We start from the raw sequence: 72,089 nt of genomic DNA on the forward strand, positions 1-72,089 counted from the left end.
TGCAAGCTCTGCCATACATCGCCTCAAATGGTGCCATTCTGATACTTTGCTGGTAGCTATTATTATAGGCAAACTCAACCAAATGCAACTGTTCCTCCCAACTACCTTTAAAATCCAATACGCATGCTCGCAGCATGTCTTCCAAAGTTTGAATCGTCCTTTCAGACTGGCCATCCATTTCGGAATGATAGGTCGTGCTAAACTGTAACTTCGTTCCTAATGCCGTATGAAGACTTTTCCAAAGAGCGACAGTAAATTTAGGATCACAGTCTGAAGTGATCGTTACTGGCACTCCGTGCAGACGGACTATTTGCCGCATGTAAATCTCGGCAAATCTCTCTAAGGCGAAGTCCTTTCGCACTGGCAGAAAATGTGTTGACTTTATTAATCGGTCGACTACCACCCAAATCGAATCATGACCCCTCTGACTCCTTGGTAATCTCATTACAAAGTCCATCGTGATGTGTTCCCACTTCCACTCGGGGATTTCCAATGGCTGCAACATTCCACCCGGCTTGCAATGTTGTGCCTTCACTTGCTGACATGTTAAACACTTGGCCACATGCTTGGCTACATCCACTTTCATGCCGTTCCACCAATAATGTTGTCGCAAGTTCTGATACATCTTCGTACTACTCGAGTGAATACTGTAGTTGCTTCGGTGAGCTTCTGACAAAATCTCCTCCTTAAGTTCTGCATCACAGGATACACACAATCGTCCACGGAACTTCAGAATCCCATCTTTGGATACCTGAAAATCCGATTTCCTTTTTGTGACATCCATACCCAAAATCTTCTGAATCTCCGGGTCCATCGATTGCAAAGCCTTAATCTTAGTCTGGATTTCCGGTTCAATCCTCAATGCTGCAAGCAGACTCGAGACATGACTCACTTCAAACTTAAATTCCGAATCCCGAACTCCATCCAACAGAGTCCATTCCTTGACCATCATATACGTGATGATCGATTTCTGGCTCAGTGCATCCGCTACTTTATTAGCTTTCCCGGGATGATACATAATCTCGCAGTCATAGTCCTTAAGGAGTTCCATCTAACGACACTGTCTCATGTTCAATTCCTTTTGGGATAACAAGTACCTTAGACTTTGATGGTCCGTATAAATATGAAATTTCTCCCCACACAGGTAGTGTCTCCAAATCTTAAGAGCGAAGATAATCGCGGCCAATTCCAAGTCGTGTGTCGGATAATTCAGCTCGTGCGGTCTCAATTGTCGTGATGCGTATGCCACTACTCTTCCATGTTGCATTAGCACGCATCCTAATCCTCTTAGCGACGCATCACTATAAATCTCATATCCTCCCGGACCTGACAGGACTGTCAATACTGGCGCGGTCGTCAACCTCTGTTTTAATTCTTGGAAGCTCCTTTCGCACTTATCCGTCCATTCAAACCTCGTTTGTTTCTTTAGTAATCGTGTCAACGGCGTCGCTAATGCCGAAAATCTCTCTACGAAGCGTCTGTAATAACCCGCTAGACCCAAAAACTTCGAACCTCGGTTACTGTTATCGGTCTCGGCCAATTTGTGACGGCTTCAATTTTTGTCGGGGCCACTGCAATTCCTTCTCTGGATATCACATGTCCTAAGAACGCCACTCGATGAAACCAGAATTCGCACTTACTGAACTTAGCGTAGAGCGCTTGTTCCCTCAAGGTCCGTAGAACCTTTTCCAAATGTAACTCGTGTTCGGTAGGACTCTTCGAATATACCAGGATATCGTCTATGAACACGATCACAAACTGATCCAGAAATTCCTTGAATACCCGATTCATTAAATCCATAAAGGCTGCAGAGGCATTAGTCAGTCCAAACGGCATCACCGTAAACTCGTAGTGCCCATACCTCGTCCTAAATGCCGACTTCGGCACATCCTCCTTCTTGATCCTCAATTGGTGATAGCCAGTCCTCAAATCGATCTTAGAAAACACTGACGCCCCTTGTAACTGATCAAACAGGTCATCAATCCTTGGCAACGGGTACTTATTCTTAATGGTCACCTGGTTTAGTTGTCTGTAGTCAATGCATAATCTCAAAGATCCATCCTTTTTCCTCACGAACAACACTGGCGCTCCCCATGGAGACGCACTCGGGCGAATGAAGCCTTTATTCAATAACTCTTGCATTTGGACCTTCAATTCCTTCAATTTCGACAGTGACATCCTATAAGGTGCTTTCGAGATCGGTTCCGTCCGTGGGGCTAACTCAATCACGAACTCCACTTCTTTATTAGGTGGCAGTCCCGGCAATTCCTGGGGAAAGACATCGGGAGAATTGCGCACCACGGCTATGTCTTCTAGCCTTGGCTCTCCAGCCGTCGAATCAACTACATTTGCTAGAAATCCTTGGCACCCTTTATCTAATAGCTTCGTCACCTCGAGCAACGAAATCCAAGGGATTGAGGTCCCTCCTCGGCTTCCCACAAACTCGAATCTAGGATGTCCAACAGGATTAAATTGGATCACCCTGCTACTACAGTCCATAACAGCCCTCTGTTTGACTAGCCAGTCCATCCTAACAATCACGTCAAAGTCATGTATAGTTAAAACCGCCAAATCTATCCTTCCTTCCCTATCGCCAATTACTATCTTACAATTAGGACATCCAAACGCAATCGACACTTTATCATTCAGCGAGATAGTCACACACAGCATAACGTCAAGCAGTTTTGGCTCAATCCCAGATAATTCAAAGAATTGCTCAGATATAAATGAATGCGACGCTCCCGGATCAAACAAAGCATATGCAGTATGATCACAGAGAGAGACCGTACCTGTGACCACGCCTGGCGCGTCCTCAGTCTCCCTTCTTGCCATTACATACACTCGTCCTTGGCCCAACGGCCGACTCTGATTGGCCGGCTGAATGGCTCCAAATTGATTTCCATTCCGGGGCGGCGGTGGCAGTAGTGCAGGTGACCTAGCCTGCCTATTGTTGGGGCAGTCCTTCATCTGATGGCCCCTTCCGCCACATCTGAAACACGATCCACCCCTGTTTGGGCAAGGTCCATTCCTGTGTCTTCCTCTACTCCTCTACATAGCCTACACAGAGCGTTCTGGTAACGGTTTGGCTTCCCGATATTCCTCCGAACGGGAGACAAAACGACTACTTCCTACCTTGGGTCTTTTCCCAAATTGACGGTCGTCCCTAGTCGGGGCATATCGCGATCCAGAAGCGGTAGCCCGATCCGTTTGATCTCGCTTAATTGCCTGAGCCCTTTCATAAATCTCATTATAGTCCCTCAAGTTCAATGAGATCATCTGACTGCGAAGGTCCGGCTTCAGCCCATCCCGGAACCTCCTAGCTTTGTCCATTGGGTCCTCCACAATTCTGGGAGCAAATTTGGACAGCCTCGCAAACTCGGCTTCATACTGATCTACTGACCTCTGACCCGGCGAAGTTTCATGAATTCAGCCAATTTCTGTTCTCGGGCACTTTCCGAGAAATACTTGCCATTGAAGGTCTCGGTAAAAATAGTCCAATTCGGGGTAGTACCAGCGGGGAACACTTGGCTTCTGGTGGCTCTCTACCAATCGCTTACATTTTCCTGAAGCTGGTAGACTGCTAGGGTTACTTTCTCCTCTTCAGTGCATCCCAGCACCTCAAAAGCTTTCTCTAGCTCTTCTACCCATATTGGTGCAGCCTTGGAATCGCCTCTCCCATCAAACTTCAGAAACTGTTCGACCTCAGAAACTATTCGACCAGTTTGGACATTGGCCTGATCGCATTTACTCGCACTGGGCCCAGGATTTCCACTAATCACATTATTCCCCTGACCTCCATTATTCTCAATAATCTCGCTGGCAGCTATAGTGACGACAATAGCACTTCTTTCCCCCGTCTGTCTACTCGATAGTATTCCCGCTTCCTCGAGCGCCCTCTAGATTTCATCCACCCTAGGATCCTCCATAACTCCAGCTAACGGGGCTACGCGACCTAGACCTCGACCTCTACCTCGACCTTGACTGCTCATCTTACGATTCTCACAAATGCTCACCTGCTAAATTTCATGCAGGAATTAGAAACCTAGGCCAACTATACCAGTCTACGCCCTAGGCAATGAATCACAACAACAATTCACTAAACAGGCAGCCAATCACAAACAACAGTCAATCCCAACCAATAAAGTTCGTGCACTTACCTCAGGTCCTGACGCACCTGCACTCCACACATTATTGCATAAGTTCACTCAACAATCACAATCACGCATCTGGAGTACGCATGGCACACAAGTCTCCCTAACTGGCTATCTCAAAGTCATTGCTCCTTATCACTCCAGGTTTCGACCAACTTGGATCGAGCTAACCTTGCTCTGATACCAAATCAACTGGGGTGTTACGCCCCGAACCCTAACGGGCTTATAACACCCCTTCGATGGCCGTAATGCTCGTGACGTCCCAGGACGCGTCGCCGACCCAAACGAAACACCCAAAGTCGTATGCAAGCGGAAGCGAAATTTAAATAACCCAGACAATAATTAATGACAAAGGGTAGTACTTGAAGAAAATCAATAAACGCATTTCATATACTTGGCACAGGCTTACAACCTTCATTTACACCACATCCATCCAGGCCACTAACTTCAAACCACGTTCATCAAAAGGGGCGGTGGTTGTCAAACTTATCTCCTCTACAAAACGGGATGCTCAAAAGACAGGGTAACTTGACCCATCCTCGATCCCCGAGGTACTCTGGCGGCATCTCCAAATCAATCACGCATGTGGATCTGAAATTGTTTGCACTACAGCAATGAGAATAAATCTTAATAAGCAGACAACCTATACCCCACCTAGGCCAATGCGTACCTAGATGAGTCTAACATGCAATCCACAAGCCAACACAATCAATTTCCGCACAAGATACTTACCTCGTCTCGAACTACGTGCCAACTCTGCATATTAGTCAATTCACCATAAAGCAATAATAATTCAAGAACATAACATCGCCACTCAAACGCCATAACCACATATATTCAATCAATTCAATCACACTCAATTTGCATTCATGGCCGAGCAACTTTCCATGACCCGAGTCAACACCCCACAAGTCAGCCCTCCGATCAAGCTGGGCTCCGTCCCTCACTGGACCTTTCACACTTTCACACGACCCGCATCAATACGCCTCAGGTCAGCCCTCCAATCAATCTAGGCTCCGTCCCTCACTGGACCTTTCACACTTTCACACGACCCGCGTCAACACGCCTCAGGTCAGCCCTCCGATCAATCCGGGCTCCGTCCCTCACTGGACATTTCACACTTTCACACGACCCGCGTCAACACGCCTCAGGTCAACCCTTCGATCAATCCGGGCTCCGTCCCTCATTGGACATTTCACACTTTCACACGACCCGCGTCAACAAGCCTCAGGTCAGCCTTCCGATCAATCTGTGCTTCGTCCCTCACTGGACATTTTGCATGCACATACACCACATCACAATTCGCCATTCTCACACGTCGTACAAATCTAATTCCAATCACAAACTCATCACACTAACCCACCAATTCAACACTCAATCGGCCCAATCAAACGTCAATTTCACCCATACCAGCCACGACAATTCGATCATCGCACCCACATAAATTAGCCACTAAACATGCCACACAATCACCATAATTTAATCTATCAATTAACCACATTCATAAATCGGTCCTAACCCAAGTTCAACCACTAAACCAGTACTAATCACACCCTAAACAAGTCTAAAAATACCCATTATACTAAGTAGGGTTTAGGAAGTCACTTATTTAATTTTGGCCCGGGAAAAATCCACACGGGCTCAAAATGGCCCTGATGAACAGTAACGGGTTCGGCACGGGCAAGGGCGCGACGGGCACGGGGCTCGGCCACGGGCAGGGGCACTGATCGCGGCGCTCGACCACGACTGGGCACACAGCCCGGCACTTGGCCATGGGCAGGGCATGCTGGGGCACAGCCTGGGCAACTGGCCTGGCTGTCCGGCTACGGTTGGGCGGTGGCCTAGGCTGGCCGGCGAGCTGACTGATCGGCTAGTTGGCTGGGACGGGCAAGCAGCGGCGGCGATGGCGATAGCAACGATGATGGCGGCGAGCAGGTGCAACGGCAGCGGCGACGAGCAGCTGCGATGGAGACGGCGGCGGCGGCGAGCAGCTGCAACGGTGACGCGGCGGTAAGCTCGGCGACTATCTCGGCCAGAGTAGGGGGAAGGCAGTTGCGTCGTCGTCGGGCAGCAGGGACGATGGCGGCGCTGCAGCGAGCTGGTCCCGATGAGCTGGCACGGTGACGCGGCGGCGACATTGCGGAAGGGGGAGGCGGAGGTCAGCCGGGGTGGTTGTGGCGAGAGAGGGAGAGCTGGGGCTGAGGGGGCGAGCCGGCGGCGGTTGGGGCGGCACGGCGCGGCGGCTGGCGGGGCGACGGCATCAGGTGAGCGGTTGGACGAGCTGGTCGGTAGCTCGGCGGAGCCTGACCGCAGTGAGCTGCAGCTCGTGTGCAGCGTGGGCAGGCCGGCAACAGGCGGTCGTGGGGCGACGGCGGCGGTATGGCTCGGTCGGGGCGACGGCAGCGCGAGGCGGACGGCGAGGGGCGATCGGTGGCGACTGGTCGGGCGAGCAGAAGCAGAAGCAGGAGCAGTCGGCCGGAGGAGAAAACTAGAGAAGAAGAAGAAGAGAGGAAGAAGAAGACGAAAAGGGGAAGAAGAAAAAGGAAGAGAGAGAAGGAGAGAGATGGGTCTGTCAGGGGGGAGGGGACGTTTGCATGGGGGGACGTGCGCGACAGGTGGGGAGAGAGAGAGAGACACACACACACACACAAACAAAAAGTCAAACACTCAAGTGCTAATCTAACGGCCCACGTTCAAACCCAAAATCGATCTAGCGGTCCACGAAAATCCTAATTATACATTAGGAAAAAGGGCCTAAGGTAATCAAATAAAACACACTACGAGGGAGGTCTACTAGTCCAAATCCGCACCCGGTCAAAATTTCACTTTTCACATATCCCAAGCAATATCGAGGCTGGCCACAATAATATCAAGACTGTCCAATTAAATTCGTCACGAAACTCCCAGAAATTCGACAACAAAGTTCGGGCTCTAAATAACGGTCAAATTCGATCGAGTGCGATTCTAGTGAAATCTCTAATTTTAAAAAATACAATCCAAGAGTGATCAGTTCCGGGCGAGATTTTATTAAATGCGCACCGATGAAATACACGTTTTATAAATCCCAAAAATGGGCTGAAATTTGAAATGTCATAACCGGTAGGCATGCATAGCTTCTACCACCACTAGCTGCCCTGCCGGCTTGGCCCCAACTCAGCAATTTGCCGCGACCCTTCTGTCTCTACCGCTCTACTCATCCTTCTTGCTCCATGGTCGTAAGGGACAAAAAGAAGAGGGAAAGGGGAAAAGGAGCGGGCCGAGCTGGGGAAAAAGAAGAGGAGTGGGCCGGCCCATGTAGTGTAAACGAGGAGGAAAAAGAAAAATGCTGGGTAACCCGGCCCGATCTCGCTTTTTTTCCTTTTTTTTCCTTTTCTTTGTTAATAAGTTTTATTACTATTAATGCAAATGCTCCTAATAGGTATATGTTGACACCTATATTTTTGCCCAATTAAAAGTTATTGCATAAAAATTAGGAGTTAGTTTTTAACCCCTAAACAAAAATATTTTTTATTTATTTAATTGCATGGCATATAGACGTTAGGTGCATTTGTATTAATAGGGTGTAGTAGAGCATATTTTCTTTAAAAAAATTTAAAATTATTATTAATTTTAGAAAAAAATAATTAAAAAGAATGGGGAGCCTAGCCGAGAAAGACCCAACCCGGCCTCCCTTTCTTTCCCCTCTCTTCCCCACACTAGACTCAGGCCCAACCTCTCTTTCTTTCCTTCTCCCTTCCTCTCTCCGTCGTGGATGATGCACAACCAAGTAGAGGCTAGCCACACCTCAGCTAAGCAAAAATGAGCGAAGCAAAGTAGACGGTGAAGCAGAGCAAGCACAGAGCAGAGCAGGCACAAAGCAAGAGGTAAGGTGACCAGCTAGCTTAAGAAGGAAGGAAAGAGAACTATACAAGGGGGGTTGATTTTCGGGAAAGAAAAAAGAAAGAAGAAAGAATTGAGAACAAAGAGCAAGGTTTGAGGGTTTGCAAGTAGAAAAAGGAAGCCAGCTAGCCAGCCTCGCTGTTGCCAGCAAGCCGGCCTGTGACCTCCTAGGTGCACCTCGACTGGTAAGTCTTCACAGCCCTTTTGTTTTGCTCTATTTTCGCTTGAAGGTTGGCCAGGACTCGCATCGACCATTTTGTGTGAATCTCGGCCCATACTGACCCTATTCCCGGTCTAGTCGTTGCTTTCGTAGGTGAGTCGTGCCCGCCGAAGCAAACCTGATCCCCAAGGAGGGTCGGGGATCCCTGGTTTCTGTCGTGCACATCAATTGCTTGATGAAACGCCTAAGTGAGATCTATTTTTTCGGTCCTCAGTCAGCTGTGTAGGGGTCGGCCAGGGAGCCGTAGACTTGGTAGTGGTCGTATGGTGACTAGTCGAGGCAAAATGGAGGTTAAAGGTGGCCAGATGTGGCTGGCCAAGCCTTGGCCAAAGCTTGGGCACAAGAGGCCCAGGCTGAGGCTCGGCCAGCTATCTCTTTGGCTAGCTAAGTAGTGGCCGGCCATGAAGACAACTCCTCGACCTAAAGTATTTAAGCAGCCACTGGCCAATGGCCGAGTGAGTAGCCAGTAGGCTGATTGTCGACTCTCGGCCCAGCTGAGTATACATGCCTAGGCATAAGAGCTGGGTCGGTCGGGGCCTGTGGACCTGGGTCATTCCCAGTCCGTGGGTCCCGGCCAACCCGGGCTCACCCTTGTTGTGGTTGAGCCCTTCCTTTTTTATTTTTTTATATAATTTGGCCGGACTGGGCCTAGTCCCGTAATGAACCCAGGTTGGTGAACCCAAGTTAGATGTGGAGATCCGACTCCGGTCCGTTTATATTATTATATTTTTATTTTAATATTTTAATATAAAATATTATTTTCTTAATTAAAATTTTTTAAAAATTTCGAAAAATCAAAAAATGAAATTTGGGCTATGGAATTGCCTTTTCTTGCTTTCTTGTATAATGAATGCCGTGCTTGATTGCATATTGGTTGATTCACATGTTTGAATTGCATGTTTAATTCAACCTTGCATGTGTCCGATTAGAAGCATGTTATGCCTTTGTTTGCGTACTTCCGATGCATTGATTGTCATTTTCTTAGCTTGATTAGAACTAGAACTCTAGGATTCACAATCAATAGGAAGACCGTACGAACACCTTTAAGTGATGTTTGAACAAGATTAGGTACCGAAAAGGCACTGATTGTGTAACTAGTGTAATCAAGTCGCCGAACTTATTTGAATCTCTAGTTCATAGGAGTAAGGCGATTCTCCCGTTGCCTTAGTTGGGTTTCTAATCGACCCACCTTAAATCGATTAGTGGCGACTCCTAGATAAAACTCAATTTGCATGTTAATAACTTGAACCTTAAGTCGCGAGTTGGTATGGGCCCGGGAGAGCCTGAGTTAAGTCCTAGATTTAGACTTAGCAATCCATTAGCCTCTTACCCATCCTTTCGGCCCATCAAGGGCCGACTCGTAGGGAGGTCGCGATACTATATGCTATACAATTTAATAAAAATTAATTTTGTTCAGGGGTCAAAGTTTAACCTATAATTTTCTATGCAAATGATGATTAGATGAGCATGCACTTCTTTAAAAGGAATTAATTAGCACTTTTTGATAAAGGCATGGTACCTAATTTAACTATTAAAAAAGTTTAGGATTTGATTGCATTCTGTACACAAGTTTTAGGTTTTCTCGTGTACTTTTTCCTTTAGTTGTCTCTCTTTGCCATACATAACATAGATTACACTAATTAACAGTTTTGTTGCTGACCTGAAACCATGACATTTAAAGAAGTGCACACTCTTGAAAGCAAGAGGCTGAAGTAGTGATAGGGACTTCGGTTGAAGGATATAAAGGTGAAGAATCAGGACCATGCGTTTTTTATCAGAAGGAAGAACCCTAGGCAAGAATTGTGCTCTGGCATATACCATCTCATCCTCTGGCATATACCCGGCATTGTGCTGAATTTGGTGAAATAAATACGAGCTGATCATCAATGTGATGGCTCGGGCACGGCCACACGAAGGAGAGCGGTGTGGAATGTGATGGTGAATAACAGCGTAATTCTTCCTTGGTAGGAGAGAACTGCATTTGCATGCATGCAAATATTGATGCTGGTCTCGCTCCTGCCAAGGGAGAATTGCCCTGCCATTCACTTGCACGGAAGATATACACTTACTCAGAGCTCAACAGCATTGACAAACCATTCATCTTTTCCATAGGGCAACTTTAAAACGTAGATGTTGCACCAGGTACATAGGGTGACTATCTTATGTTACATGCCTCGTCACTTCATTCTATGTTTATGTGATAGATATAGATTTCACCTATTCATTTGCGTTGGAAGTAGTTCATCAGACTTTCATTTAGGTTACACTATACTTAAATTTCATTTTGAGCAGTGAAATTTGTAGAAGTATCAAGAAAGAATAGAGTAATCATAGCATACCTGTCAATATGAAAATATTTCCACAAGCAGTCTTATCTACCCTTAATTCGATATTTAGTTAGAGAGTGAGAAGTTTAAACTCTCAACTCAATGGTGAATAATGTGTAAAGTCTTATTCACATTAACGCCATATGCTCTAATTTTCCAAAAAGTATATATGTCTAGAACTTATATTTCTTTTCTTTTTTCTAATGCGGGTTATATAAACCTTTTGACTTCGCTAATCCGTACAAACACACGTAAAATCACCTCTTCCTCTTGCGTCGATAAGACTTCATCTACCAAGTGGCGAGCATGACCCTCAAAGTTACCTTAAATGACAAATGATGGGATTTGCTAAAACTATAATGAGGATATTTTACTATTAGTTCATCTTTTCCACGAAAAAAAGAAAATAAGAAAAAAAAATCAGATTCCTTTTTTTGTGAATGCAATACAACATTAAAAAATAGAAGCTTTAAATAAACGTGGCTTTTTCATATCCATATGTCATCATCCAATTGTATCTTTATCGAAATATTTCAATCTTTTACTTGGCTTTAGTGCAGCTTTCGGAAAAAGATTTCACAGAAGGCCACTGATAGTAGATGAAGTAACAGGATTGGAAGTGAAAGCAAAATTACTTCTGATAGCAAATTAATAAAAATAAAAATAAAAATATGTGATTTTGTACCATATAAATATCTAAATTTATTTACCTTCAATATAATTTACTTGTAATTACTTCCTATAGGTAAACGCTCGATGAGAGAGAACTCATTCTATTTGAAGGGGTAAAGACATAGTAGGACTAGATCCTGTTTTCGAAGAATTTTGCTTCTTGTACTTGTCAAATTTTGTTAGCAATAGGGTTGGAGTATCTTGACAATATGTGATGAAGAAACGACTTGACTGCACAAAGAGAACTAATTGACCTTTGACCTATTGCTTGGTCATAATTTCTGTTAGGATGCACGTATGAGTTGTATTAGAGAAATTCCATATCGAATAATTGGTGTGATGTAGAGCAGTTAATATATTTTAGTTGGCTCATAACTCATTGGCTTAAGCTTTTGAGCGAATGTAGGTCTAAATAAATATATTAAGAGTCTCGGACTTAAGCTCCTTCTTGGTGATCTCCCCGGGCGAAAGGTATCGGGCTTCCATTGCACATTCGCTAACAAATTGGTATCAGAGCCGTGTTTGGTGAATTTAAGCATAATTTCTGGGCAGTAGGCAGAGTTGGATGATGATATCCTCGAGGGAATTTTCTAGGGAAGTCCTGTGCTAGAGTGCTTTGAGCTGCGCCAGTGCTGGTGCATAAAGAACATTATAATAGATTCAACAAGTGTGAAAGAGTTGGTACTTGTTGGCGTCGGTTTCTCTAACATTGGTACCATCATGCCGTGTTCAGACTGGACGATATATCTTCTTTGGTGGACGAGTTAGATTTTGTCAATCTAACTTGTGTGTCTGGTGACAAGAGGATGTGCTGCGACTTGTTGAAGGAACATTTTGAGAAGCTGCTCAGAGTTCCTACAATCACTATTGGCGGTGATATAGGTTCGAGTTTCCTTATAAGCAAGTTGCTTCCTTTCTAGTGGTTGTTAAGGATGAGAGGGATATCAATTTGGACATCAGAACATGCTCCTGATCTTCCATTTCATGGCATCTGCCAAAACTTGTGTTGTCCTTTGATTCCTTTCTGTACTCCCATCCCATCCATTAATACATTCAATTATTTTGCAAATTTCCCTGTCTTTTTTTTTTAAATTCCTTTCATAACTATATTGTCTTTATATCTTACTAAATAATATGGCGAGTAGTTAGTAAAAAAAGGGGCCAAAGGAAATGGAAAAATAAAGTTTCAATTTGGCCAAAACGAAGTATATATATAAAGTCATGCAACAAATTATAAACGTGAATCCCGTACAAGATCATATTCATTCGTTCACTAACTCTCTGCTTGTCGCGACCGACCTCCTGCTTTTTATCGAACATGTGCAAAAAGAAGGGTTTCGCCTGGTACGTGCTAAGTCTAGATTCGGGACTTAACTCAGGCTCTCCCAAACCCATACCATATTGCGACTTAGGGTTTAATTATTTAACATGCAAGTGGTTTATACCAAGGAGTCGTCACTAATCGATTTGGGGTGGGTCGATTAGAAACCCAAATAAGGTGATGGGAGAATCACCCTATTCCTACGAACCAGAGATTAATTGAGTTCGGGGACTTGGTTACACTAGTTGGATAACTAATGCCCTTTCGGTACCTTTTTATCCTGTTCATTTCTGAAAATATTTGTCAGGCAATCTGGATTGATTTTAGGACCTTTCTCCTAATATGTGAGGTGATCAAGCGAGTGCATAATCATAAACGATCAGCAGTCAAGATAAATATGCAGCCTTAGGTTCTAATCCTAACTAAGTCAGATGACATTCAAAACACAACAGTTCATGGAATTGTATTAAAAACATGCATAATAATAACACAACGGTAATAAAAATAACATGCAAAATACTACCGCGCAACCTCATAGGCTTGTCTAAATTAAACATAGCAATTTATGAAATTATAACAACATGCATAATAATACAATAAATTAAAACATTCAGATATACTACATAATTTAAAAAGAAAAATATTTTATTTATTATTTTTTAAATTTTTTTAAAAAAAAAGTAAATACGGAAGAAAAAGAAACAGAAAAAAAATTGATTTTTGATTTTTTTATAAATTTTTTTATTTTTATTTTTTTTAAAAAAATAAAAATAAAATAATAATATAATATTATATTAAAACCGGGTCGGGTCGGCGGATCTGGGTCGGGTCGGAACCGACCCGGGTCAACAGATCTGACCCAAGGCGTTGACCCGGGTCGGGTCAGTTGATCCAGGTCGGAACCGACCCGGGTCAACAGATCCGACCTAGGGCGTTGACCCGGGTCGGGTCATCCCCGCGTGCATAAACACGCGGAGACGCCGGCGGAGCCAAAATTGGCCTTCCGCCAGCCGACCCAGACCGGCGCCGGCCCCAAATCCGGCCTCTGGGACCGTCCTCGAGCTTCCTCCGCTATCCACTTACCGTCCGTCGCCCCACTCGCCGGCCGGCGGCCAAAAAACAAACTAGGCTCCTTGAGACATTTCATCGAGCAGGTGGGGGGCACAACCAAAATCGAGGAATCTCGACCTCCTCCGACGGCTCGGTCGACTCCAGCGGCTACAGTTCGCCTTTGACGGCGAGTGGGGACCGGGACCTACGGCGCCATGGGTCGGGATTCGCGCGAAACGACCGGCGCGAGTCCTGGCCATACCGGACACCAAAACAGGGGCGAACAGAGGAGTTTCTCGGCCGGGGGGAGCTCACCAGTCGACGGCGCATCTGGGTGGCTTTGCGGCTGCTCCGTGGACGACGGCGACGCTGTTGGTTTTCCTTTTTGCTCCGGCGAACTCTCGGCTTGCTCTCTCTCTCTCTCTATTCTCTCTCTTTGTCTCTCTCTGCTCTGTTTTTCTCTCTAATGGCCGACCCCTTCTCTCTCTTCCTCTCTGGTTTTTATAGTGGCCAAGAGCCACTGCTTCTGCTCCCCCACGTCGTCTGACGACGGCCTGCACCAGCCTATTCTGTCCCGCGACTTTTGCGACCATTTAGGCCGGTACAGAAAGGGGGGCCAGTTCAGTGTGCAAAGGAAAAAGGGAGAGGGAGAGTCCGGGAAAACGGGGAGAGATGGCCGGGTTTCCGGGGAGGACAGGACTAGCAATTAATGCCAGTCCCGTTGGCATGCTCCCCTGGCCCTGCTATGGCCGGATAGGGACGGCGCAGAGCTGTGCCGCCGTTCGTCACCCTGCGGCCAGAACAGTGGCGAACAGGTGAAGGGAAAACGACGGTCGGCGGGGGAGAAGGAAGGAGGAGAAGGGAGCTGGGCCGGGTCGGGCCCAGCTCACGAGGGGAAAAGAACAAAGAAAGAAAAAAAAAAGGCAGGCCGGGCTCGCGTAAGGGAAACGAAAAGGAAAGAAATGCGGGCTGGGCCCGCGCGAGGAGGGGGGAAAAAAGAGAAAAAAAGAAAAGGGCCGGGTCGGCCCAGCCCCGACCCGGCCCAACTCGGATTATTATTATTTTTTTAAAAATTTTAAATTTTTTTTAAAAAAAGAGTTCTAAATATCCTATTAATGCAAATGTGCCTAATTTTTATATGCAATATATTTAAATAGAAATATTTTTTTGTTTTAGGAATTAAAGAAAATTAACTCCTAAATTTTGTGCAATTAATTTTGGGCAAATTAAAATAGGTGTCAACAGTTGCCCCTCTTTGAAGGTGAGCTCGCAGAGGTTGAGCTCGTAGAGGGTACGTTCAAAGACAAAATGACACCTAAATTTGGCTCATGCATGCTCAAATGAATGCTATTTTTGGCGAGACCGTGAGTCCCATTTTTATTATGCGATAAGATGATGCGTACTAAAGCAAATAAAAACATACCTTGGGCTACTTACCTTGCTGAAGGGTAGAGTAATTCAAGATAGTTGATATTGTGTGTCGAGGACCCAAACCTGTCTTCGGTCGCCTTGACGGGGGAAATGGTTTGTCTAGGATCCGAACCTATCTTCGGTCGCCTTGACGGGGATTACTTTTGTCTAGGACCCGAACCTTTCTTCGGTCGCCTTGACTGGAAAAATCGCTTGCCTAGGACCTGAACCTATCTTCGGTCGCCTTGACTGGATTTCGTTTGTCTAGGACCCGAACCTTTCTGCGGTCGCCTTGACTGGGAAAATCGTTTGCTTAGGACCCGAACCTATCTTCGATCGCCTTGACTGGATTTCGTTTGTCTAGGACCCGAACCTATTTTCGGTCGCCTCGACTGGGAAAATCGCTTGTACAAGACCCGAACTTATCTTCGATCGCCTTGACTGGATTTCATTTGTCTCGGACCCGAACCTACCTTCGGTTACCGTGATTGGGGAAATCGTTTGCCTAGGACCCAAACCTATCTTCGGTCGCCTTGACTGGATTTCGTTTGTCTCGGACCCGAACCTACCTTCGGTTGCCGTGACTGGGGAAATCGTTTGCCTAGGACCCGAACCTATCTTCGGTCGCCTTGACTGGATTTCGTTTGTCTCGGACCCGAACCTACCTTCGGTTGCCGTGACTGGGGAAATCGTTTGCCTAGGACCCGAACCTATCTTCGGTCGCCTTGACTGGATTTCGTTTGTCTCGGACCCGAACCTACGTTCGGTTGCCGTGACTGGAGAAATCGTTTGCCTAGGACCCGAACCTATCTTCGGTCGCCTTGACTGGATTTCGTTTGTCTCGGACCCGAACCTACCTTCGGTTGCCGTGACTGGGGAAATCGTTTGCCTAGGACCCGAACCTATCTTCGGTCGCCTTGACTGGATTTCATTTGTCTAGGACCCGAACCTTTCTTCGGTCGCCTTGACTGGATTTTGCTTTGCCAAAGTACCTGCATCTCATAAGGGGTACCTGAAAAGACTTGATGTAAACAGAGGGGGTTGATCCCATGCTCAGGAGGGGTACCATAACAATCGTAGGTACCTAGATTTTTGGAATCGGGCATGGATAAAATGTACTTACCTGGGCACGCTCCTGCCTCTTAAGAGCATGTCTCCTGTCAGACAAGTTTTTTTTATGCAAACACATACGTATTCATTGGAGAAATAGACAACTGAGGCTATTCTAGAATATCGTATGAAATATCTTGACCAGCTAGTCAAGATACTTTTCTTTTTCAAAGGAACACCTGGTTTACCTTCTAGGTAGTTTGAAAAGAATTCTAATGAAATACCCAGGGTTTCTTACCCGGAGGTTTGATGCATCATCTGCTGAATACTCGACCTTTTTCGGGATATCTCTTCTTGGGATGATAATGAGGGCTTCTCTAGTGCTCGGATTTTCGTGTCCTATCACTGGGGATCAAAACTCTGAGCTGTCAAAGACGATTAGCACAAACATGCATGCATTCATCAATGATAGACAAGCTAGGCTATTCCAGAATGTGTATTTGAAAGTTCATGCATGATGATTTTGCCATGTTTGCATCACCAAACATCCACCGAGGGTAATTATCAATCAAGACAATTTTCGCTCGCAAAGGTGGATTTCTCGAGATGTTGAACGAGGGACCTTCAGTTAGAAAGGACTTTCCACTCACTCTCATTGAAAAGGGCTGTTTATCTCGTCCATTAAGGCGGGAACATTGAAAACACTCAATCTGACCATTATCATATCAACAAGGGTCTGAGTTTTCTCGCAAGCGGTACGACGCTGCCAATCTAAGAGGTCTTCTTCAGGGTTGTAATGCTGGCTTGGTCAATGGCTTAACAAAGGTGACTGTCTAAGTCAAGGCCATGAAAGAAAATATTTTGCAATTATCTTCAGGTTTACAAGTCAAGAACCCTGCAAAACGAGATAGAAGTAGTCTTGCTCGCACTTCCTCGAGCATTGTTTATAAACATTTGAAATTCCACGTTAAATCAAGTGCCCTAGTCAGAAGAGACTTCATGAGGGATGTAACGTGGGCTTGGTTTACAAGTTGAGGAACGAAATAATCGTTGGGCTAAAAAATGTGTGTGAGGGTGAGAATTGGTGATCATCTTGGCATTGTCACCATTCTTCTTCTCCACCGTCAGAATCTTTCTGGAAAATTCTCTGGGTAATCCCGTGCTTTGGCTTCTTGGATAGCTTTTTTCTTAAAGAGCTTCTGCTTCAAGCATTTTCTTGGATATCATTCGATCTCTGTCCCAATTGCTTTCTCAATAATAGGTTCATCTTCATCTATCATATGGCAGATCTTTGCCAAGACAGAGTTCTTAAAGTAGGAATTTGTATCAAAGAAGAACTCAAGTTTAAACCTTTTGGGGTCGTCTATTCTACACCACTTAATATCTTTGAGATATTTGAGAGTGTCTTCATCATGCTCAAAGATCTCCTCAGCTAAAACTTCATTGTTTTTCATAGCAGTTGCCCAGAAATTAGGGATTCCTTTCTCTTCATCTTTTTCATCATTTTTCTTCTTCTCCTTTTTCTTTTTCTTTGTTTTTTTATTCATGGGCATTGGCCTTGCTTTTACCAGGCACACTGCTTTTTCATACCCCTAGTTTTCAGCATTTTTTTTTGCTGTTCTTTTGGTGTTGTCAGGACCAGCCTAAACAAGTTTGAACAGAACAATGTTATTAGGCTCTTGGAGTCTTCATCTTCATTCGGTACTTTGGACCATGATGCTCAAACTGTGGTGACTTTTGCTTTGCCCTGATGTGGGGGATGATCACCAACTGGGTTCGTACGAAATGAAATCGCCGGCTCAATTGGGCTAGCAAGGGATATAAGTGTATGGGATAGAAGAAGAACTGCTCTTCGTCATCTTAGGGCACTTAAATTATCGTGAGAGTTCATCTGCAATAATAACACTCAAAGATTAATGCAAGTGAGAGCAAGAAAATTTCTATTCATCTTTTTCATCTTGTGCGAGCTGTTGCGGCTGATCATCATAGAAAATTTTAGATATTACAAACTCTTCATCCTTCTTGTCTTGCTCAGTTCCTAGGTGAAAACATTACTGTTATCAATGACATGTTGGCATTTTGGACAGGCTTTAGTTTGTTGCTCCTCTCTTGGCAAAGCCCTCTTAGTCTCGACCGTCCTGCCGTCGATGGTGTGCTTGTCTTGGAGGACCCTATCGAGGACCACCGGATCCGTGAAGACGACGAGGCCAAAGCCACGGGGGGCGATGACCGAAAGGGAGGGACGCTCTTCTTGCTCTCTCTGAATTTGAATCCTCCCTGTGATGCCGATTTACCTCAAGATGCCCCAATGAGGGGTGGTTCTTGACAGGGGTAATTTAAAAGGAACCTCCGAGTGTATGGGCTCAAAAATGGTCAAGCAAAGGATTAATGGTAGTGTATGGGACAGAGAAATGAATTGCCTCTCGTCATTTTGGCTACCGTACCTTATGCGAGAAATCCCTTTACCTTGTAGAAATGAAATCTTTTCTCTCATCTTACAAGAGTTTGGTACGTGAGAATGTGTATAGACTAAGAATTGCCTCTCATCATCCTGACACACCTCGTTCAATACATCAAAGCAGTTTGACACCATTCGTCGAATTGTCAAGATTTTCACAAGGAATTGGTGAATTAAATAGGTAAAATTACCATGCAAAAATTCTTTTTAAAAGACATGCGATGCACTTGGAGAAAGGTTGAGCATTCATTTGCTTTAACATATTTCCTCTTTCTTTGTTTCTTTCTACTCTCATGAAAAGGGTTCTAGGGAAAGAAATACCTACCTATGTTGTAACAGTGAGGCAAACCTGCAAGGTAATAAGAAAGACCGCGTTAATGAGCGGTACTTTGAGGGATAGGAATTGGGAACGATACAATATTACCCTTCGTGACTCTCTTCATTTGAGATTCGACTGATAACTCCTTGAGTTTTCTCGGATGTTGATAATTCCCTTATGATAAAAACATGAGCTTATGTTAGAAATGAGAAGATTGAGGGTAAATTGAGAACGATACAAATTACCCTTCTTCCATTTTACCTTCAAAGCTAACAGAGTCTTTTCTCCTCTTTACTTTGTTCAGCCTTCTCTATCTTAGTTTGCTCCTCCATACTCTTGGTTTCGAAGCTCGAATGTAATCCTCTATAATTAGGGGTGCTCCCAAATAGAGGATTCTATTGTCAACGCATGCCGTGTCAATGCGGTTCCAGCATGTTGAGGAGTTTTTCGTAAATGCTCCGATTCCTGACTGCACAAGGCATGTGCAATTGCTTGCATGGGGATCTTCGCAGCAAAGCTAATTTCTGCTTTAAAGGTCTTTGACGGGCATGGGCGTGACTACTATCGAGACTTCCGTGGTTGTCAAAATCGGCTTCGACGCCATTTTGTCATATGCAAAGTCCTTTCTAGCTGCTTGCACCATGAGTGTTCTTTACTCAATTTTGTCCTATGTAAAAGGAAAAGATATGTCATTTTTATGCTAAAGTGGATGAACTTTAAGAATGAAATACATCCTTTTTTATGGACTGGGAGATCGCATGCCCCCTAGTCTACTCTTCCAATTAAGCACTTCTTCGTCATGTTTCATTCGAGAGGTTCCAACATTAGTGCTCTATCCGGCTCGCTAGCACGTCAGAGTCTAGCATGTTCCCCAGTTCATTATCTGCAAAAGAAAAGGGATGGAATGTCATTTCCAAAATTTGTTAAGGAATAAGACATACCTTTTTCTTTCAAAAGGGGTAATCTTTTCTTGATCTGCCCCCGACTTTTGTACGAAATGATGTTTCGCTCATCATGGGGTCAAGGAATGGTCAGCATTCTCTTTGACTCTCTGGGGTTGATATCACCCATTGGTAGTAGTGAGATTTGCCCCATGTTTCATTTGAAGGTTGGATGATCTTCACTCGAACTGCCCCTATCAGATGAGTTGGTCTGCTAGCATCACTAGGGTCTGATGTTCTCTTCAGTTTGTGTCATTTTGAAATGTCCCCTTTATAATAACAAATCAAAAAGGAGTATGCTCTGAGATACGAAGTGAGCGAGTTAGAAAAACAAACAGGGCTATGAGCATGCACTGTTTTCCACCACCGTTCTTTTTTGCCCTTTTGAAAAATGATCAAACATTTGTTTTATTTTCAAAAGCTTAGAAACAAGGAAGCATGAGGAAGCTCGGGCCTCAGAACACTTTCCTTTACATGGCTGGATATCATCAACGAGCCGATTTGGTATACTACCTCATGCCCTCAAAAGAAAACATTTGTAATTCTTTTGAATAATTCAGGCGAATTACATTTGTTGGAATGGAAATTGCAACATTAAAATTCCAAGCACAATTAAAAATTCAGAAAACTGGAAATCTTAGAAAACAGCTGAGACTTTAGAAAGAAAGAAAAACTCCCACATAGGGGAGGATTCAAACTGTTAAATATGCCTCTATTCTAAAGGAGGAAAATTGAGTCTTCAGTTTACTCAATGACGACATCCGCGCCTCCTGCTTGATTGGGTGGTGCGTTACGGAATGAAAGCATCTTTGCATCCAACAATTTCTGGACCTTATTTTTCAAGACAACACAGTCATTGACGGAATGTCCTATTTCACCCAAATGATAGTCACATGCCTTGGAGGGATCATAGTTGGGGAAACGCTCAGAATTTTCACACTTTGGCTCTTTAGCAAGTAACCTCTTTTCCAGGAGAATAGGCAAAATCTGAGACATAGGCCAAGGGAGTGGCGTGAACTGCTTTTTGTTATTTTGCCTTTGGGGTGGAGGGATACCAAGTTTGTATTGTTCACGTTGCATGAACTTTGGGCATAGGGTGCTCAATTCCTTAGGATCAGGGGACTCGTGGACATTGTCAGCTATGACATCTTTACCCTTTTGGTTGACACTGGAGGGCTCCATTTGAATCATCACCCCTGGTCTTGGATAGCGAAGCGGAGTCATGGTGAGTTGGTCTAAGCGGTTTGACAGATGTTCCACTTGTTTTGAGAGTTGTCGAAGAAAGGCGAAGACTTGCTTCATTTCAGTCTCCATGTCCGCCACACGAGTTGTCATATCTTTTTCAGCCATTTTTACTTGGCGAGTTGGTATAATTCGTAATTACCTGTTAAAAAAATGGCAACGAATAAGTATAAAATCTCATAAATGATCAGTCCATGACTTAGTCTAGTATTGCATCTGTCTATCACGTATTTTCTTTATTTGCAAAAAATAAGGGAAGCGAAAAAGTTTTTTTATTTATATATTCATTACAGGCGGCATCCCCGGGATTCGAACCCCGGTCGCCTCGGACCGTTTCGCTCATCCCCGGATACCACTGGGCCGAAGGCCACGGTGGTGTTGTTAAGGTGCAAAAAATATTATTTATAGAATAAAAAAGGTCCGAGTTATATTAACATTAGTACAACCCATAAATACTTTTAAAGAATAAAACCAAAACCCCTAAACATAAATACTAGGAAATATGAAAGACAGGGGCTTTTAACAAAAATGGCGCCCTTCCCGGATGCTCATTCTATAAACGATGGGGAAGTTACAGTCTCTCGAAGCTGCTTATTTTTACGAACAAGCTCCGCAATAAGCGTATCCCTCGTCTCATCGGTCCTACCATGCCATGAACTCTTTCTTAGGAGCGGGGACGAATTGGATATCAGTTCTTCCCATCGTATATAGAATGCAATCAACGGGTGGCCTATCAGTAACAAATCAAATGAATAAGTAGGCTGTATAATAAAATGAGAAGGGATAGAATGTATACCTTTCCTTGAACCATGGCAATCACAACAACATGCACATGAGGAGTGAGGTTCGATTTCTATCTAGACTGGCTCAGCAAAATGAAATTAAAAGGGTGCCTGACCGTCGCAGTCTCGCGTTGGTGTCAAGTCCTTTTAACCTCGGTCAAATCGAAAGGAATATCTTATAGTCACGCGAATAGCGGCTAAAGATGTTTCTTTACAATTTTTTAGAAATAAATTTCGGGAAAAAGAAAGGCAACCTCTACATCGCGGGCTCGCGTTCGAGGTCGTATCTTTCTTAACATTATCCTAAAATGCCCTATCGCGGCCCAGGTCCGGCAGCGTGGTTGTGTGTGCAACAGTGTAGTGCTAAATCATTAAAGCATGCACAACAATTTATAAACAACCAATTTGAACCTGCAAGAACAAATAACACCTTAATGTCGGGATCATACCTGGAGTCCTTGCTGCCAAACAAAAGTTATTTTGAACAGGATAAAAAATTTTGGCTTAAGTCCACTTTAAAAAAAGCAAGTCCCTAGCGAAGTCGCCAGACTGTCGCGACCGACCTCCCGCTTTTTATCGAACATGTGCAAAAAGAAGGGTTTCGCCTGGTACGTGCTAAGTCTTGGTTCGGGACTTAACTCGAGCTCTCCCAAGCCCATACCATATCACGACTTAGGGTTTAATTATTTAACATGCAAGTGGTTTATACCAAGGAGTCGCTAATAATTGATTTGGGGTGAGTCGATTAGAAGCCCAAATAAGGTGATGGGAGAATCACCCTATTCCTACGAACCAGAGATTAACTGAGTTCGGGGACTTGGTTACACTAGTTGGATAACTAATGCCCTTTTGGTACCTTTTTATCCTGTTCATTTCTGAAAACATTTGTCAAGCAATCTGGATTGATTTTAGGACCTTTCTCCTAATATGTGAGGTGATCAAGCGAGTGCATAATTATAAACGATCAGCAGTCAAGATAAATATGCAGCCTTAGGTTCTAATCCTAACTATGTCAGATGACATTCAAAACACAACAGTTCATGGAATTGTATTAAAAACATGCATAATAATAACGCAACGGTAATAAAAATAACATGCAAAACACTACCGCGCAACCTCATAGGCTTGTCTAAATTAAACATAGCAATTTATGAAATTATAACAACATGCATAATAATATAATAAATTAAAACATTCAGATATACTACATAATTTTAAAAAATATATATTTTATCTATTTTTTAAAAAAAAATTAAAAAAAAAAGTAAATACGGAAGAAAAAGAAACATAAAAAAATTGATTTTTGATTTTTTTTTTAAAATTTTATTATTTTTTATTTTTTAAAAAATAAAAATAAAATAATAATATAATATAATATTAAAATCGGGTCGGGTCGGCGGATCCGGGTCTGGTCGGAACCGACCGGGGTCAACGGATCCGACCCAGGGCGTTGACCCGGGTCGGGTCGGTTGATCCGAGTCGGGTCAACCCCGCGTGCACAAACATGCGGGGACGCCGGCGGAGCCAAAATTGGCCTTTCGCCAGCCGACCCAGACCGGCGCCAGCCCCAAATCCGGCCTCTAGGACCGTCCCCGAGCTTCCTCTGCCGTCCACTTACCGTCCGACGCCCCACTCACCGGCCGGCGGCCAAAAAACAAACCAGGCTCCTTGAGACATTTTATTGAGCAGGTGGGGGGCACAACCAAAATCGAGGAATCTCGACCTCCTCCGACGGCTCGGTCGACTCCAGCGGCTACGGTTCGCCTTCGACGGCGAGTAGGGACCGGGACCTACGGCGTTATGGGCGGGGATACGCGCGAAACGACCGGCGCAAGTCCCGGCCAAACCAGACACCAAAACAGGGGTGAACAGAGGAGTTTCTCGGCCGGGGGGAGCTCACTAGTCGACGGCGTGTCTGGGTGGCTTTGCGGCTGCTCCGTGGACGACGGCGACGCTGTTGGTTTTCCTTTTTGCTCCGGCGAACTCTCGGTTTGCTCTCTCTCTTCTATTCTCTCTCTTTTCTCTCTATGTCTCTCTCTTCTCTGTTTTTCTCTCTAATGGCCGACCCCTTCTCTCTCTTCCTCTTTGGTTTTTATAGTGGCCGAGAGCCACTGCTTCTGCTCCCCCACGTCAGCTGACGACGGCCTACACCGGCCTATTCTGTCTTGCGACTTTCGCGGCCATTTAGGCCGGTGCAGAGAGGGGGGGCGGTTCAGTGTGCAGAGGAAAAGGGGAAAGGGAGAGTCCGGGAAAACGGGGAGAGATGGCCGGGTTTCCAGGGAGGACGGGACTGGCAATTAATGCCAGTCCCGTTGGCGTGCTCCCCCGGCCCTGCTCTGGCTGGATAGGGATGGCGCAGAGCTGCGCCGCCGTTCATCACCCTGCGGCCAGAACAGGGGCGAACAGGGGAAGGGAAAACGACGGTCGGCGGGGGAGAAGGAAGGAGGAGAAGGGAGTTGGGCCGGGCCGGGCCCAGCTCACACGGGGAAAAGAAGAAAGAAAGAAAAAAAGGCGGGCCGGGCTCGTGTAAGGAAAAAGAAAAGGAAAGAAATGCGGGCTGGGCCCGTGCGGGGGGGGGGGGGGGGAAGAGAAAAAAAGAAAAAGGCCGGGTCGGCCCAGCCCCGACCCGGCCCAACTCGGATTTTTTTTTTTAAATTTAAATTTTTTTTAAAAAGAGTTCTAAATATCCTATTAATGCAAATGTGCTTAATTTCTATATGCAATGCATTTAAATAGAAATATTTCTTTGTTTTAGGAATTAAAGAAAACTAACTCCTAAATTTTGTGTAATTAATTTTGGGCAAATTAAAATAGGTGTCAACACTGCTATATTACTCCACTTTAAACAAGCTAATATTTGCATATGTAGCATCTTTTCTATGATTAGGTGGATGGTCAAAACATCATAATATTGTAAAAAAAACACACATAGTCAAATATAAAAATATATATACTCACACACACACACACACATGTATATCTCATTAGCATTTGACTCATTTTACATCTTGTTCTATATATGTAACAGATACTACTATAGCATTCATTTTACGCACAACTATCAAAAAAAGATAAAAGTCAAGAATGAAAAGGAATATTATCTTCACATGGATTGTTTAATATTGACCATGCGTACAATTGATATCTGTCCATTCATAGAACAAGCAAATATCAATTGCTTGCTGTCCCTATGGTATTCTTGAGATTAGAAAATGGTTGTGTTACATATTCCTAGCAATTCAAAAGCCCTTTCTCTATTCAATATTAAAAAAAAAAGAACTACAAAAGGAATAATAATAAAAAATATCGTAAGGTCAATGAAATATCCAAGAAAAATGACACTACACTTTAGAAAAAAGGTTCGCAACTGTCTAGTACTATTGATCTTCCTCAAGGTACATTTCAAGAAGGTAATTAATAAACACTAGCAAATTAGTAGGTCAAACTTTTTACAGAATCGCATTGCCAAAGGAACATCACATCTGCTTTCCTTGAACAAAGCAAAATCATGAGTTACCAAAGATTAGAATTTCCAATTTGAATTACCACTAATTTATATGTATCCCATGTACATGAACAAAATCAAGAAATCTTTTGACAAGAAGAGAGGAGAGAAGATAAAAGAGTTATCGAGATTTCCAAAATTGAACCAATAACAACAACAGAAAACAACTGTCATCTAACAACAGTTGAAGCAACGGTGTGAGCCCACCATTTGAGACTCTCTCTTATCTCGGTCTCGTTCCCAAGAGCAGGAACCTTCCAGTTCATCAACGGATCCTCCTTCCTCTTCTCCTCCCACCATTCCCACGCCTCCGAGAGATAAGGCCTCGCAACAACTGGAGACTCACCAACACTCGCTTTCTCGTCACCATCTTCTTGATGTCGGTCGGCACCTTCTTCGCCATCTTTAATTTTCTTGCCCAGTCTCTGTAGCCCCGGAATGATGGAGACCAAGCTCAAGTCGACTTTGTCTTCCTCCAAGAAGACGAACCCCAGATCCATGATCCCTTTTGGCTCCTCGAACTAGAGCTGCGACAAGCTCTTGCTAAAGGCCCTTCTCTTCGCTCTTCCTCCCATTTGGCCCTTCTTTCTGCACGAGCACTCCGAGCTTCCCCAGTTGTTCGAATTGAAACCTTCTTCTTCTTCTTCTTCTTCTGCGATTACCTCTTCTTCATAGATCATGCTCTGAATGGTCGTCATGCGAAGAACTGAATCTGGAGAGAGAGTGCTTGGTTGGAAGCTTGTGGGGATGATGCTCGTTTGATCGTTCTTGGACCTCACGAGAATCGACGGAGTCCAAGAAACATGAAGAGACGGGCTTTCGTTCTTGGGTAATTCTGTGCTTTCTTGACCCGGATCAGATCCGGAGGTTGAAGAAGGCGATGTGGCTGGTCGTTTCGTGAAGATCTCGAGCTCAAACCAACATCTATCTATGATCTTCATGACTCCTTCTGCTTCTTCCATATATGGGGGCCAGACGAAATTGTGTGATTATGGAGATTTAACGAGAGCTCGTGTGGCTTCGTGTTTACATAGTCTTAATTACGGAGATTGCCCTTGGGTTTTCCTGTTATTTACGGGAAGGACTCAAACTCAGCGTTTTACACGTTTAATTATTACTTGATTTGGTCTTGACTCTTGGGTCTTTCCCTATTCGTTTCAATTTCTTTTTAGCCTTGACTACGTTACGCGATAGGGTAGGTTTTCCTAGAAATTGCGAGGGATGGGGATGTGAGAGAGTGATCTGACGTGGCTCTTGGTCAGAGAAAATGAACCAATAACAGTATAAGTACGAACAGAGATATTTTGAGGTAATAAAAGATCATATTGCTCTAGTACCTAACACAAATGAAAATTATTTATCAATTAATGAGTAGGTTAAGTCAAAGTTCTCATATTTGAATTTGCTTTGATGTTGGCATGTGCATTTCAAGTTCTTTTCATATTTAATCAATTCTCCTATCTTATTTAATTTGTACCGTTAAGTCCTCAAAGTTACTTGAAATATAACTTAGTCTTTCCACCTGTCTCTGGTACTTATGCCAATTTTGCTGATATTGATTTGGGCAAGTTCCTCGTCCAAGATGGGTGGGGTTGACAACCCTCGTCAATGGTGGAGCTCTCTCTCTCTCTCTCAAAATTAGTTTTAGACAAATTTCGTTAAAGGATTTTGTTTGCGTAGAAAAACATTGACAAATTAGTTATACTAACCAAACAAATTAGGGAACAAAAAGTACGCTCAGCCGAATATAATCATATATATGGTAGTAGGATTGTGTATGATACTGGATCGAAGTACCAATCAAAGGTTGCTACAATATATCGCGATTTAACTTGGCATTTCCCACGTTCCAGGTTTGAGAATCTAGTTTATGTGCAGGTTGTACTCTGTGATACCATTTGTCCTAAATGGCATTTCCCCAATTATGATGTATTGTGAATTGGATGCCTGGACAACTGAGCATGTATTAGAGGTAGGTGCATGCAAAGGAATCGGGTAACGCCCGGACCGCTTGGAACAAAGCGTAGAACAGCCCACCCGACCGCTTTTATTTATATATAAGACCGCTATATATATATATATGCATGTATATATAATTTTTAAGAAAAATTTAGACCAAAAAAGAAAAGAAAAAAAAAGAAAAAGAAAAAGAAAAAAGAAAACCATAAAATACCTAATTTGAAGCTCGACTCTCAACTCCTATCAATTCACCGCCGCGCCTCTAACCGTCATCGCCTCCCTTTCTCACTCTCGGTCACCTACATTTGCGTGAAACTTGGTGGGACCGGTTCCACGGACCCACCCGGGAATCGAACCGGACCAGCGGTCCGATTCTCGGGTGGATCTATGGAACCAACAGGTGGTTCCCGGTTTCAATTTCTCGGGAGCGGTCCTTAGTGGGCAATTCCCTGTTCTATGTTGGGAATTGCCTGCCCGAACCATGCTCACCCCTAGTTAGAGGTTTAATCTCTCTATTGTTGTCTTTTCTAACAAGTGAAAAAGGTGGCGTGGGATGACCATTGTAGCTATCCCGTCGAGGCTATACTTTAAGGGTCTCACTACTATTATTTAATGTCTAGTTTAAGTCATAACTATTCAGTTCACAAGTAGATGTATGAATTGTCAACACAGTCCCACCGAGTGACGGAATTCAAGAAATTTCTCCTCATGAGGTACAACTGCCTAAGGCATAAGTTGATCAAGGGTTTACTCATAACATGTGTTGAATTTATAACCTTATAAAGACAATATAACCGCTTTACCAATAAAATTATCAGACTTATCAAAAAAAATTATAATCTTCTATATATGCAATATCTAATAATGAATTATTTAAGTCGTTGGTGAAAAATGACATCGATACAAACTGCGGTCCCATTTCCTCCCATTCCTATTGTGACTGGTACAGCTAGGAATAATGTTCATATTTCCAGAGTTGACCCTTAAAAGCAACATCTTGTTGCTTGCACATTACACACACTAATGGGTTCGTCTAAGATGATTGCCGCTAAGCCATTCATCTTGGATTTCCTTCAAGAATGGAGAGTTTGGACAACCTCGATCATTTATACCGCGAAATCAATTGCAATAAGTTTCGATAGATTGAACCTTATTGCAAATCTGCTTGGATATTGTTCTACTATTAACATTTTTCCTTTGAAATCTTCGGAAAATAATTGACACCGTGTTTTTTTTTTACTTCTTATATAATAGAAAATGAAATGTTTTACACGTTTAACCTTAATTCAATTAGAATTAGAAGTAGCTAGTACATATTAGTCGAACGAGACCAATTCAAACTTATATAAGAGGATTTAAACGGAGAGATCTATGCCAATGCTGCATAATTCAGTGGACCTAATGCAATAATTACGTTATATTTTTAGTAGTTCGTGGTCAACGTGATGCTTTTCCTGATGCACGAGGGCAGGATGGTCAACTTTTAAACGCAATTAGACCAAAAAAAAAAAAAATTTAAACGCACGAGCAAAGGATTAACAATCTCGGCACGTGCTTCTCGTGCCCCCACCTCACACATACATTTTTCGGTTATTAAACATGAAAAAACTAACACACATACATTTTTTATCACCAGTATGACCAACAAAGCATATTATAGATTGACAGAGAATATTACAGTCTTTATAGAGTCATCAAACGAACAAAAATCGGTACAAACTCAATATTACAATAAACCTTACAACTTTAACTTTATTAAAGTAGTCACGTGAACTCTCAAAGATTCTCTCACTTATTAATGGGTTCATAATTTGAGTCGAGATTAGAATATTCATCAGCTAAAATCTAGTTACCACGTCTTTAAGATGATATTCTCTGAAATCTCATGGGTCTTGAAAAAAATCCATTTGGTTTGCCTGATTTCACTTGTACTTATTTAATGCCTGGTGGATGTCATTTCTGGTAACATGATATGCGTGGGAATAATCCCATGGCACATCATGCCTAATGTCAAAATTAGAGAAAAAGAAAGTCCCCCGAACTAAATTTAATGACTAATTTTATTTGGCATTGACGAGAACCTCTGCTTTCAAATATGACGGCAGCATTGCATCAGATCCTTTCCTTTCCTATGTGAACAAAATTCTCCAAAATGATTAAGGAGAATAGACTTCGCACAATTTACACGTGTGGGAAAAAGGTACAATATTCAAAGAATTAAATGGACAATTTTTTCAACAATAACCAAGAAATGGAAAATAATGGAGAAAATTTCCAAACATGGTAATGATGATGGTGTTGATTTGGTCGTGACATCCAGTAGAGGGATGAGAAGGTTTTTCGACGGTTATGTTTGAATGTGAGGAGCGTTTAGAACTAAATTGTTTGTGGTTAAAAATTTAAATTATAAATTCGTTATGGTGATTCAAATCACAATATTACGATTATAAAAATGTTTTAGTTCAAGTATGGTTTTCGATATAGACATGAATTGTGGAATTTAGTTACTTAAAGGGTTAATATCACGAAAAACCCCAAACTGATATACCTATGACAAATTTACTCCAAACCAATTTTTTGACAGCGAAAAATCCTAAACTGGTACACCTATGACAATTTTACCTTGAACTAATTTTTTGACCACAAAAAACCCCAAACTGATACATCTATGACAAATTTACCCTTTGTTTGTTTCTATTAAATTTTATTGTTAAATTACCGAGTTTGATGACACATGGTAGTTGATGGGTGTACTAGTTTGGGGTTTTACCTCTCTGTTTGTCACAAGTTTACGAATTTTTGATTTTTCATGATATTGATCCAATTTAACGCATGGTAAATTTGTCACAAGTGTATCAGTTTGGGATTTCTGGTGATCAAAAAATTAGTTCGGGGTAAATTTGTCATAGGTATACCGATTTGGGGTTTTTAGTGGTCAAAAAATTAATTCGTGGTAAAATTATCACAGGTGTACTGGTTTGAGATTTTTAGTGGTCAAAAAATAAATTTTGAGTAAATTTGTCACAGGTGTACCGGTTTTGGATTTTTGATTGTCAAAAAATTAGTTCGGGGTAAAATTGTTACAAGTGTACCAGTTTGAGGTTTTTCGTGATATTAACCCTTACTTGAATTTCACTTAAAATAACCACCGGTCATTTTTTATGAATTGAGATCTTCTCCATTAATGGATAAAAGAACACTTCTTTTTTACTCTTTGAAATAATGACAGATTAACCCATTCGAAATAGTTGTTTTTTATATTTTCTTTTTTTCACTCTTTTTTCTCCATGCTTGAGGGCCGCCACCTGAACGGGTTAACATACATATTTCATCGCAAAAGTGACATGACAAGCTAGCAAAACTAAGGTATTGTCTAGTTGGGCTCAAATCCGACCTGCACTATTGCCAAATGAGCACAAAAAGATTATTTTTATATCTGGAAAAAAATATTAAATATAATTATTGCTGAATGTTTTGCAATTGTTTAAGATATAAGGCAATAATTATCAAGTAGGTGTTGCAGATCGAGTCAAATACTACATCTGCAATATGAACCCAAAAGTTAAAAGTAAAAATCATCTCAAAAGCATATACACATCTTCTCGTGAAGAACGTGACGCGATACAATAATATATGTAATCATCATACGCAAGAATACAAGAAAAAAGTCAAAAAATTATGCTAGAGAAGTCCAATGTATGACTGCGATCATCACCAAAGAATCTTACCTAAAATACGTGGAAAAATTGGTAAATGAACAAATAACTAAAATGAAAGAAATATAGTGCCATAAAAGAAAACCTAAATGAAGCATCCTAGAATTGTAGAAGATTGTAGCGGTGAATTGCTGAGCAAATCTCCTCTGGCAGTGAGCTTATATTACATTTACTCCCAGTGAAAGTATTTGAGTATAAACCACCTGCCAAAGGAGTAATTGCCCAGTAATTCACCACTTACATGCCATACACACTATTCATCATGTGCTATTAATAATATATTATTTCTGATTTTTTGGGCTTCGATGAACAGTGTTTGAGTTCAACATCTATTTATAGCCGCCCAAAAGGTTATAGACGTTTTCCATGCACACAGCATATTCTGAGAACATCCAAAATCCAGTAAAAAGAAAGCTGGTGGTCCAATGAGTTAGATATGCTAAATTTCATTCCATGTTCGTACCAGGATTTGGCGACGACTGGAGTCAACATATATTTACAAGTTTAGTTTTGGCACATTTCAATCTCATCTTTACATTGAGCATATTCCTAGTGTCTTTTCTTAAAGGGAAAATGAAACTAAAAGTCCCTAAACTTTGGCCTAATATATAATGTCATAATTTTTTAATTCGTTTAGTGTGATTTTTGAACTATTCCTAAATGTTCAATGTAGTTGTTCTGTTTGATCAAATAATAAGTCAGAGGTAATTTGATTATATGGAAAATTTAATGTTGAGTTAGACTTTTGAATTGATGGTTCAGTACGATATAAGAAAATTTGACAGTGGATGATATCTTGTTGGGTGTGACTGATCAAACAATAAAAAACAAGAGCCGCATGAATAAGTTCAGAGTCGTCCCTTGACTTTTAATTTATTTAATATGGTCTTTAAATTATTACTAAATGTTCAATGTAGCCCCTAGATTATATGAAGAAGTTCAATGTCTTTCTTTTGTTAGTTTGAGTTCATAGAATTAACTGACATGTATTTCGGTCTACTAGGTATTAACGATAAACGGAAAAGAAAAATTGTATAGAAAAGTAGATGGATAAGACAATGGAATCTGTGATCACATGTTCCTATGTCGTATTGACCCATCATTTCAAAATTCTAACTCATTATCAAATATTCCAAGTCATCAAATTACATCTTACTTGTTGTTTGATTAAATAGAGCAACTACAATAAAGATTTAAGAATAGTTCAAGAATCACACTGAATGGATTAAAAGTTTAAGTATGACATTATATATTAGGTCAAATTTAAGGACTCTTGGTATCATATTTCCTTTTAGAAAAGATACTAGGAATATGCTTGGAATAACGATGAGATCGAAATGTGCTAAAACTAAACTTTTCTGGATATTTCTCCACTCCAATTAGTTGGATAGAGGAATATATGTTGACTCCAGTTGTCGTCGAAACCTGGTACGAATATGGAATTAAGCTTTAGCATATCTAACTCATTTTCTTTCTTTGGTCGAGTAACTCATTGGACCACTAGCTTTTCTTTTTCATTATTTGGCACAAATTAAAGTGCTGAAAGCAAGATTTTATTTGATTTTGGATGTTCTCAGAATATGCTGTGTGCATGGAAAGCGTCTATAACCTTTTGGGAGGCTATAAATAGATGTTGCACGCTTAACACTGTTCATCCGCCCAAAAAATCAGAAAATAATAGTTTTATTAATAGCACATGACTGATAGTGTGCATGGCATGTGAGTGGTGAATTACTGGGCATTTACTCCTTTGGCAGGTGGTTTATACTCAAATATTTTCATCGGGAGTGAATGTAATATAAGCTCACTGCCAAAGGAGATTTGCTCGGCAATTCACCGTTGCAATCTTCAACAATTCTGGGATGCTTCATTTGGGTTTTCTTTTATGGCACTATATTTACTTTCTTTTAGTTATTTGTTCATTTACTAATTTTTCCACGTATTTTAGATAATATTCTTTAGAAATGTTAGCAGTCATACATTGGACTTCTCTAGCATAGCTTCTTGACTTTTTCTTGTATTCTTTCTTATGATGATTATAGATAAGATTGCATTGACATATTCACGTCGGGTTCTTCATGAGAAGAGATATGTATATGTTTTTGAGATGATTTTTACTTCTAATTTTCGGGTTCATACTGCAATTGTAGTATTTGACTCGTAATGCAACACCCACTTGATAATTATTGCCTTAGATCTACATTCAGCAAGAATTATATTTTGTATTTTTTCAGATATAAGAATAATCTTTTTGAGTTCATTTGACAATAGTGCAGGTGGGCTTTGAGCCCAACTAGACAGTACCTTAGTTTTGCTAGCGTGTCATGTCACCGTTGCGACAATATACGTATGCTATAATCCTTTTAGGTGACGGCCCATAGGCATGTAAGCAGAGGGAGATCAGTGACGGCCCGATGGTTGTGGTGGCTAAAGACGGGCATACAGGCACCGCCACAAGGCGATTTGGCAATAGATAGGTTTCCAGTGTATGATTCTAGGTAGAGCAAAAGGCATAATATAAAAGAAGAAAAATGAGTGAAAAAAGAAAATAAAACAAGAACTATTTCGAATGGGTTAACGTATCATTAATTTAAAAGAGTAAAAAAGAAGTGTTCTTTTATCCAATAATGGAGAATACCTAAATTTTCAGAAAATGGCCTGTGGTTATTTTTAGTGAAAACCATACTTGAACTAAAACATTTTTATTATAGTAACATTGTGATTCGAATCACCATAACGAATTTATAATTTAAATTTTTATCCACAAACCATTTAGTTCTAAATGCTCCTCACATTCAAACATAACCATGGAAAAACCTTCTCATCCCTCTACTGGATGTCACGACCAAATCAACACTATCATCATTACCATGTTTGGAAAATTTTCTCCATTATTTTTCATTTCTTGGTTATAGTTAGAAAACGTTTTCCACTTCATTTTTTAAAAAATATTGGACCTGTTCCCCACACGTGTAAATTGTGCGAAGTCTAATCTGTTTTTTTTTTTTTTTGGTCGGAGCGAAGTCTATTCTCCTTAAACATTTTGGAGACCTTTTGTTCACATACGAAAGGAAAAATCCGATGCAATGCTGCCGTCATATTTGAAAGTAGAGAGGTTCTCGTCAATGCCAAATCAAATTGGTCATCGCATTCCCACTGTAAATTTAGTTCAAGTGACTTTCTTTATCTCTAACTTTGACATTAGGTATGAAATGCCAAGCAATTATTCCCACGCAAATCATGTCATCAGAATCCATCAGACATTAAATAAGTACAAGCGAAATCAACCCTAACAAATGGATGTTTAAAAGACCCATGACATTTCGGAGAATGTTATCTTGAAGACGCGTGATAACTAGATTTTAGCTGATGAAGATCCTAATCTCAACCCATATTATGAACCCATCAATAAGTGAAAGAATCTTTCGGAACTCACATGACTGCTTTAATAAAGTTAAAGTTGTAAGGTTTGTTATATTATTAAGTATGTACCAGTTTTTGTAATTTTGATAACTCTGTAATATTCCCTGCCAGTCTACAATTATTCTTTCTAAAATGGGTTCTATTTTTGTAAACTCTTAAGGTTAAAAAAGTCTTTAAATATGAATTTGAAAATGTCTAATTATGTAGAAATAGACCCACGTAAGACCCAGTTTTTCTTGTGACACAATCCGTTTATGCAGATCTAAACCTGTTAAATTACATGTTGAGTCATGCAAACGGGTTATGTCGATAATTGCTTAGTTCCAATCTAATCATGAATTTTAAGCTAGGTTAGTGTTGCAACCAAAAGCTCAAGCTCAAACTCCTGAGAATATGCAAGATCATGCAAACAGGTTGAGTCGATAATTGGTTGATTTTTTTCTTTATTTGCCGACATAGTTGTAAGACATGTCTGAAACTAATCATCCGCGGGGAAGTTGAAAGTCGCACTTGAAGCCCGCGGTGCACGTGAGGTGGGGGCACGAGAGGCACGTGCCGAATTTGTTAATCCTTTGCTCGTGTGTTTAAATGTTTTTTTATTTTATTGTCGAACTGCTCTCGTGCATAAGGAAAAACATCACGGTGACAACGAACTACTAAAACACGAAAATTGTCTTCTTCAACCTTAATTTATGAAAACACGCAACTATTGCTTGGCCTCCCACAAAAAAAAAAAATTAGAAAAACGTAATCATTGCATTATGTCCACTGAATTATGCAGCTTTGGCATAGATCTCTCCTTTTAGATTTTCCTATATAAGTTTGAATCGGTCTCGTTTGACTAATATGTACTAGCTACTTCTTTTTCTAATTGAATTAAGGTTAAACGTGTAAAACATATCATTTTCTTTTATTTAGGAAGTAAAAATAAACCATGGTGTCCACTATTTTCTGGAGATTTCAAAGGAAAAATGTTAAAAGTAAAACAATATCCAAGCAGATTTGAAATACAGTTCGATCTTTGCAATTGATTTCGCGGTCTAAAGGATCGATGTTGTCCAAACTCTCCATTCTTGAAGCAAAATCCAAAATTAATGGCTTAGTGGCAACATCTTAGACGAACCCATTATTGTGTGTAATGTACAAGCAACAAGATGTTGCTTTTAAGGGTTAAATCTAGAAATATGAACATTATTCCTAGTTGTACTCGTCACCATCCCATGGGAAGAAATAGGACCTGTAGTTCATATCGACGTCATTTTTCACCGACAACTTAAATAATTCATTATCAGGTATTGTATATACAGAGGATTATATTTTTTTTTGATAAATCTAATAATTTTATTGGTAAAGGGGTCACACTGTCTTTATGAGGTCATATATTCGAGACACGTTATGAGTAAACCTCTGATTAATTTATGCCTTAGGCATTAATACCTCATGTGGAGAAATTTCCTGAATTCCGTCACCCGCAGGGGTTGTGTTGACAATTCGTATATCTACTTATGGATTGAGTAGTTATAGCTCAAACTTGACATTAAATAGTAATAGTGAGAACCTTAGAGTTTCGCCTCAAGAGAGGATAGCTACAATAGTCATCCCTCTCCACCATTTTACTTATTAAGAAAAAAAAAACAACGGTAGAGAGGGCAAACCTCTACCATAGGCTCAACTGTCCAGGCATCCAATCCCCAATACAACAAAATTGGGGAAAAACCAATTAGGACAAATGGTATCACATAGTACAACCCGCACAAAGTCTAGATTCATAGACCTAGCACGGGGAAATGCCAAGTTAAAACGCGAAACATAGTAGCAACCTTTGATTGGTACCCCAATGTAGTATCATACACGATCCTACTACCATAAAATATATGATTATATTCAGCTAAGTATACTTGTTGTTGCCTAATATTTGTGGTTAGTGTAATTGATTTGTCTATGTTTTTCTGCGCAATCAAAATCCTTTAACTAGATTTGTCCAACACTAACTTTGCTAGGGTGGCTATATTTGCACCATGATATTGATGTGTTTGTGTGTGTGTGTGAGAGAGAGAGAGTGTGCGGTTGTCAACCCCCACCCATCTTAGGCGAGGAACACGCCCAAATCAATATCAGAAAAATTGGCATAAACTACCAAAAGACAGGTGGAAAGGCTCAGTTTTTATATTTCAAGTAACTTTAAGGACTTAATTGGACAAATTAAATAAGTTAGGAGACTTGATTACATATGAAATGAACTCGAGAAGCACTTGCCGACATCAAAGCAAATTCAGATATGAAAACTTTGACTTTACCTACTCATTAATTGATAAATAATTTTCATCTGCATTAGGTACTAGAGCAATATAATATTTGATTACCTCAAAATATCTCTGTTCTTACTTATACTGTTATTGGTTCATTTTCTCTGACTAAGAGCCACGTCAGATCACTCTTTCACATCCCCATCCCTCGCATTTTCGAGGAAAACCTACCCTATCGCGTAACGTAATCAAGGCTAAAAAGAAATTGAAACTAATAGAGAAAGACCCAAGACCAAATCAAGTAATAATTAAACGTGTAAAACGCTGAGTTTGAGACCTTCCCGTAAATAACCGGAAAACCCGAGGGCAATCTCGGTAATTAAGACTATAAATATGAAGCCACACGAGCGCTCATTGAATCTCCATAATCACACAATTTCCTCTGGCCCCCATATAGGGAAGAAGCAGAAGCAGTCATGAAGATCATAGATAGATGTTGGTTCGAGCTCGAGATCTTCACGAAACGACCAGCCACATTGCCTTCTTCAACCTCCAGATCCAATCCGGGTCAAGAAAGCATAGAAATACCCGAGAACGAAAGCCCGTGTCTTCATATTTCTTGGACTCCGTCGATTCTTGTGAGGTCCATGAGCGATCAAACGAGCATCATCCCCGCAAGCTTCCAATCAAGCTCTCTCTCTTCAGACTCAGTTCTTCGCACGACGCCCATTCACAGCGTGATCTGTGAAGAAGAGGTAATCGCAGAAGAAGAAGAAGGTTTCAAATGGAACAAGCCGAGAAGCTCGGAGTTCTCGCGCAGAGAGAAGGGCCAAATGGGAGGAAGAGCGAAGAGGAGGGCCTCGAGCAAGAGCTTGTCGCAGCTCGAGTTCGAGGAGCTAAAAGGGTTCATGGACCTGGGGTTCGTCTTCTCGGAGGAAGACAAAGTCGACTCCAGCTTGGTCTCTATCATTCCAGGGCTACAGAGACTGGGCAAGAAAATTAAAGATGGCGAAGAAGATGCCGACCGTCATCAGGAAGATGGTGACGAGAAAGAGAGTGTTGGCGAGTCTGCAGTTGTTGCGAGGCCTTATCTCTCGGAGGCGTGGGAATGGTGGGAGGAGAAGAGGAAGGAGGATCCATTGATGAACTGGAAGGTTCCTGCTCTTGGGAACGAGACCGACATGAGAGAGAGTCTCAAATGGTGGGCTCACACCGTTGCTTCAACTGTCGTTAGATGACGGTTGTTTTCTGTCGTCGTTGTTGTTATTGGTTCAATTTTGGAAATCTTGATAACTCTTTTATCGTCCCTCCTTTCTTCTTGTAAAAAGATTTCTTGATATGGTTGTCAATCAAATTGGAAATTTTTATCTTGGTAACCCGTGATTTTGCTTTGTTTAAGGAAAGCAGATTTGATGTTCCTTTGGCAGTGCGTTACTGGAAGAAGATTGACCTACTAATTTGTTAATTTTTATTAATTACCTTCTTGAAATGTACTTTGAGGAAGATCAATAGTACTAGACAGTTGAGAACCTTTTTCTAAAGTGTAGTGTCATTTTTGTCGGATATTTCATTGACCTTAGGATATTTTTTATTATTATTTCTTTTGTAGCTTTTTTTTATATTTCAATAGAGAAAGGGCTTTTAAATTGCTAGGAATATGTAAAACAGCCATTTTCTAATCTCAAGAATACCGTAGGGAGTATGGACAGATATCAATTGTACACACGGTCAAATTTTAACAATGCATGTGACAATAATATAAATTTTTTTTCATTCTTGACTTTTTTTTCTTTTTTCGTTAGTTGTGCATGAAATGAATGTTATAGTATCTGCTACATATGTAAAACAAGCTAATAAAACGAATCGAATTTTAACAATATATATGTGTATTTATACATGACAATGAATGTTTTCTTTTTCAATATTATGATGATGTATTCACTGCCGATGGTGATTGTAGGAACTCTGCGCAGCTTCTCAAAAAGTTCATTCAACAAGTTGCAGCACATCCTCTAGTCACCGGACACACCAGTTAGAATGAAAAAATCTAATTCAGGTTCCACCAAAGAAGATTGTTGACACCTAGTTTTAATTCGCCCAAATTTAATTGAACAAAATTTAGGAGTTAATTTCTCTAATTCCTAAAACAAAAAATATTTCTATTTAAATGCATTGCATATAGAAATTAGACACATTTTGCATTAATAGGGCCTATTAGAGTTTAAAAATAAATAAATAAAAATCAAGTTGGGCCGGGTCGGGGCCGGGCCGACCTGGCCCTTTTTCTTTTTTCTTTCTTTTTTCCGCATGGGCCCCGGCTCACTCTTCTTTCTTTTTTCTTTTCTTTCCCCACAGCGCTGTGGCCCACCCCCGCTTTTCTTTTTTCCTTCTTCTCCCCCGCACTGGGCCCGGCTCGGCCTGCCCTTCTCCTTCTTTCTTCCCCATCCACGGTCGCTCTCGCCCCTATTCTCCCTGTTCTTGGCCGCAGTGACGCACGGCGCGCGCCTCCTCACCGTCGATATCCGGCCAGAACAGGGCCGGATGAGCACGCCAATGGGACTGGCATTAATGGCCAGTCCCGTCTTCCCCATTTCCCGGCTCCCTTATCTCCTCCTCCTCCCTCTCGGCACATTGACAGAACCGGCCCTCCCCCTCTGCTCTGCACTGGCCTAAGTGGCCACGAAAGTCACGGGCCATCGTAGGCCGTCGTCACGCGAACGTAACGGAGCAGAGGGACACCGTCGTCGCCGGCTATATATAGCCAAAGAGAGAGAGAGAGAGGTCGGTCGGCCATTTTGAGAGAAAAACCGAGAGAGAGAGAAGAGAGAGAATAGAGAGAGAGAGAGAGAGAGAGAGAGAGAGAGAGAGAGAGAGAGAGAGAAAATCGAGGTCACGTCGGAGCTAAAGGAGAACCAAGCAGCCGGTGCGTCGACGCCCCGGACTAGCAGGAAGCCACCCGGGCGCGCCGTCGACCGGTGAGCCCCCGCCGAGAACCTCCTCTATTTTCCCCTGTTCGCGGACACGGTTTGGCCGGGACTCGCGCCGGTCATTTCGCGCGAATCCCGGCCCATACCATCGTCGGTCCCGGCCCCCACTTGCTGTCGAAGACGAACCACAGTCGCCGGAGCCGACCGGGTCGCCGGAGGAGGTCGAAACCCCTCGGTTTTTGTTGCGCGCATCAACCGTTCGATAAAATGCCTCAATGAGGCCGTTTGGTTCCAAGCTTCGCCGGACGTCAGGCGGTCGGGCAGTGACTAGGTCAGCTCGGGTTTGTGTTGTGGAGACCATCAGGGACCAATGGAAGCCGAATCGTGGTCTGGGTGTGTCGGCCAAGCTCCGATCGGCGTCCGGGTTGATGAACTCCGATCGGGGCCTGGCCGGTGATCATTCAGGCCGGTTCTCCGGCGACCAGGCATCAAACACTCCTCAGCTTGATGGGCTGAGGAGAATGATGCCACTGGCCGGACGAAACATCCGGCGAATCGCCGGAATTTCGTCCGGTTAGTGGCCTCCGGTGTTTGAGGCTTGGGAACCGGCTGAACCGGCTCGATCCTGTTCAAAAACCGGTTCGGAACCGGTTCATCGATTCGGGTCAATCAGACCTGACCCGGATCCAATTATCCGACCCGAATTAATCAATTCGGGTCGGTTTCGTGGATCCGGGTCGATCCTGACCGGACCCGAATCCAGTCACCCAACCCGGATCCGGAGATCCGACCCGGTCAATGTTTTGGGTCGGATCCGTTGACCCGGGTCGGATCCGACCGACCCTGGTTTTAATATTATATTAATATTTTTTTATTTTATTTTATTTTAAAAAAAAATTTTAAAAAAAATTTTAAAATTTTTTATTTTTTTTCTTTTCTTCTTCTATATTATTATTATTATTATTTCTTTTTATTTTTTTTTGAAAAAAAAAATCAAAATTTTTTTTAAAAAAAGAAAATATCCTTTTTTAAATTATGTGGTATATTGTCGCGACCGACCTCCCGAGCTTTTTTTGAAAACATGCAAAAAGGGAGGATTCGCCTGGTACGTGCTAAGTCTAGATTCAGGACTTAACTCGGCTCTCCCAAGCCCATACCATATCGCGACTTAGGGTTTAAGTTTTTTAACATGCAAGTGGTTTATATCAAGGAGTCGCCACTAATCGATTTGGGATGGGTCGATTAGAAACCCAAATAAGGTGATTGGAGAATCACCCTATTCCTGCGAACCAGAGATTAACTGAATTCGGGGACTTGGTTACACTAGTTGGATTACCCTGTTCATTTTTTGAAAATATTTGTCAGGCAATTTGGATTGATTTTAGGACCTTTCTCCTAACATGTGAGGTGATCAAGCGAGTGCATAATCAGAAACGATCAGCAGTTAGGAACATAACAATTCATGCAGCCTAAGCCTAAAGTTCTAACCTTAACTAAGTCAGATGACATTCAAAAACACAACAGCTCATGTAATTGTATTAAAAACATGCATAATAATACAACGGTAATAACATGCAAGATACTACTACGCAACCTGATAGGCTTGTCTAATTTAAACAAGACAAAAACTTGCATAATAATACCATAATAAATTAAAACACTTAGATATAACATAATTTTAAAAAAATGATCTTTTCTTTTTTTCAAAAAAATTTGAAATTTTTTTTTCGAAAAAAAAAAATATATATATATATATATAGTACAGAAGAAAAAAGAAAAAAATAATTTTTTTTAAATTTTATTTTTTAAAAAAATAAAATATTAATAAAAATATTAATATAATATTAAACCGGGTCGGGTCGCGGATCCGAGCCGAGTCGAATCGACCCGGTCAACCGATCCGACCCGGGGGTTGACCCGGTCGGGTCAACCCGGTCCGGCCTGAACCGACCAGCGTCAACGGATCCGACCCGGGCGTTGACCGGTCGGACGGTTGATCCGGGTCGGGTCAACCCCGCGTGGCTGCACACGCGGGCGCCGTGGGGCCAAAATTGGCAGCCCGCCGGCCGACCTGCACCTTCGCGGCCCAAAACCGGCCTCGGGAACGCCACCAAGCCTCGCGGCCACCGGGTCGCCGTCGACCACACCGCTGGCCCGGCGACCGAATTAAAACCGGCCACACCGAGGCATTTCAACAAACACTCGGCGTGCGTGACCAAAACAGATATTCGAATTCCGGCGAACCGGTGGACTCAGCGACCCAAAATACCTTCGGTGATTACACACGGACGGCAAGGGGACGGGTATGGGCCGGGACTGCTAAACGGCCGGGCGCGGGTCCCGGCCAAACCGAGCATAAAAACAGGGGAGAACAAGGCGAACGGGACCCCGGGAAAGCTCACGGCCGCACGGAGGGGGGGTGGGTCGGGGGACGGAACCGGCTCTTCTTTTGTTGTCTCTCCCTCTCCTCCCTTTTCCGTCGTGGATGCTCGTTTGGGGACTGTGTGTTCTTCCACCCGAAATCAAAGATAAAAAAAAAAAATTCTCCAATCCTCTATTTCTCTCCCACAGTCTCTCTCTCTGTTTTTCTCCCAAAATTGGCCGACCGACTCCTCTCCTCTCTTTCTCCTCGGGTCTTTTATGGTCGGGTACGAGCACTGGGCGGTCGCCGAAAGAGCTCTCGCCTCGCTCATCTCTCTTTCTCTCCCTAGCTTCTCTACTGTTTCTTTCGTAAACAGCCAACCGGCCCTCTCTCTCTCTCTCTGGCTATTTATAGCCGACGACGACGGTGCCCCTCTGCTCCTCTGCGTCGGCGTGATGACAGCCTGCACCGGCCTACTTTGGCCCACAACTTTCGCGGCCATTTAGGCCGGTGCAGAGCAGGGGGTAGCTCTCGAGGCGCAGAGAGGAACAGGAGAAGAGAGGGCAGAGGGATACGGTGTCGCGACCTCCCTAAACCGACCCCGCCGCCTAAGGGGTTAGGCTAATGGATTACTAAGTTAAACCTAGCTCGAGCTCTCCCAAGCTCATACCAATTCGCGACTTAAGTTAAAGTTATTAACATGAAAATCAATTTCACCTAGGAGTCGCCACTAATCGTTTTGGTGGGTCGATTAGACACCCAAGCAAAGCAGGAGAAATGCTTTACTTCTACGAACCGAGATTCAATGGGTACGGACTTAATTACACTAATTGACCAACTAGTGCCCTTTCGGTACCTAATCTTGCTCAATTCACCACCTAACGTGTTCACACTAACTCGGGAGTTTAAAAAATTCATTTCTAACCAAGCTAAGGGAAGCAACAATCACTACATGAACCTAACATGCATAATCAACCACATGCGAGTTTAAATTAAACATGCAATTCAAAGCGTGCGAATCAAGCGAGGAGCAATCAAACATACGCTAATCACACAAAAAGGGAGAGAAAAGCAATTTTGAAGCCCAATTTCCAATTTTTGGATTTTCGAAATTTTTCTATTTTTTTTTTAATTTTCGTTTTTTATTTAAAAAAATAATAATTCCCTAAATCGGCTTATGCTCGGTTTACGTGAACATGAAACAACTCAGAATATGAATATTACGAGAACCGGGCTCAAATCAACCGTTTCAAGATCGAAACTTGGTTTGGGCATTTCGTCGAGCATTTGGTGTGCATTAAAATGCCCCAAATGGCTTCCTCGAGCCATATTCGTGGCCTTCAATCTTACTCCGTGTGTAATATCAAGTGGAACCAAAGTATCAAGGTTATATTATCACATGCAAAGAACAAGATTAGCTAGAAATCACAACCTAAAACGCACGAGAACCAAGTTGGAATCGGCCTCCAATATGTGGGTTCGGGCTGCTTTTGCAAATTTGGGTTTAAACCCAGGTCAAGCAAACCTGTTGCATGCCCAGGTTTAAGCCCCGACACTCATCACGTGCAAGATCTATGGGAAACATCACTTCATCTGAGAGAATATACGTAACATCTACTTTTAAATGAAACAAACATCATGGAGAATGATCAAGCGAACACGTCGAAACAACCCCCTCCAAGAAGCATACATGCATGGTTCATAATGACTAGCCATGAATCAATGTGGGTTAGCTTGGCTTTTGACTCAAGTTGCAAGCGATCTCATGGTTCACACGGGGCTTCAAAGACCAAACCAAGTGGATCTCAGCCTAATTTGTACACCCATATAACATTCATCAAGCTCACGAAGGTAGAAAACGCATGCAAAGAGGAGTAGCAAGTCAAACATTTAGGGCTCATGAAGGAGCTCTAACACTTAGAAAAATTCCAGCCTCAGAAATCAGTTCTCTGGGCTGGTTTTCTCTTGATTTTTTCATAACTAAAACATATTCAAAATTGAACAAAAATACATGTAGGATACTCACCTTGCTTCCTAGTTTCTCTTTGAAGTATCCCTTGGCCGAGGGAACCAAAAACCTGTCTTCCAAGGGCGCGGGGAACTAGGCTTCTTCAAACTGGAAAATGAGATCTGCAAAGAAGGAACTGACAACGAAGGTTTTTGTTGGTCTCCAAACCAGAATCAACGACCTCGTTTTCTGACTAATTTGACACTAACCCAAACTAGATGTATTCTAGTTTAATTTTCAAGTCACAGGTATCCTCATATATTCCTCATGTCTCTCAAAAACTCCCACTTTCCCTCACCAGTAACCGTCTGACTTCAACACTTAGAAGATTTCTGGGTTTCTCTCTTGACCCGAGAATGGGCTGCTTTTCGAGGGATTTTGGGTGGCTTCCCGACATCCATTTGGGGCGTGCGACCTATGGTTGGAAAGCTCTTTGAATGTAGTTCCACTCTCTAGTTGAAGGTTTTGGCTAATTTTGGCTCGAAGTTCACGAAAATCTCACTTTCCTCTCCAAAAGTTAGTCTGGAACTTTTCTGGGTTTGTTTTTTTGAGTTGCGTCTGAGGGTGAGTTTTTGGAACGACCGTGAACTCCCTTCCTCTTGTCTCATCCCTTTATTTTTATCCCCCAAAAGAACGTGCTTCAGAGATCCTATCCATCAAATCCAACCCGATTTTTAGCCCGTGATTGCCCACTTACCAAGCCTGCAAACTGAGTCTCTTCACCAACTTTCTGACTCCAAAATCATCATAATTTGCAGCTGTTGAGTGAGCAGGTTTGACTGAGATTATCACGTGTCTTCAGCAGCTTATCCCTGGCAAATTTTTATCCATTTGCACTCCTAATGATGGTCTCACACCTCGGCCAGAGTTCACGCTGATCGGCTGGCTGAGTAGGATATGGTGGGGCCACAAATTTGGCTACTCAGCAGCCTCGAATTGAGACCAAATCGTGGACCGGTTTTTGGAAGCTAATTTAAGTGCTTTAATCCATTCATTTGGTCGGAATTTTTGATCAGTTTGAAAGTTGAAGTATATTAGTTTAAGATGATAATCAGAATTTGCAATTTTCCATGCCCAAGTTTGCAGGAAAGTCCCTCAAAATTAGCCACTTTCTTGTCCGAGAATGCCCGATTTGAGCCAATTTAGTCCTTTTGGCTTGATCTGATCAATTTTACCTTGCCCGTTTTCAATTTCAAGCTTGATTAGGGGTAAAAATGATGATTTAAGGGCTTGGGGGCAAATTTTACAAATTTTGCGATTTGGTCCCCCAACTTTTGGAAATTGTATTTTGGCCCCAACTGCTGGTTCATTTGCAATTTGATCCCTCGGGTCTCGGTTAGCTACACTCGAATCCTTGGCCCTTGCTCTTCCGTTATAGAATAATTCCAAAATATTTTTGTGGAAAAACAAGCTCCAATTTTTTTGAAAATGATTTTTGGGCAAAAAATTTAGGTGTCAACAACGGGAGGCCGGGAAAACAGGGAGGACGGGACTAGCAATTAATGCCAGTCCCGTCGGAGTGCCTCTTCGGCCCCGCTCGGCCGGATAGGGACGCCAAGGAGCGGCGCCGCCGTGCGTCACGCCGTCGGTGGGTGAGCGAGGCGAACAGGCGGCGGAGAGCGACGGGGAGAAAAGGGGGCGGGCCAGGCCATGCGGGGGAAAGAAGAAAAGAAAGGAAAGCGGGCCAGGCCCGCGTGAAAGGGAAAAAGAAAGGAAAAGGGCCCGGCCCGTGGGGAAAGGAAAAAGAAATGGGCCGGCCGGCCCATCTCACCACCGACTCGAAATTTTTTTTTAACTCTATAATAGACTCTATTAGTGCAAATGTACCTAATTTCTATATGCAATGCATTGAAATAGAAATTTTTTTTGTTTTAGGAATTAAAGAAAATTAACTCCTAAATTTTGTGCAATTAATTTTGGGAAAATTAAAAATAGGTGTCAACATATATCTAAATATTTTAATTTATTGTTGTATTACTATGCATGTTATTGTCTTGTTTAAATTAGACAAGCCTGAGGTTGCGCGGTAGTATTTTACACGTTATTTTTATTACCGTTGCATTATTATGCATGTTTTTAATACGATTGCACGAATTGTTGTGTTTTGAATGTCATCTGATTTAGTTAGGACTAGAACTTAAGGCTGCATATCTACTTTGACTACTGATCGTTTATGATTATGCACTCGCTCGATCACCTCATATGTTAGGAAAAAGGTCCTAAAATCAATCCAAATCGCTTGACAAATGTTTTCAGAAATGAGCAGGGTAAATGGTACCGAAAGGGCATCAGTTATCCAACTAGTGTAACCAAGTCCCCGAACTCAGTTAATCTCTGGTTCGCAGGAATAAGGTGATTCTCCCATCACCTTATTTGAGTTTCTAATCGACCCACCCCAAATCGATTAGTGGCGACTCCTTGGTATAAACCACTTACATGTTAAATAATTAAACCCTAAGTCGCGATATGGTATGGGCTTGGGAGAGCCCGAGTTAAGTCCCGAACCTAGACTTAGCACCTACCAAGCGAAACCCCCCTTTTTTACACATGTTCGATAAAAAAGAGGGGAGATGTCAGTCGCGACAAACTGGCGACTCCACTGGGGACTTGCATTTTTTTTAAAAGTGGACTTAAGCCAAAAAATTTTATCCTATTCAACAATAATTTTTATTTGGCAGCGAGGATTCCAGGTATGACCCTAACACTAAGGTGTTATTTGTTCTTGCAGGTTCAAATTGATTGTTTATAAATTGTTGTGCATGCTTTAATGATTTAACACTACACTGTTGCACACACAACCACGCTGCCGGACCTGGGCCGCAATAGGACATTTTAGGATGGTGTTAAGAAAGATACGACCTTGAACGCAAGCCTGCGATGTAGAGGTTGCCTTTCTTTTCTCCGAAATTTATTTCTAAAAAAAATCGTAAAGAAATATCTTTAGCCGCTATTCGCGTGACTTTAAGATATTCCTTTCGATTTGGCCGAGGTTTAAAGGACTTGACACAAACGCGAGGCTGCGACGGTCAGGCACCCATTTAATTTCATTTTTTTGAACCAGTCTAAATAGAAATCGAACCTCACTCCTTATACGCATGTCTCTGTGATTGCCATGGTTCCTGGTAAAGTAAGTTTTCTATTTATGCACTTTGCAATTTATTTATTTTTATATATCCCGGTCGGTCCATGATTAGTCTAGGTTAGTTGTGGATTTAATACCGTAATCGTTTTGGAAGAAATAGTTACTAAAACTTTTTTAGAATACTTACTTCCAATTTGTACCTTTATTTTTATAAGTACATTACAAATCACTGTTCTCCCATACGTTTTCTTGTCATTTTCAAAAGGGAGAAAATTTGTTATAAATATTTGTTTTGCGCTTTAATGACACCACCGTGGCCTTCAGCCCAGTGGTATCCGAGATGAGCGAAATGGTCCGAGGCGACCGGGGTTCGAACCCCGGGGACGCCGTTTGTAATGTTAATATAAATAAAAACCTTTTTTGCTTCCCCTATTTTTTGCAAATAAAGAAAATACATGATAGAGAGATGCAATACTAGACTAAGTCATGGACTAATCATTTATAAGATTTTATACTCATTCGTTGCCCTTTTTTTAATAGGTAATTATGAATTATACCAACCCGCCAAGTAAAAATGGGTGAAAAAGATATGACAACTCGTGTGGCGGACATGGAGACCGAAATGAAGCAAGTCTTTGCCTTTCTTCGACAACTCTCAAAACAAGTAGAACATTTGTCAGTCCGCTTAGACCAACTCACCATGACTTCGCGTCGTTATCCAAGACCAGGGGTGATGATTCAAATGGAGCCCTCCAGTGTCAACCAAAAGGGTAAAGATGTCATAGCTGACGATGTCCACGAGTCCCCTGATCCTAAAGAATTGAGCACCCTATGCCCAAAGTTTATGCAACGTGAACAATACAAGCCCGGTATCCCTCCACCCCAAAGGCGAAATAACAAAAAGCAGTTCACGCCACTCCCTTGGCCTATGTCTCAGATCCTGCCTACTCTCCTGGAAAAGAGGTTGCTTGCTAAAGAGCCAAAGCGTAAAAATCCTAAGCGTTTCCCCAATTACGATCCCTCCAAGGCATGTGACTATCATTTGGCGAAATAGGACATTCCGTCAATGACTGTGTTGTTTTGAAAAATAAGGTCCAGAAATTGTTGGATGCAAAGATGCTTTCATTCCGTAACGCACCACTCAATCAAGCAGGAGGCGCGGATGTCGTCATTGAGTAAACTGAAGACTCAATTTTCCTCCCTTAGAATAGAGGCATATTTAATAGTTTGAATCCTCCCCCATGTGGGAGTTTTTCTTGCTTTCTAAAGTCTCAGCTGTTTTCTAAGATTCCCAGTTTTCTTAATTTTTAATTATGCTTGGAATTTTAGTATTGTAATTTCCATTCCAACAAATGTAATTCGCCTGAATTATTCAAAAGAATTACAAATGTTTTGTTTTGAGGACCAGAAGAAGTATCCCAAACCGGCCCGTTGATGACATCCAGCCATGTAAAGGAAAGTGATCTGAGGCCCGGGCTTCTTCATGCTTTCTTGTTTCTAAGCTTTTGAAAATAAAATAAATGTTTTATCATTTTTCAAAAGTGCCAAAGAAAGAACGGTGGTGGAAAAAGTATGCATGCTCATAGCCCTGCTTATTTTTCTAACTCGCTCACTTCGTGTCTCAGAGCATACTCCTTTTTGATTTGTTATTACAAAGGGGACATTTAAAAATGACACAAACTGAAGAGCACATCAGACCTTGATGATGCTATCGGACCAACTCATTTGATAGGGGCAGTCCGAGCAAAGATCATCCAATCTTCAAATGAAACATGGGGAAAATCTCATTACTACCAGTGGGTGATATCAGCCCCAGAGAGTCAAAGAGAATGCTGAGCATTCATTGACACCATGATGAGCGAAACATCATTTCGTACAAAAGTCGGGGGCAGATCAAGAAAAGATTATCCCTTTTGAAAGAAAAAATGTATGTCTTATTCCTTAACAAATTTTGAAAATGACATTCCACCCCTTTTCTTTTGCAGATAATGAAATGGGAAACATGCTAGACTCTGACGTGCTAGCGAGCCGGATAGAGCACTAATGTTGGGACCTCTCGAATGAAACATGACGAAGAAGTGCTTAATCGGAAGAGTAGACTAGGGGGCATGTGATCTCTCCCAGTCTTTCAAAAAGGGTGTATTTCGTTCCTAAAGTTCATTCACTTTAGCATAGAAATGACACATTCTTTCCTTTTATGTAGGACAAATTTGAGTAAAGATCCTGTGCAAGCAGCTGGAAAAGACTTTGCACATGACAAAATGGCGTCAAGGCCGATCCTAGCAACCATGGAAGTCTCGATGGTAGTCACGCCCATGTCCGTCAAAGACCTTTAAAGCAAAGATTAGCTTTGCTGCGAATATCCCCATGCAAGCAATTGCACATGCCTGTGCAGTCAGGAATCGGTGCATCCACGAGAAACTCCTCAACATGCAGGAACCGCATTGACACAGCATGCGCTAACAATAGAACCCTCTATTCGAAAGCACCCCTAATTATAGAGGATTCCATTCGAGCTTCAAGACCAAGAGTATGGAGGAGCAGACTGAGACAGAGAAGGCTGAACAAAGTAAAGAGGAGAAAAGACTCTGCTAGCTTTGAAGGCAAAATGGAAGAAGGGTAATTTGTATCGTTCTCAATTTACCCTCAATCATCTCATTTCTAATATAGGCTCATGTTTTTATCAGAAGGGAATTATCAACATCCGAGAAAAATCAAGGAGCTGTCAGTTTAATCTCAGATGAAGGGAATCACGAAGGGTAATGTTGTATCGTTCCCAATTCCTGTCCCTCAACGAACCGTTCATTAACACTGTCTTCATTATTACCTTGCAGGTTTGTTCTACTATCGCAGCATAGGTAAGTATCCCTTAAAAACTTTAAGAGTTGAAAGAATCAAAAGAAAGAGGAAACATGCCAAAGCAAATGAATGCTTAACCTTCTTCCAAATGCATCGCATATCTTTTTAAAAGAATTTTGCATAGTAATTTTACCTGTTTAATTCACTAATTCCCTGAGAAAATTTTGACAATTCGACGAATGGTGTCAAACTGCTCCGATGTATTGAACGAGGTGTGTCAGGATGATGAGAGACAATCCTTAGTCTATACACATTCTCACATACCAAACCCTTGCAAGATGAGCGAAAAGGTGTCATTTCTACAAGGTGAAGGGATTTCTCGCATAAGGTACGGCAGCCAAAATGACGAGAGGCAGTTCATTTCTCTGCTCCATACACTACCATTAATCCTTTGCTTGACCATTTTTTAGCCCATACACTCGAAGGTTCCTTTTAAATCACCCCTGTCAAGAACCACCCTACATTGGGACAGCTTGGGATAAACCAGCATCACAGGAAGAATTCAAATTCAGAGGGAGCAAGAGGAGCGTCCCTCCCTTTCGATCACCGCTCCCGTGGCTTCGGCCTCGTCGTCTTCAGGGGTCCGGCGGTCCTCAATAGGGTCCTCCAAGACAAGCACACCATCGACGGCCGGACAGTCGAGGCTAAGAGGGCTTTGTCAAGAGAGAAACAGCAAACTAAAGCCTGTCCAAAATGCCAACATCTCATTGATAACAGTGATGTTCTCACCTAGGAACTGAGCAAGACAAGAAGGATGAGGAGTTTGTAATATCTAAAATTTTCTATGATCATCAGCCGCAACAGCTCGCACAAGGTGAAAAGATGAATAGAAGTTTTCTTGCTCTCACTTGCATTAATCTTTGAGTGTTTTTATTGCAGATGAACTCTCACGATAATTTAAGTGCCCTAGGATGACGAAGAGCAATTCTTTTTCTATCCCACACACTTATAGCCCAATTGAGCTGGCAATTTCATTTCGTACGAACCCAGTTGGTGATCATCTCCCACACCGGGGCAAAGCAAAAGTCACCACGGTTTGAGCATCATGGTCCAAAGTACCGAATGAAAGTGAAGACTCCAAGAGCCTAACAACATTGTTCTGTTTAAACTTGTTTAGGCTAGTCCTGACAACATCAAAAGAACAGTAAAAAATGCTAAAAACTAGGGGCATGAAAAAAGCAGTGTGCCTGGTAAAAGCAAGGCCGATGCCCATGAAGGAGAAGAAGAAAAACGATGAAAAAAATGAAGAGAAAGGAGTCCCTAATTTCTGGGTAGCTGCTATGAAAAACAATGAAGTTTTAGCCGAGGAAATCTCTGAGCGTGATGAAGGTGCTCTCAAATACCTCAAAGTTATTAAGTGGTGTAGAATTCATGACCCCAAAGGGTTTAAAACTTGAGTTCTTCTTTGATACAAACTCCTACTTTAAGAACTCTGTCTTGACAAAGATCTGCCACATGATAGATGAAGACGAACCTATTCTTGAGAAAGCAATTGGGACAGAGATCGAATGGTATCCAGGAAAATGCTTGACGCAGAAGCTCCTCAAGAAAAAGCTGTCCAAGAAGCCAAAGCACGCGATTACCCAGGGAGTTTTCTAGAAAGATCCTGACGGTGAAGAAAAAGACAGGTGACAATGCCAAGATGATCACCAACTCTCACCCTTACACACATTTTTTAGCCCAACGATCATTTCGTTCCTCAACCTGTAAACCGAGCCTACGTTACGTCCCTCATGAAGTCTCTTCTAACTAGAGCACTTGAATTAACGTGGGATTTCAAATGTTGATAAACAACGCTCGAGGAAGTGCAAGCAAAACTATTTCTATCTTGTTTTGCAGGGTTCTTGACTTGTAAACCTGGAGATAATTGCAGAGTATTTTCTTTCATGGCCTTGACTTGGACAGTCACCTTTGTTAAGCCATTGACCAAGCCTACATTACGACCCTGAAGAAGACCTCTCAGATTGGCAATGTCGTACCGCTTGCGAGAAAACTCAGACCCTTGTTGATGTGATAACAGTCAGATTGAGTGTTTTCGATGTTCCCGCCTTAATGGTCGGGACAAACAATCCTTTTCAAATGAGAGTGAGTGGAAAGTCCTTTCTGACTGAAGGTCCCTCGTTCAGCATCTCGAGAAGTCCACCTTGCGAGCAAAAATTGTCTTGATGACCCTCGGTGGATATTTGTTGATGCAAACATGGCAAAATCATCATGCATGAACTTTCAAATACACATTCTGGAATAGCCCAGCTTGTCTATCCTTGATGAATGCATGCATGTTTGCGCTAACCCTCTTTGACAGGTAAAATATCCTCAAAGACTCAAAGAATATATGACCTTTGGAGCATCTCCAAAGATGTCACAAAAAATTTCTTCTGTTCCCTAAGTGGAATTGACACAGCATGTTTTTGCCGCTCAGAGTTCTGATCCCCAGTGATAAAACACGAAAATTCGGGCGCTAGAGAAGCCCTCATTATCATTCCAAGAGAGATGCCTCGAAAAAAAGATCGGGTATTCAGCAGATGATGCATCAAACCTCCAGGTAGTAGGTATTTCATCAAAATTCTTTTCAAACTACCTAGAAGGTAAATAGGGTGTTCCTTTGAAAAAGAAAAGCATCTTGACTTGCTGGTCAAGATATTTCATATAATATTCAAGAATAGCCTCAGTTGTCTATTTCTCCGATGAATACGTATGTCTTTGCAAAAAAAAACTTGTCTGACAGGAGACATGCCCTTAAGAGGTAGGAACGTGCCCAGGTAAGTACATTTTGCCCATGCCCAATTCCAAAAATACATGTACCTACGATTGTTATGGTATCCTTTGAACATCGGATTGACCACTTTGTTTACCAACTGAACATCAGATTGACCCCTTTGTTCACCCTCTGAACATCGGATTGACCCCTTTGTTCACACTCTGAACATCGGATTGACCCCTTTTGTTCACCCTCTGAACATCGGATTGACCCCTTTTGTTCACCCTCTGAATATCGGATTGACCCATTTGTTCACCCTCTGAACATCGGATTGGCCCCTTTATTCATCAACTGAACATCGGATTGACCCCTTTGTTCACCCTCTGAACATCGGATTGACCCCTTTGTTCACCCTCTGAACATCAGATTGACCCCTTTTGTTCACCCTTTGAACATTAGATTGACCCCTTTGTTTACCTCCTGAGCATAGGATTAACCCCCTCTGTTCACCTCCTGAGCATAGGTTTAACCCCCTCTGTTCACATCAAGTCTTTTCAGGTACACCTTATGAGATACAGGTACTTTGGTAAAGCAAAATCCAGTCGAGGCGACCAAAGAAAGGTTCGGGTCTTGGACAAACCAAATCCAGTCAAGGCGACCAAAGAAAGGTTCGGGTCCTGGACAAACCAAATCCCGTCAAGGCGACCGAAGATAAGTTCGGGTCCTAGGCAAACCATTTCCCCGTCAAGGCGACCGAAGACAGGTTCGAGTCCTCGACACACAATATCAACTATCTGGAATTACTCTACCCTTCGGCAAGATAAGTAGCCCCAGGTATGTTTTTATTTGCTTTAGCATGCATCATCTTATAGCGCAACATAAAAATGGGACTCCAGTCTCGCCAAAAATAGCATTCATTGAGCATGCATGGGCCAAATTTAGGTGTCGTTTTATCTTTGAATGTAACCTCTACGAGATCAACCTCTGCGACCTCATCTTCAAAGAGGGGCAGCTGTTGACACCTAGTTTTAATTCGCCCAAATTTAATTGCACAAAATTTAGGAGTTAATTTTCTCTAATTCCTAAAACAAAAAATATTTCTATTTAAATGCATTGCATATAGAAATTAGGCACATTTTGCATTAATAGAGCCTATTAGAGTTTTAAAAAAAAAAAAAAATCGAGTTGGGCCGGGTCGGGGCCGGGCCGACCCGGCCCTTTTTCTTTTTTCTTTCTTTTTTCCGCATGGGCCCCGGCCCACTCTTCTTTCTTTTTTTCTTTTCTTTCCCCCCCCCCCGCGCGGGCCCAGCCCGCTTTTCTTTTTTTTCCTTCTTCTCCCCCCGCGCGGCTGGGCCTGGCCCGGCCCAGCCCTTCTCCATCTTTCTTCCCCCGTCCACGGTCGCTCTCGCTGCCCCTGTTCTCCCCTGTTCTCGGCCGCAGGTGACGCACGGCGGCGCAGCTCCTCACCGTCGCTATCCGGCCAGAGCAGGGCCGGATGAACACGCCAATGGGACTGGCATTAATGGCCAGTCCCGTCTTCCCCATTTCCCGGCTCCCTTATCTCCTCCTCCTCCCTCTCGGCACACTGACAGAACCGGCCTCCCCCTCTGCTCTGCACCGGCCTAAGTGGCCACGAAAGTCACGGGCCATCGTAGGCCGGTGCAGGCCGTCGTCACGCGAACGTAACGGAGCAGAGGGACACCGTCGTCGCCGGCTATATATAGCCAGAGAGAGAGAGAGAGGCCGGTCGGCCATTTTGAGAGAAAAACCGAGAGAGAGAGAAGAGAGAGAATAGAGAGAGAGAGAGAGAGCAAACCGAGGTCACGCCGGAGCTAAAGGAGAACCAGCAGCGGTCGTCGACGCCCCCAGACTAGCCGGAAGCCACCCAGACGCGCCGTCGACCGGTGAGCCCCCCGGCCGAGAACCTCCTCTGTTTTCCCCTGTTCGCGGACACGGTTTGGCCGGGACTCGCACCGGTCGTTTCGCACGAATCCCGGCCCATATCGTCGTTGGTCCCGGCCCCCACTTGCTGTCAAAGACGAACCACAATCGCAGGAGCCGACCGGGTCGCTAGAGGAGGTCGAAACCCCTCGGTTTTTGTTGCGCGCATCAACCGTTCGATAAAATGCCTCAATGAGGCCGTTTGGTTCCAAGCTTCGCCGAACGTCAGGCGGTCGGGCAGTGACTAGGTCAGCTCGGGTTTGTATTGTGGAAACCATCAGGGACCAGTGGAAGCCGAATCGTGGTCTGGGTGTGTCGGCCAAGCTCCGATCGGCGTCCGGGTTGATGAACTCCGATCGGGGCCTGGCCGGTGATCATTCAGGCCGGTTCTCCGGCGACCAGGCATCAAACACTCCTCAGCTTGATGGGTTGAGGAGAATGATGCCACTGGCCGGACGAAACATCCGGCGAATCGCCAGAATTTCGTCCGGTCAGTGGCCTCCGGTGTTTGAGGCTTGGGAACCGGCTGAACCGGCCCGGTCCTGTTCAAAAACCGGTTCGGGGCCGGTTCATCGATTCGGGTCAATCAGACCCGACCCGGATCCAATTATCCGACCCGAATTAATCAATTCGGGTCGGTTTCGTGGATCCGGGTCGATCCTGACCGGACCCGAATCCAGTCACCCAACCCGGATCCGGAGATCCGACCCGGTCAATGTTTTGGGTCGGATCCGTTGACCTGGGTCGGATCCGACCGACCCGGAGCCGCCGACCCGACCCGGGGGTTTTAATATTATATTAATATTTATTTTATTTTATTTTATTTTTTAAAAAAAATTTAAATTTTTTTTATTTTTTTTTTCTTTTCTTCTTCTATATTATTATTATTATTTTCTTTTTATTTTTTTTCGAAAAAAAAAATTCAAAATTTTTTAAAAAAAAGAAAAGATCCTTTTTTAAATTATGTGGTATATCTAAATATTTTAATTTATTGTTGTATTACTATGTATGTTATTGTCTTGTTTAAATTAGACAAGCCTGAGGTTGCGCGGTAGTATTTTGCACGTTATTTTTATTACCGTTGCATTATTATGCATGTTTTTAATACGATTGCACGAATTGTTGTGTTTTGAATGTCATCTGACTTAGTTAGGACTAGAACCTAAGGCTGCATATCTACTTTGACTGCTGATCGTTTATGATTATGCACTCGCTCGATCACCTCACATGTTAGGAAAAAGGTCCTAAATTCAATCCAAATTGCTTGACAAATGTTTTCAGAAATGAGCAGGGTAAATGGTACCGAAAGGCATTAGTTATCCAACTAGTGTAACCAAGTCCCCGAACTCAGTTAATCTCTGGTTCGCAGGAATAAGGTGATTCTCCCATCACCTTATTTGGGTTTCTAATCGACCCACCCCAAATCGATTAGTGGCGACTCCTTGGTATAAACCACTTGCATGTTAAATAATTAAACCCTAAGTCGCGATATGGTATGGGCTTGGGAGAGTCCGAGTTAAGTCCCGAACATAGACTTAGCACGTACCAGGCGAAACCCCCCTTTTTTATACATGTTCGATAAAAAAGAGGGGAGATGTCGGTCGCGACAAAGATATATCGTCCAGTCTGAACACGGAATGATGGTATCAATGTTAGAGAAACCGACGCGGACTAGTACCAACTCTTTCACACTTGTTGAATCTAATATAATGTTCTTCATGCCCCAGCACTCAAGGCACTCTGGCACAGGACTTCCCCTGAAAATTCCCTCGAGGATATTATCACCCAACTCTGCATATTAGATGAACAAGATCTTAAGACAAGGCCACCTAATAGTCCTACCAGACGAGAAACAGCAGAAACCGACTTCCAGGCATACCAACCAATTCAAGCAATACAAGAACGGTGGCAGTATATACAACAATTGCGGCTCGGACGTCAGCCACAGGCGATGTTCCTCCATGCAGTGCCCTGCCGTGAAGCGGAGCCATAGGTGGAGCTCGGGGCAGTCGACCTCATCGTACTTGAAGACGGTGACGTGGAACCTCTTCAACGTAAGCGAGGTGCACTGGATTCGGACACTGTCGACAAGGGATGGGAAGTCTAAGGAGTAGGTGTCGTGATTGTGAGGCCGGACTCCATTGAAGACGAGATGGGTGGCAGTGGTCCAAGTTGACCGCCAGCACTTGGAGAGGACGCTGGTCTTGACGAGGTCTTCGAGTGGCAAAAAATGAGAAGGTCTGGTGAATCACGGCGTCTGGCAAGACGCTAACGAGATCATTAGGGCTTCTATTTCGTTCCCAAGGAGGAGGAGGGTGCTTTCGTTTGGTGCCATTCAGCCGGTCGTTGAAGGTCTCCGTCATGGATTTGAAATTATAGGGTTTTTCGCGATTTTCTCTCAAGTTTTCATAGGATTTTAATCTCTCTTTTTTTTTTTCCTTTTTACATGGTGAATGTGATCGACTGACGAGTCTTGAGCAAGATGAAGTGGAAGAAAACTTTGAAGTAATTTGACTCTTTTAATTGGTATTTTTTTCCTTTTTTTCTTCTTCCATTTTCATCGAAATCATGACCAAGCAAGTGGTCAAAGGTCAATTAGTTCTCTTTGTGCAATCAAGTCATTTCCCCTTCACATATTGTGAAGATACTCTAATAAAGTTGCTAATAATATTTTATGAATACAAGAAGCAACATTCTTTGAAAACAAGATCAGAGTCCCACTATGTCTTTACCCTGCAAAAAGAATGAGTTCTCTCTCATTGAGCGTTTAGAGGTAATTACAAGTAAATTATACTGAGGGTAAATGAATTTAGATATTTATACGGTACAAAATTACATATTTGCAAATTTTTTTTTTTTTGCATTCAGAAGTAGTTTGCTTTCACTCCCAATCCTGTTACTTCATCTACTATCAGTGGTCTTCCGTGAAAAGTTTTTCCGAAAGCTGCACTAAAGCCAAATAAAAGATCGAAATATTTGAAGATATATTTACTTTTTAAAAAAATTTAGAGCATATAGCGTCAATGTAAACAAGACTTTACACATTATTAATCTTTGATTTGAGAATTTAAGCATCTCACTCTCTCACTAAACAGTAAATAAGGGTGAACAAGATCGCTTGTAGAAATTTTTTTCATTTTAGCAGTGCATGCTATGATTACTCTATTCTTTCTTGATTCTTCTATAAATTCCACTGCTCAAAATGAAATATAAGTATATTTTAACCTAGTTGAAAGTATGCTGAAGTTCCTCCAACGCAAATGAATACGTGAAATGTATATCTATCACATAAACATAGAATGAAGTGACGAGGCATGTAATATCAGATAGCCACCATATATACCTGGTGCAACATATACGTCTGAAACTTGCCATGTGGAAACGATGAATGGCTTGTCGATGCCTTTGCTGAGCTCTGAGTAAGTATGTATATTCAGTGCAAGTGAATGGCAGGGCAATTCTCCTTTGGCGGAAGCAAGAACAACCTTGACATTTGCATGCATGCCAATGCAGTTCTCTTCTGCCAAGGGAGAATTACGCTGTTATTCACCATCACATTCCGCACCACTCCTTCGTGTGGCCATGCCCGAGTCTTCACGTTGATGATCAAGTTCGTATTTATTTCACCAAAATCGGCACAATGCCGGGTATATTCCAGAGGAAGAGATGGTATATGCCAGAGCACAATTCTTGCCTAGGGTTCTTCCTTGTGGTAAAGAACGCATGGTCCCGATTCTTCACCTTTATATTCTTCCACCGAAAAGTTCAAATCACTACTTCAGCCTCTTGCTTCCAAGAGCTTGCGCTTCCTTAAATGTCATGATTTGAGGTCAGCAACTAAACTGTGTAATGAGGGGTATATATATGTTATGTATGGCATTTTCTCATTACTAAATGTTGAATGTAGCCCCCATACTATATTAAGAAGTTCAATGTTGTTTTTTTGTTAGTTCTAGTTGATAGAATTAACCGACATGTCCTTCAATCTATTAATTTTTAACGATAACCAGAAAAAAAATCTTATATAAAAGTAGATGGATAAGAAAATGGAATCTGCGGTCACATGTTCTTATGTCGTATTGACCCATTATTTCAAAATTCTAACTCGGCATCAAATATGCCATGTCATCTAATTACATTTGATTTGTTGTTTGTTAAAATATAATTACTACATTAAAGATTTAGAAATAGTTAAAAAATCACACTAAACGAATTAAAAGTTTGAGTATGACATTGCATATTAGGTCAAAATTTAGGGCTCTTAGTATCATTTTCCCTTCAAGAAAAGGCAGTAGGAATATGCCCGGAACAATGACGAGATCGAAATGTGCTAAAACGAAACCAGTCCTGAAATTTCTCCACTCCAATTAGTTGGATAGAGGAATATATGCTGACTCTGGTCGTCTCCACAACCTGGTACGGATGTGGAATTGAGCTTTAGCATATCTAACTCATTGGACCACTAGCTTTTCTTTTTTATTATTTGGCACAAATTAAAGTGCCGAAAACAAGATTTTATTTCGTTGTTGGATGTTCTGAGAATATGCTGTGTGCATGGAAAGTGTCTCTAACCTTTTGGGAGGCTATAAATAGATGTTGCACTGTAACACTGTTCATCCAAGCCCAAAAAATAAGAAAATAATAGTTTTATTAATAGCACATGATTGATAGTGCGCTTGGCATGTAAGTGGTGAATTACTGGGCATTTACTTCTTTGGCAGGTGGCTTATATTCAAATATTTTCACTGGGAATGAATGTAATATAAGCTCACTGCCAAAGGAGATTTGCCCGGCAATTCACCGTTGCAATCTTCATCAACTCTGGGGTACTCCATTTGGGCAATCTTTATTTTAGAGTTGTTGCAATCTTTATGATAGCAGCCATTCTTTGGAATTTTCTGGCGTATATTCTTGAGTTTTTCTTATCTTCTTGCATATAATTATCATAGATGTTATTGTATCCACAAATTCACATAGGGTACTTCCCCAGAATAGAGATGTATACATGTTTGAGATAATTTTTACTATATTCCCCATATTCTTTCGGATATTAAAATAATCTCTCTCTTTTTCATTTGCCAATAGTGCAGGTGCGCTTTGAGCCCAACTAGACAATGCCTTAGTTTTCGCTAACTGGTCATGTCACTTTTGAAATGAAGTGTGCATGCTTATCCTTTCGGGTAGTCTTTACATTTACTTTGACGAATGAGAAATTTAACTTCTCTGATAGATGAGATGGTGGACCTACCTCACCACCTCCTATTTGGGTGTCGTCCGTGACTAACGACCACACATCGAAAGTGGCGGCCCTCTGACATATATGCATAGAGAGATCGGTGATGGACCAGTGATCGTGATGGCTAAAGACGGAGGATGTGCACGGAAGCACCGTGACAAGGCATTCGGCAATGGATAGGTCTCCAGTTAGTAGATAGAGGAGAAGATGGATTATAAAAGAAGAAAAAAGAGTGTAAAAGGGAAAATAGGAAAAAAAAACAATTATTTCAGATGGATTAATGCATCATTTAGTTAAAAGGAGTAAAAGGAAGATGTTAATTTATGCCCTATTGGAAAATATAGTAATTCGTAAAAAAATGGTCGGAGGTTATTTAAGGTGCAATTCAAGTAACTAAAGTCCATAATTTATGTCTATATTGATAACTATATTCGGATTAAAACATTTTTGTTATCGTAATAATGAATTTATTATATGAATTTTTAACCACAAGCCCCTTAATTCTGACCGCACCTCACATTCAGACATAACCATCGCAAATCAATCTCATCATTACCATGTTTGGAAAATTTTCTCCATTGTTTTCCATTTCTTGATTATAGTTAGAAAAGCCGTTCATTTAATTTTTATTAAATTTTTGACCTTTCTCCCCGCACATGCAGAGTGTGCGCCGTCTATTCCCCTTAATTATTTCGGAGACCTTTGTTCACATAGGAATGGCAAAATCTGATACAATGCTGCCGTCATATTTGAAAGTAGAGGTCCTCGTCATGCCAATAATTGTTACCGGACCAAATCAAATTTCTCTTCTCATTCACACTGCAAATTTAGTTCGTGGGACTTTCTTTATCTCTTAACTTTAACGTTAGGTATGAATTCTAGGTACGAAATGGCATTGGATTACTCGCACGCATGTCATGCCACCATATATGATTCCCATTGGGTATTAAATAAGTACAAGCGAAATCAGCTAGAATTGATGGATTCTTTTAAGACCCATGAGATTTCGGAGTATCTTCTCTTGAACACACGCGATAATCAGATTTTAGCTATGGTAAAGATGTTTTTTTTTTTTGGTAAGGTAGCTATGGTAAAGATGTTAATGTCAACCTACATCATAAACCCATCAATAAATGAGGTCATAGTTCACGTGAATATTTTAATGAAGTTCAAGTTGTAAGATTTTTTTGTTGTGTGATTGAGTTTATACCGGTTTTGGTCAATTTGATAACTCTACAATATTCCCTGCTAGTCTATAATATGCTTTGTTGGTTGTACCGTTGATGAAAAATGTACGTGTGTTATTTTTTTATGTTTGATGACTTTATTTTGATCATTTATTCTTTTAAAATGGGTTCTATTTTTATAAACTTTAGGTTAAAAAAGTCTTTATATATGAATATTAAACAAGTCTAATTGTGTAGAAATAAATCCAAGTAAGATGTGATTTTTCTTATGACACAAAATCATTTATGCTAAATTTAAACAGCTAAATTATATGTCGTATCATACGAAAGGGTCGAGTTGAGAATTGCTGGTTTACCATCTACTGCGAATATAACAGGGTTACTGTTGCAACCAAAAAGTCAAACACAAAGTCGTGAGAATATATTAGATCATAGTTATTAACTTATTAATACCATCAATTTACCTTGTTTTTTTTGGTTTTGCCGACAAAGTTCAAGACGTGTCTAAAACTAATCATCGGCGGTGCCAGTGGCGCGTGGGCACGAGAAGCTCGTGCGAAATTGTTAATCTCTTGCTCACCTGCTTAAAAGTTTACCATTAGTAAAAAATGGAGTTTCTCAAATAGCATAAATAGTATTAAATACAAAAAATAAAATAGCATCAGAATATTCTCGAAAGACGCTTTTTGGTCATTTACCATCCTGCCCTCGAGCATCAGGCAAAACATTATGTTGACCACGACCTACTAAAAAACGAAGAATGTCTTCTTCAACCTTAATTTATCAAAACACGCAACCATTGCTTGGCCTCCAAAAAATAAAAAATGTAGTAAACGTGATTATTGCATTAGGTCCACTAAATTATGCAGCGTTTGCATAGATCTCTCCTTTTAATCTAATTGAATTAAGATTAAAAAAAGTAAACCATAGTGTCAATTGTTTCCTAGAAATTCCCAAAGCAAAATGTTCAAAGTAGGCCGATATTCAAACAGAGTATATATGAATGAATAGAATAGATGAAAGGAAAAGAAAATTTTGTATCAATATATACTTGGTGGGTATGAACATGATGTTGTGGTCTCAATGATCAATGTTGTCCAAATCCTTCACTCTTGAAGCAATCCAAAAATGAATTACGCTTAGAGGAACCCATTTGTGTGTGTGTGGTGTACAAGCAACAAGATGTTGCTTTAAAGGGTCAATTTTGAGAAGTTGGCTGGTGCTTTCATCTTAGCTAGAGATGTACTGGTTACTATGGAAATGGGACCTGCAATTCGTGTTGACATCTTTTGCCATTAGTCATTATTAGGTACTATATATGCAGGATTATATTTTTTTTCTCTGATACTTTTATTGGTAAATAGCTGCCACTATCTTCTATAAGGCTATAAATTCGGGGCATATATTGAGTGGAGCTCCTGCCAACCTATGCCTGGAGCATTTATACATCTGTGGAGGAACTTTCTGACTTTTAACATGCCGATTGGGTTACGGTAATCGCTTGTACACCTACTAGTGAATTAAGTAGTTATGGCTCAAACGAAACATTCCGTAACAGGAGTAAGATATTTACAGAGAAAGGTCACAGCATTGGTCATGCATTCCCAACTTTTTTACTTTGCCAAGTTAAGACACATGGTATTACATAGTGCAACCTGCACTAAGACCAGATTCTCAGACCTGGTAGGGAAAAATACCAGCTTGAATCCCGAATTACTTTAGCAACCTTTGAGTGGTACTCCAATGTAGTATCATACATAATCCTACTGTTATAGACATGACTATTATCAGTTAAGTATATTATTTGTTCCCTCATTTTTGTAGTTAATGAAACTGATTTGTCGATACTCTTCCGTGCAATCAAATTCATTAACTAGTGATGTAAATTTTGCTAAAGCGACGGGACTGGCTACATGATATTGATGTGGCAATCAGAGATTGCCTTACCTCATTGACATTGGAGAAACATTGATGAAAGTATCAATGATTAACTTTTCTCTATATTGATTATTTGGCATGTCATATCAACATTGATGAAACTATCAATGACAGAAGGAAAAAACTTAGTCATACATTTCAACTTTTCAAGTAAATCAAAGGACCTAATTGTACAACATTTTATTACATCTGCAATGAATTTGAGATGCACTTGCCAAAATCTAAGCAAGTTCGGATATGAAAAGTGGACTTAACCCTACTTATTACTATATAAATTGAAACAAATAGAGAACCCCAAGCGAATTGGTTCATTTTCCCTGACTAAAAGCCACGTCAGATCATTATCTCACATGCCCTTCCCTCGCATTTTCTAGGAAAACCTAACTTCTCCCATATGATGTAATCAAAGCTGAAAACCAACGAAATTGAATCAAGTGATAATAAACAAAAGTGTGAACACTGAGTTTGAGTCCTTCCCGTAAGTAATAGGCAAACCCAAGGGCAATCACGGTAATTAAGAGTGTATAAATACGAAGCCGCTCGTGCCCTCGTTAAATCTCATTAATCATACAATTTCCTCTGGTAATGGAAGAAGCCGACGCAGGAAGAAGCTGAAGCAGTCGTGAAGATCATCGATAGATGCTGGTTCGAGCTCCAGATCTTCGAGAAACGACCAGACACATTGCCTTCTTCAACGTCCGGATCCGATCCGGATCAAGAAAGCATAGAAATACCAGAAAACGAAAACCCATGTATTCATATATCACAGACTCCGTCGATTCTTGTGAGGTACATAAGCGATCAAACGAGTATCAACCCAGCAAGCTTCCAACCAAGCTCTCTCTCTCCAGACTCAGTCCTCACCACTCCTATTCACATCATGATCTATGAAGAAGAGGTAATCACAGAGGAGGAGGAGGAGGAAGAAGAAGAAAAGAAGAAGAAGAAGAGGGTTTCAAATGGAACAACCCGAGAAGTCCAGAATTCTCGCGCAGCAAAAGCGGCCAAATGGGAGGAAGAGCGAAGAGGAGGGCCTTGAGCAAGAGCTTGTCGCAGCTCGAGTTCGTGGAGTTGAAAGGGTTCATGGATCTAGGGTTCGTCTTCTCGGAAGAAGACAGAGTCGACTCGAGCCTGGTTTCCATCATTCCTGGGCTACAGAGACTGGGCAAGAAAATTAAAGACGGTGAAGAAAACGATGAAGATGCCGATCATCATCAAGAAGATGGTGATGAGAAAGCGAGTGTTGGTGAGTCTGCAGTTGTTGCACGGCCATATCTCTCGGAGGCGTGGGAATGGTGGGAGGAGAAGAGGAAGGAGGATCCACTGATGAACTGGAAGGGTCCTGCTCTTGGGAACGAGACCGACATGAGAGAGAGTCTCAAATGGTGGGCTCACACCGTTGCTTCTACTGTTGTTAGATGACGGTTGTTTTCTGATGTCGTTGTTATTGGTTCAATGTTGGAAATCTAGATAATGTAAAAGTTTTTCTGATATGGGTTATATTAATTGATATTGTAATTTACCGTTTTACAGGATTTGTCTAATAAGGCTAGATATAAAGTTTTTTAAATAGTTTACTATGGGACTGGCTAGTGTGGGCCGAGTAAGACCTGGCCTGTGATAAAAGGGCCTGGCTTAAAACTTTATAAATAATGCTCAAGTCTCTCCTCTAATCCTTACACACACATATCTCACAGAAAGAGCAAATGCTATCTGTGAGAGGCAATCTCATTGAGCCAGTGATACAGAGGGTAATAGAGGAAAAGACTTGCGCTGAGGATCGTCGCTATTCCGCGTCAAGAACGATGAATTCCAAATTGGGTGCACAAATTCATTTTACTCTATTACTGTATTATAGATTCTAGCTATGGAGATATTGGGTGTCGTTTTATCGTGGCAACATGTGATATCGGAGCTGCCATAGCCTAGAACTCGAACGTCCAGATGTTGCCTTTTTTTTTTTTTTTTTTTTGATAACCGAGGTGTCCGCGCGGCCGGCGAGCTAGGACTCAAACCAGCGGTGATGCCCGACTAGTCCTCGAGGGGGGCTAGCGCAGCATCCCACCGCCACGACCCCCCCACTTAAATCACCGATGGGCGAGTTTGAACCCAGGGCCTCTCGTGAAAGGAACTGAGCGCAAACCAACGTGGCCACCGATGGGTGGGTGGATGTTGCCTTTTTTCGTGTTTTTTGTTCGTCAAAAATTGATTTTGATTGCATGTTCAGAATGTGCTCGACGAGATGAAGATTCTGATAGGCGACACACCACCAGGGGATTCCGCACGAGCAGCCATGCGCCGCTAGGTGCGGCGTGCGTCGCCACACACTGTCATACGTGCCCCACACGTTAGGGTTGACATCAGCCACCCTGACACGGTTGTCGCGCCGCACTTTTTTTTTTTTAGGTTTCGAAATTTGCGCGCTAAGGAGGTATTTCCGTGTAGGAGTCTCTCCCAGACCATATCTCACGTGACAGTGGAAGGTGATTTCTTATTTAGTCTAGGTTTGTGATTTTGGAGTCGCCACTAGTCATTATTGGTAGGTAGACTAGAAACCTAATCGAGGTACGGAAGAAATATCACGATTCTACGAACCATAGATTTTGAGTACGGGGACTTGGTTACGTTATTGATCCCTAATTGAGATCCCTAACGCCCTTTCGGTACCTAAAAACGATACGATGTCTAACGTGTCATGCAAATTTCCGAGGCTTATCCACTAATTCTATCCGTTCTAATCGCAGGAAGAACCAAACAAGTATCAAACGCACAATCGAAGTCAATCAAATCAATCAATCCTAAATGGTCTCTAAAACTGAAAATCAATCAAAACATCCAAACCCTAATGAAGTTCCAGAAGCTTATTCATTTCATGATATACATTTTTTAGGGTTTTAGGGTTTTTTAGGGGTTATAACCCCTTAATTTTGGGATTTTCTAAAAATGCTATTTGGGCACTTCAAAAAATTCAAATTTCACTTTTTATGGTTGGCCACGGTGTTTTTGGACCATTCTGTGAATTTTCAAAATATTTTATTTTTGATTTTTTTTTCGGAAATTTTATTAATCGAGAATTGATTTTTTATGATTTTCCGAAAATTTTTATGAATTTTCTTATTTTTCAATTTTTATTGATTTTTCTGAATTTTTCGAATTTTTATGAATTTTCTGAAACTTTTCGAATTTTTATGAATTTTCTAATTTTTTGTGAATTTTCTGTTTTTCTGAATTTTTTAAATTTTTTCAAAATTTTTTATATTTTCCTAATTTTTTATTTTTTTCTTATTTTTTTCTGCTTTCTACGTTTTTTTATTAATTTTTTATTTTTTTATTTTTTATTTATTTTCAAAATTCCCGCCTGGAAAATGAACCGGATCGGTCCGGTTCAACCCGGTTCGGCCTAGCGAACCGAGCGTCGCCCGACGCCAGCGTCGATCATCTCTTCCGGCGAACATGACGCCAAAAACGGCGTCGTTTCCCTTTTTGTTCATTGAGGCATTTTATCAAACACCTCATGGGCATGAATCCTAGTTCTGCGTTTTTGAGGCCGCCAGTTTGAATCATTCTCCGGCGACCTTCCGGTGAGAGTTTCGTCATTCGGATTGATCCATTGTAAAGTTCATGTATTCTATTTTCAGTCCGATCCATTTAGTACGTCGTCGGACCTCTGATGGCCGACGTAAAACCGATCCAAAAAACCTAATTTGCTAACTATCCTAAACCATATATTCAAGTCCACGGATTATCATACCAATCGCCCTAGCCGTCTACATCGATCTCAATCGATATAAAATCATCAAACAAGGTGAGAAAATGCTAACTTGAACGGCATATGGCCATGGGGATACTCCGGCGAGGTCCTCCGAATTCCAGCAAGATAGTTCACGAAATGGCTAATTTGGTTTATGCGTTTTTAATGCCCACAAAATATGTTTAGAAATGTATTCTAAGCATTCAGAAACTCAAAATTTGAGAGAAGATTGCATAATTAGCAAGATTGAACTAAATCATGCATTTTATAATTCTGGAAAACCATGACTGTGAAGGGATTTTACCTTCTTCGAATGCAATCAAATCGGAGTTCCTGGACTAAGCAGTGCCCGTGGAGTTGTTCTTCAACACTTAAGCTTCCACCTGGTGGTTTTGGCTTCGCCGGAAAGGCTCTGAGCACGCCGGCCGAGCTCGATTTTCAGGCTCAGTTGACCAGCCTCGGGCCAACTGTTCCAGGTGAGGAGGCTCACCACCTGGGCTGATTCGCCGGCGCTTTTCTGGCCGGGAAAGCGCTAATCACTCGGTTCGGGAAGCCTCTACTCACCTCTCGTTCAATCTCTCTCTCTTTCACTCCTATTCTCTCTCTCCTCTCTCTCGGTAATTTCGTCGAACAAGTTCCCCTTCTCGGATAAGTTTTTTTCTCTTTTTGTTGATCGTTTTTTTTTCCCGCCCAAAGTTCGTTCCACCGACTTCCGATCGGTTGGAATGGTTATCTGGTGCCAGCTGGAGATTCTCCAGCTGGCTAAGGCAATTAAAACGTGTTAAATTGCCCACCGAAGTCCACAGTCTCGGACGCAAACTGGTTTTTTCTGGGTTTATTGCGTTTTGAGCAAGCCGGGTAAAGAAGGTGACCGACCCGAGTCGGGTCGGGTTGACCCGGTCGACCCGACAGACTCGGGTTGGTTTAAATTCACAAATTCAACCCGATTTTCACCCAATTTTCCAAATTTAGCCCCAAAATTTAATTCTTCATCATATTCTGAACCCAAATAGGTAATTTTCCCCAATTTATGTTATAATTGTGTCCAAAATTTTCACATTTTTTTATCCGGGTTAATAGGGTTTCGTTCAATTTAATGTCCTAATGACCTGATTAGGTGAAATTGATGCCAACATTGAATTACCCACACCTAATTAACCTTAGAAATGATAACCTAATGGTTCGACAATTTCATATTGGGCACGTATCCCAATTTGGGTTCAAAATTCTTATTTTTCAATCGAATTTTGGGGATTTTTTATTTTTATATCAAATTGTGCAATTGGACCGACCACTATGCAATTCAAGGTCCCAGAATCATTTGTTGTGAAGATACTATGACTTAAAAATGACTAGAAAAAATTTAATTGCATTTTTGGTTCAATTCGAGTTTAATTTTGCCCAATTTTGGGAAAAACATATACCCGATTGAGATTTTTCAAAATTGATAATGTATTCATGAAATTGGATTTAAAATAAGACTAATGACTATTTTTATGGAATTTTCTGATTCCATTTGCTATTTTCTTGATTTTCTTACTTATTTTGACTAAAATAAATTAAATAAAAATGCTAAAAAATGATAAAAAATTATTTTTTGGTTTAGAAATAGGTTTCTAGGCTTGGCCAAGATTCCTAGTCCTAATTTTGAGATTTTTGGAAATATGAAAAAAATAAGTTAAAAATTAGGTGTCAACAACGGTCAACCCAACCCAAATCTGAAGATTGAATTGACCCGACCCGTGACTTTTGTTGACCGAGTGACCCGACCCATTGACTTTTTGTTGACCAGGTGACTTGACCTGGTTGACCGGACTGGTCGACTAGTCGGATCGACGGTTCAGACCGGTTTTACCGGTGGCGCGTGAGTGCATGTACGACATCTAATTGGGACGTTCTTGGTACCTCCACACTCATATTGAGATGCTTTACATTGTGGTGTATTTATTTTATAAGTTTAAGTCTTTTAAAGACGTGAAAATACGTATATAACCCTATATATGTGTATTTTTAGGGTAGTTTTGCATATGTTCTTGTATTTCTCTATGGTTTCAAAAATTCAGATGGTAGCTAACATGTATGTCACCACATAAGGAATGTGTAGAGTGTAATTTATTGTCTATCAATGAATGGAGCAATGTAATTGGCATGTCATGTGATTTTAGTGACAAATTACCTCTGTCTTCAAGAAAATCACATGTATATGGTAAATGTGAGACATGAAATTTATATTCCTAGTATGAGAGAGTTTTAAGGATTCAATTGGGTTGTGACCACCAAAGTGACACATTTGATTGGATTTGAGAAATATCGGTCTCATATTGTGGTGGGATATCTCTTATTCTAATGCATGGTCTTATTTCCAAAGGAGGTGATTGTGTATTAGTTTATGGGAGGACACATGTACATCATATGCTTGAGGAGTGATCATCTTAGTGGTTCAGACATCCAAAGGTGGTGAATTCACGAAAGTTAGAATATATTCTCATGGCCGTTGTCATGTAACTGCATGTCATATATTTCTGCCCGAAGGTGTTTGTATGATGATGTATGTAACTCTCAGGATGCGTACTTATACGATTTTAAGTTACACGATGCTCACATATAATACTAATTATGTACATTGCTTATCAAATTAGTCACCTTCTCTGAAAACGACGACTCTATTAGGATTGAGATTCTTTCTAGTTCAGACTTTAAGAAATGATGAGAGAATTTTCTGTTTGGGATGGAGTCGGCGGATGTTTATATTGCTCTTACTAAGGAAAAGCCGGCAAATTTTACTACCACCTATATGGATCCCGAGAAATCATATTTTGCTACTTGGGAAAAGAGCAATAAGATTTGCTTACTATCAATGAAACAGTCCATTTAGGAATATTCAAAAAGTGGTTTGCCAACCGACTGCATTACTAAACAAATTATGGAAGCCTCGGAAGCTTGGAAAGGTGTCTCGTCAAATGCTGAGATTGGAACACATCTGCAAGGACTCTTCAACACAAAATTTGATGGTTATGCTGAGGTTAGGGACAAGAAGAGTAAGATGTTCAAAAATCATACTCATAAAGGAATTCATGAAACCACCGGTCATTCTGACTATCTAGGCCCTAGAAAAGCATCCTTCAAGAACGATGGTGACCACCCCTTTCTTTTGTAAGAAGAGAGGTCACATAAAGAAAGAGTGACAAATATAAAACTTGGTTGTCCAATCGCGAGCATGCATGTAATGATTCTTTGGCATTTGTTTGTGAATCCAACCTATCAAAGCCCCGTCCGGTTCATTGGTGGCTAGATAATGGTGCAACAAATTATGTTACGTTTACCATACAGAAATTTAAATCAAAGGAGTCCAAATAAGGATGAATCAAAGCTCACTGTGAGAAACAACAATAAAGTTGACGTTAAGTTCATGGGAGATATCATTTTAATGCTAGATTATGGTTTTTAATATGATGTTAAGAAACACACTTTATATACTTTCCTTTAGACAGAATTTAGTTTTCGTATCAAGTTGGACATGTGTGACTACTCTTTTGATATAAAAAAAAAAACAATACTATTTCTACGTTTTTTTAATTCAAATAAGGTTGGGCACTACAATATGTCCAATGGATTTTACAAATTGTGTTTAACTCTCAATACTGTATACGTCACTTATAAGGTTGAAAGATTGTTTCCAAAAGACCTCTATCTGAGGATCTTCTGTGTCATGACATTATCTCTAGAAAAATAATGAAAAGGCTGATAAAAGCCAACACTCTGCCTGCTTTTAAAAGTGATCTGAAGACTTACGTAGACTGTTGTAGAGGTAAGATGACTAAGATAAAGAAGAAAATTGCAGACCATAATTTTGACCTGTTAGAGGTCATTCACACTTATATTACGGCAATTTTGTGTAGAAATTTTTATTTCATCACATTTATTGGCTGGACAACTTAAAGGGCCATTTGCCAAACACTTGGAGGATTCTGGGATAGTAACTTAATTTACTATGCCTGGGAGTCTTGAACAAAATGGTGTGGCCGAAAGGCACAATCGCATCTTTATGGATATGATAAGGAGTATGATTAGTTGGACCAATTTACCTGATTCTCTGCGAGGTGAAGCTTTGAATGCAGCTCTCCATATACCAAAGTTCTTTCATTGACTCATTTTGAATTATGAATTGGACGTAAATCAAGTGTGGACCATCGTAAGGTCTGGGGATGTCTAGCAGAAATAAGGTTATATAATACAACATTAAGTAAGTTGAACTCCAGAACCACTTAATGTTACTTCGTATCATACTCGGATCAATCAAAGGGATATCAATTTTATAATCACAATTAAGGTACATGAATTATTGAATCACTGATAGCGAAGTTTCTGAAATTTGATGTGACCGAATAGTGTAGCTGCTCATAGACTATTAAGAATAATAGTATGGTGGCAATTGCTTTGTATAATTTCAACCTATACAGACGATTGTGGAGCCTCATGTACCACAGATGGAACCTATTGAGGTTTAGGATCATGTTATTGAAATAGTTCCTAATGAAGTTCTTCAAACCCCTCAGGTCCAACATGAGGTAGTAGTAGCTCTACTCAGGAGATCAATCAAATAGAGGCGATCAGCTACATCACCACACTATATAGTCTATCAGGGAGAGCATGACTACGACATCGGCTGTGTAATTGATCTAGTGACTTATACAAATGTTGTTTCTTATCCTCAAAGAGATCTGTAGTCGGATGCAATGAAAGACGAGATACAATATTATGAAACATAATGGTCTTTGGAAGCTTGTTGAATTGCCTAAAGGTCATAAGCCCATCAGCTGCAAATAGGTGTATAAGACTAAAAGAAACTCCGAAATGAATGATTAAGAAATTTAAAACCAGACTAGTAGCTAAGAGTTTTACTTAGAGAGAAGAAGTAGACTTAAAATCAACATTTTCCTCAGTCTCTTCTAAATATTCTTTTGGAGTGATTATGATATTAGTAGTTCATTTTAATATGGAGTTACGCCAGATGGATGATAATATGCTTTTCTGAATGGAGATCTTGATAAGGATGTCTTTAGGATATAACCCAAAGGTTTTGCAGCAGATGATTCAAGTAAGCTTGTGTGTAGAATGAAAAAGTCAATATATGGCCTCAAGTAAGCTTCTAGACTATGGTACATAAAGTTTCATAATGTTATCACTTCATTTAGTTTTGTTGAGAACAAAGTATATCAGTGTATGTATTGCAAGGTAGTGGGAGGAAATTTATTATTCTCATATGAAGGACCTTGGTGAGGCATCCTTTGTCCTTGGCATTGAGATCCATAGGGATCGTTCTTAGAGGACATATGTCGATCGTATTTTAGAAAGATTCAGTATGCAACATTATGAGCCAGGAATTGCTCCTGTCATTAAGGGTGTTGAACTGAATCTGTCACATTACC

At 41.5% G+C, this 72,089-nt stretch overlaps 3 protein-coding genes across 3 annotated transcripts; 2 read left to right on the forward strand and 1 right to left on the reverse strand.

The window, feature by feature from the left end:
• Positions 1-25,497: 25,497 nt before the first annotated feature.
• On the reverse strand, positions 25,498-25,827 carry LOC130138186 (uncharacterized). Its single transcript, XM_056311481.1, has one exon. It carries the CDS (start codon positions 25,825-25,827, stop codon positions 25,498-25,500), a length of 330 nt encoding a protein of 109 aa, XP_056167456.1.
• Positions 25,828-37,075: 11,248 nt separating this feature from the next.
• LOC115684743 (uncharacterized) lies at positions 37,076-38,744 on the forward strand. Its single transcript, XM_030609605.2, has 2 exons — positions 37,076-37,872; positions 38,632-38,744. The coding sequence occupies exons 1-2, from the start codon at positions 37,148-37,150 to the stop codon at positions 38,705-38,707; spliced, it is 801 nt and encodes a 266-aa protein (XP_030465465.2). The 5' UTR covers positions 37,076-37,147; the 3' UTR covers positions 38,708-38,744.
• Positions 38,745-63,917: 25,173 nt separating this feature from the next.
• LOC115684779 (uncharacterized) lies at positions 63,918-64,331 on the forward strand. The gene has a single exon (XM_030609651.2). It carries the CDS (start codon positions 63,918-63,920, stop codon positions 64,329-64,331), a length of 414 nt encoding a protein of 137 aa, XP_030465511.1.
• Positions 64,332-72,089: the final 7,758 nt, after the last annotated feature.

Source organism: Syzygium oleosum, unplaced genomic scaffold (assembly GCF_021117445.2).
Source record: "Syzygium oleosum isolate NSW1041296 unplaced genomic scaffold, Sole_v2.1 Sole_v2.01, whole genome shotgun sequence".
NCBI lineage: Eukaryota > Viridiplantae > Streptophyta > Magnoliopsida > Myrtales > Myrtaceae > Syzygium > Syzygium oleosum.

Coding starts and splice junctions, on each gene's coding strand:
- LOC115684743 (XM_030609605.2), top strand. CDS start 37,148: ATGAAGATCATAGATAGATGTTGGTTCGAGCTCGAGATCTTCACGAAA. Junction 37,873..38,631: donor ATGAGAGAGAGTCTCAAATG/GTGGGCTCACAC, acceptor TGGTGATTGTAG/GAACTCTGCGCAGCTTCTCA.
- LOC130138186 (XM_056311481.1), bottom strand. CDS start 25,827: ATGGATCTGGGGTTCGTCTTCTTGGAGGAAGACAAAGTCGACTTGAGC.
- LOC115684779 (XM_030609651.2), top strand. CDS start 63,918: ATGGGAGGAAGAGCGAAGAGGAGGGCCTTGAGCAAGAGCTTGTCGCAG.